Here is a 72,089-nt window from a genome sequence, read left to right on the forward strand (position 1 = left end):
TGTCTGTTGTATTCTGCTGCCTTTCCTATCCTCTACTATCCCCCCTCCCCTCTCCTCCACTCCCCTCCCCTCTTCTCTCTCTACCCCCTCTACTGTAATTCATTTCTCCCCCTTGTATTATTTTTCCCTTTCCCCTCACTTCCTCTTGTATGTAATTTTGTATAACTCTGAGGGTCTCCTTCCATTTCCCATGCAATTTCCCTTCTCTCTCCCTTTCCCTCCCACTTCTCATCCCTGTTTAATGTTAATCTTCTTCTCATGCTCTTTATCCCTACTCTGTTCTTAGTTACTCTCCTTATATCAAAGAAGACATTTGGCATTTGTTTTTTAGGGATTGGCTGGCTTCACTTAGCATAATCTGCTCTAATGCCATCCATTTCCCTCCAAATTCTATGATTTTGTCATTTTTTAATGCAGAGTAATACTCCATTGTGTATAAATGCCACATTTTTTTTTATCCATTCGTCTATTGAAGGGCCTCTAGGTTGGTTCCACAGTCTTGCTATTGTGAATTGTGCTGCTATGAACATCGATGTAGCAGTGTCCCTGTAGCATGCTCTTTTTAGGTCTTTAGGGAATAGACCGAGAAGGGGAATAGCTGGGTCAAATGGTGGTTCCATTCCCAGCTTTCCAAGAAATCTCCATACTGCTTTCCAAATTGGCTGCACCAATTTGCAGTCCCACCAACAATGAACAAGTGTACCCTTTTCCCCACATCCTCGCCAGCACTTGTTGTTTGACTTCATAATGGCTGCCAATCTTACTGGAATGAGATGGTATCTTAGGGTGGTTTTGATTTGCATTTCTCTGACTCCTAGCGATGGTGAGCACTTTTTCATGTACTTGTTGATTGATTGTATGTCCTCCTCTGAGAAGTGTCTGTTCAGGTCCTTGGCCCATTTGTTGATTGGGTTTTTTGTTATCTTATTGTCTAATTTTTTGAGTTCTTTGTATACTCTGGATATTAGGGCTCTATCTGAAGTGTGAGGAGTAAGATTTGTTCCCAGGATGTAGGCTCCCTATTTACCTCTCTTATTGTTTCTTTTGCTGAGAAAAAAACTTTTTAGTTTGAGTAAGTCCCATTTGTTGATTCTAGTTATTAACTCTTGTGCTATGGGTGTCCTATTGAGGAATTTGGAGCCCGACCCCACAGTATATAGATCGTAGCTAACTTTTTCTTCTATTAGACACCATGTCTCTGATTTGATATCAAGCTCCTTGATCCATTTTGAGTTAACTTTGGTGCATGGCGAGAGATAGGGATTCAGTTTCATTTTGATGCATATGGATTTCCAGTTTTCCCAGCACCATTTGTTGAAGATGCTATCCTTCCTCCATTGCATGCTTTTAGCCCCTTTATCAAATATAAGATAGTTGTAGTTTTGTGGATTGGTTTTTGTGTCCTCTATTCTGTACCATTGGTCCACCCGCCTGTTTTGGTACCAATACCATGCTGTTTTTGTTACTATTGCTCTGTAGTATAGTTTGAAGTCTGGTATCACTATACCACCTGATTCACACTTCCTGCTTAGCATTATTTTTGCTATTCTGGGTCTTTTATTTTTCCATACAAATTTCATGATTGCTTTATCTATTTCTACAAGAAATGCTTTTGGGATTTTGATTGGCATTGCATTAAACCTATAGAGAACTTTTGGTAATATCGCCATTTTGATGATGTTAGTTCTGCCTATCCATGAACAGGGTATATCTTTCCATCTTCTAAGATCTTCTTCTATTTTTCTCATTAGGGTTCTGTAGTTTTTATTGTATAAGTCTTTCACCTGTTTTCTTAGGTTGATTCCCAAGTATTTTATTTTTTTTGAGGATATTGTGAATGGAGTGGTTGTCCTCATTTGCATTTCCAAGGATTTATCGCTGATATACAGGCGACAAATTTTGATTTATACATGTTGATTTTATATCCTGCCATTTTGCTGAATTCATTTATTAGCTCTAATAGTTTCTTTGTAGACCCTTTTGGGTCTGCTAGGTATAGAATCATGTCATTTGCAAATAGTAATAATTTAAGTTCTTCTTTTCCTATTTTTATGCCTTTAATTTCTTTTGTCTGTCTAATTGCTCTGGCCAGTGTTTCGAGAACTATGTTGAACAGAAGTGGTGAGAGAGGGCATCCCTGTCTTGTTCCAGATTTTAGAGGGAATGCCTTCAATTTTTCTCCATTCAGAATGATGCTAGCCTGAGGCTTAGCATAGATTGCTTTTACAATGTTGAGGTATGTTCCTGTTATCCCTAGTTTTTCTACAGTTTTGAACATAAAAGGATGCTGTACTTTTGTCGAATGCTTTTTCTGCATCTATTGAGATGATCATATGGTTCTTATTTTTAAGTCTATTGATGTGGTGAATAACATTTATTGATTTCCATATATTGAACCAGCCTTGCATCCCAGGGATGAATCCTACTTGATCATGGTGCACAATTTTTTTGATATGTTTTTGAATCCAATTCGCCAGAATTTTATTGAGGATTTTTTCATCTAGGTTCATTAGAGATATTGGTCTGTAGTTTTCTTTCTTTGAAGTGTCTTTGTCTGGTTTCGGAATCAGGGTGATGTTGGCCTCGTAGAATCAATTTCGAAGTTCTCCCTCTTTTTCTATTTCCTGAAATAGCTTGAAAAGTATTGGTATTAGTTCCTCTTTAAAGGTTTTGTAAAACTCTGCTGTATACCCATCTGGTCCTGAGCTTTTCTTAGTTGGTAGTCTTTTGATGGTTTCTTCTATTTCCTCAATTGATATTGGTCTGTTTAGGTTGTCTATATCCTCCTGACTCAATCTGGGCAGATCAAATGACTTAAGAAATTTATCGATGCCTTCATTATCTTCTATTTTATTGGAGTATAAGGATTCAAAATAATTTCTGATTATCTTCTGTATTTCTGAAGTGTCTGTTGTGATGTTGCCTTTTTCATCCCGTATGCTAGTAATTTGAGTTCTCTCTATTCTTCTCTTCATTAGCATGGCTAAGGGTCTGTCAATTTTATTTATTTTTTCAAAGAACCAACTTTTAGTTTTGTCAATTTTTTCAATTGTTTCTTTTGTTTCTATTTCATTAATTTCAGCTCTGATTTAATTATTTCTTGCCTTCTACTTCTTTTGCTATTGTTTTGCTCTTCTTTTTCTAGGATTTTGAGATGAAGTATGAGATCATTTATTTGTTGGTTTTTTCTTTTTTTAAGAAATGAACTCCAAGCAATGAATTTTCCTCTTAGAACTGCTTTCAATGTGTCCCATAGATTCCGATATGATGTGTCTGTGTTTTCATTTATCTCTAAGAATTTTTTAATTTCCTCCTTGATGTCTTCTATAACCCATTGATCATTCAGCAACCTATTGTTCATTCTCCAAGTGATGCATGATTTTTCCTTCCTTCTTTTATTGTTGATTTTCAGTTTCATTCCATTATGATCAGATAAGATGCATGGTATTATCTCTACTCCTTTGTATTGTCTAAGAGTTGCCCTGTGACATAATATATGATCTATTTTTGAGAAGGATCCATGTGCTGCTGAGAAAAAAGTGTAACTGCTTGATGTTGGGTGGTATATTCTATATATGTCAATTAAGTCTAGGTTATTAATTGTGTTATTGAGTTCTATAGTTTCCTTATTCAACTTTTGTTTGAACGATCTGTCCAATGGTGAGAGAGGTGTGTTGAAGTCTCTCATGATTATTGTATGGTGGTCTATTAGACTCTTGTACTTGAGAAGAGTTTGCTTGATGAACATAGCTATACCATTGTTTGGGGCATATATATTTATGATTATTATGTCTTGTTGGTGTATGGTTCCCTTGAGCAGTATGTAGTGTCCCTCTTTATCCCTTTTGATTAACTTTGGCTTGAAATCTATTTTATTTGATATGAGTATGGACACTCCTGCTTGTTTCCAAAGTCCCTATGAGTGATATGATTTTTCCCAACCTTTCACCTTCAGTCTATGTATATCTTTTCCTATCAAATGTGTCTCCTGTAGGCAGCATATTGTTGGGTCTTGTTTTGTGATCCATTCTACTAGCCTGTGTCTCTTAATTGGTGAGTTTAAGCCATTAACATTTAGGGTTATTATTGAGATATGGTTTGTACTTCCAGCCATATTTGTTTATTTATGTTACTAAACATGGTTTGTTTTCCTCTTTGATTATTTTCCCCCCTTAACTGTCCTACCTCCCACTGTTGGTTTTCATTGATATTTTCCATTTCCTCTTCCTGTAATGTTTTGCCAAGTATGTTTTGAAAAGATGGTTTTCTAGCTGCAAATTCTTTTAACTTTTGTTTATCGTGGAAAGTTTTAATTTCATCTTCCATCCTGAAGCTTAATTTCGTTGGATACACGATTCTTGGTTGGAACCCATTTTCTTTCAGGGTTTGAAATATGTTATTCCAGGATCTTCTAGCTTTCAGAGTCTGTGTTGAAAGATCAGCTGTTATCCTGATTGGTTTACCCCTAAATGTAATCTGCTTCCTTTCTCTTGTAGCTTTTAAAATTCTCTCCTTATTCTGTATGTTGGGCATCTTCATTATAATGTTTCTAGGTGTGGATCTCTTATGATTTTGCACATTCCGCGTCCTGTAAGCTTCTAAGATTTGGGATTCTGTCTCATTCTTCAAGTCTGGGAAGTTTTCTTGTATTATTTCATTGAATAGATTGCTCATTCCTTTGGTTTGAACCTCTATGCCTTCCTGTATCCCAATGACTCTTAAGTTTGGTATCTTTATGTTATTCCATATTTCTTGGATGTTCTGCTCATGGTTTCTTAACAGTCTTGCTGAGCTGTCTATGTTCTTTTCAAGTTGAAATACTTTGTCTTCATTGTCTGATGTTCTATCTTCTAAGTGTTCTACTCTGCTGCTAGTATTCTCAATTGAGTTTTTAAGTTGGTTTATTGCTTCCTGCATTTCTAGGATTTCTGTTTGTTTGTTTTTTATTACCTCTATCTCCCTGTATAGTTGATCTTTTGTTTCTTGGATTTGTTTATGTATCCACTGTCAAATTGATCTTTCATTGTCTGATTTTGCTGTCTAATGTCTTCCTTGAGACTCCAGATCATCTGAAGCATGTATATCCTGAATTCTTTATCTGACATTCCATCTGCTGCAGCTATTACCTCTTCTAATGTTGAGTTGACCTACATTGCTTGTGGTCCTTTCTTTCCTTGTCTTTTCATACTGCTCGCGTTGCTTTCTGCTTGGTGAAACTGTTGTGTTTTTGAAATTTTCCCCCTATATATTTATAATGCTCTTGTATAGTTGAAAAGTCTCCCTTGCAGGGCGGGCAGCGGCTGTGCTCCTCCTCCAATTGGGGTGATCTGTCTACCACACTAGCAGGCCGCTGGGTCTGTTCTGCCGTTCGGTCGCAGGTCTGCCTACCTTGCAGGCGCGGGTGGCAGCTCTGCTCTGCCCTTACTCCAATTGGAGTGATGTGTCTACCATGCCGGCGGGTCGCTGGACCTGTTCTGGGCGCCGGTGGCCACTCTGCTCTGCACCTACTCCAATTGGGGTGACGTGACTACCATGCCGGCAGGCCGCTGGCCCTGTTCCTCCGGTCAGTCGCAGGTCTGGCTACCTTGCGGGCACGGGCGGCGGCTCTGCTCTGCCCCCACTCCAATTGGGGTGACGTGACTACCACGGCCGCGGGTCGCTGGGCCTCTTCCGGGAGTAGGCGGCGGTTTTGTTCTGTCCCTACTCCAATTGGGGTGACATGACTACCAAGCCTGCAGGTCGCTGGGCCTGTTCTGCTGGTCGGTCGCAGGTCTGCCTACCTTGTGGGCTCGGACGGCAGCTCTGCTCGGCCCCTACTCCAAATGGCGTGATGTGACTGCCACGCCAGCGGGTAGCTGGGTCTTTTATGGGCGCAGGTGGCGGCTCTGCTCTCTTGATTATAAGCTTTTAAAAAATGTGCAATATTTACATTAAAGAGAACTTCAGACCTACCTACATGGCAATCCATTTAGTGCAAAATCAAGTAGAAGACTAAGAAAATTCTTAATTCCAGTGCTAGTTCACTGATGAGATATTTATAAAGGGCATACTCTTTGGGAGCTTCATATTAGCTTACATATCAGTATAAATCCCTAGGATCTCTGAGGGCTCCCTTTCTCTTCACTAGCAGGAACAAATGGTTTATACACCACCATTAGGAGTGTTTAGTCTAAATATGAACTACGGTATCAAGTAAGCAAAAATACTCATTTATTCCATGATGTGACAGAAAAACTGTTCAGAATAAGCTTCAACTAGACATAACTCCCCTCAGAAGAGAAGTTTGGGTGAATTCTATAAAGCAATAGACCCTGGTGGTTTATTCAGAAAGACTGAACTAAGCATAAACGTTTCTCACATTTGAAGACAGTAACAACAAAAAAATTTCTACTCCATTACTATTACCAATCAAGAAGAGTATTGAAAATAAGTGTGCAGTTTTTTTTTTTAATTTGGAGTAACATTCCCATGGCTTATTTCCTATCTTTTCCTCACTTTTTTGTTCTAATCTTCTTTTCCATTGTCAGATAGTCATCAATATTTAGGAACTGTTTCAACTATTTCCAGACTCCTCAGACAGAAATGCAAAAATGTGTAATTGGCCTAACACATTATAAAGAACAAGAATATTAAAAATCATTCAAGGGGGGGAAGTTCCCTTCAAGCATATTAGATAATAATAAAAACTTTTCTTCTTTCTTAATACACTGAAATTCATTGATTTTCAAATTAAAAGCCTATATTATTGTGATAAATCCTACTTGTCAGTTGTACTTTTGTTGTTATGGTTAACAAACTTTTGCCTTTTTGGTCATGATGCATTCTTCTTGTTAGATTTGCTAAAAATTCATTTAGCAAGTTTTGCACTTATGTTAATGAGTAATATTGTCTGAAGTTTTCATCCCCATTTCTAGATTTCAATATCAATGTAATCCTTACTTCAGAATGGGTTGAAAAACACTATCCTCTTCAATTCTCATAGATTAAGTAGAATTCTGCCCAAAATGTTTGGTAAAATAGAAAAGCCTAAATTTTTCTTTATGTGAGGATGTTGAAGACATCAATTTAAGCAATATTGGGTTACCTATGTTCTTTCTTCTTGAGTGAATGGTGGTAACTTGACTTTGAAGAAACTTTCCATTTCATCTATGCTATGGAATTTGTTGGTGAATATCATTCATAATTTTATCTTATCATCCTTTCTTTGCAATCTATAGTGATGTTACTTCTTATTCTTGACATTGGTAATGTGTAGTTTTTTAATGTTTCTTTATTGACTTTGAATGATTTTCTGACTTCTACTTGAAAATCATTGACTCCTGCCCCCCTACCTTTTGGTGTTTCATCAAATCAGCTTTGACCTTATTTTCTTTCTTCTACCTTCTTTGATTTAATTCACTTTTTCTACTTTCTTAGGGCTAAGATCATTAACTGGAGGCCTTATTTTTTTAATCTGTACTCCCCTAAGAACTTGTTTAGCAGCACACTTCATTCTAGTGTTGTTTCCATTTTCATTTTAAAATTGCTTAAATTTTTTTCTTCATAGTGTCTAGAGATGTCCTTTCCAACTATTTGAGGATTTTCTAGGAATCCTTTTGATATTGATTTCTAATTTAATTCCATTGAAAGCAGAAAATGTACTTCGAATGACTTGAGATTTCCAAAATGAGACTTATTTTATGGTCAATTTTGACAAATGTTGCCTGCGCATGTGCATTCTTCTATTGTTGGGCGTGGAGTGTTCTATCATATCATGTACTATATATAGTACTATTTTACCTTTGCTGATTTTCTACCTATTTCTCAGATTATATTTAGGGACTTGTCAATTTCTCTTTTCAGTTACCAGTGTCTATTTCATGTTTATTAAAGCTGTCATAAAAAAGATGCATAAAAATTTGATTCACTATATCATCATGACTTTCATCTCAAATAAAAATCTTTGTATAAAATCTAGTTTGCATAAAATAAGCCAGTCAATATTTCTTTTGGCAAGTGTCAGCAAAATCTTTTCCATCTTTTCAGCTGAATCTACTTTGTGTTTATATTTAAAGTATATTTGTAGGCAGCATATACAGTCATGCAACCTATACAATCAATGAGGGACTGCTCATATTGATTTGATGGTTATCTCATAAGATCGTATCACCAAATGACATCATATTCTGTGCATGTGCACTGTGGTGTTCACACAATTATTTTATCACTTATGTACTCAGAACATATATCCCTACTGATAAGCAGGGTGTGACTATAACTTGGTCTTTAAAAAAAATCTATTTCTGAATTTTATTTGAAATGTTTAGACTATTTACCTTACACATTTATTGATGTAATATGATAGACTTTACCCTTACAGAGTTAGATTTTCTACTTGTTCCCTTTGTTCTTCCCCCTCCCCTTTTGCTCCTCTTCTAGAAGTTTCTGTTTTCCGATCTTGGATTACTAGACATAACTGTTATTTTAGTAGTTGCTTTAGGGTTTACCATATGATTCATCAATTTATCAGTCTATGCAATCTATTCTCAAACACTTATACTATTTCATGCAAAGTATAAAATGTTTACCACATATAGGCAGTTGATGCTTTGCCTGAGAATGAAGGACCATAGAAATGACCATGAACGCTTAAACTATACAAAATAAACTATATATAGGAAAATTAAGTTGTTCTGACTTTTTAAAATGTCTTCAAAAAACTAAAAGCTCTCAGTCAGTGGTAATTGTATAATTTAAAAAAACAGGAAAATATGTGATATATAAAACATTAGAAATTTTGAGAATCTTTTTAAAAACATAGTTTAAACAGTACTTACCTTTCTTCCTCTCATAACTTAAAATAAACATCTCTATGGCATTGACTTGTATTTCTTTCAAAGTTTGGATCACCTTCCAGCATTTTAAACATTGCACTTTTAATGTCATTAAATTGAGGAGACTTTCTCCAAAGTGAAGTTCTTTTTGCCAGTGTCACCTCCTTTGGGACACCTTCATTCTTTTTATCACAACCTCTTTCTATCACAACCTCTACTTAGTCCTTTCAAAGGTACTAACATTCTCTGCAAGGTATTCCTTCTATAACTCCATTTATAATGGACTTTGTTTTCACTTGCAAAGGGAGTACATGCTTTTTGCTGCATTTTCATCCTTCCTGCTTTTCAATTATTTGTTTTCCTAATATGTTAAAAACTGAATGTCTTACCAGGAAAAAATATAATACAACAAACTTTGCATTCAGTGTCTGAACTGAATTATACATAGGCGGTAATCACAGGCATATTTTTGAAAGAAGTGACATGATTGGTCACTCATCCTGATTTATTTATTGTGTTGTACCTGTTGACTGAGCAAGCTGAAAAGGTTGGATTTTATGTAATTATTCAGTTAAAATGCTTTTGTGGTGTTTAATCTTGGTTGTAAATTTCAAGATAGATGCCTAGAGAATTGGTAAAGCACACTTCTTTTTGGGTGTCTATGAGGGTATTTGCACAGATGATGGTTAGTAAATTAGGTAAGAAGATTCACCCTTGGATGGAGTAGAAAGCTGGCCTCCTGTGCAAGCTCAGTGTTTTTTTTTTTTTTTTTTGAGCAGGAGTGTTTTTTTGGTGCTGCCATCACCTGCTGATACCAGACTTCAGCTTCTTCAGTTTTTGAACTTGGACTCACACCAGTGACCCTCTAGGGAGCTGTTAGGCCTTCAGTCTAGGACTGCTGCTGCATCCTTACTTCCTCTTATGAGGCTTACTACTTCTTGGACTATTGGTTTCTCTGGCTCTTTAGCTTGCAGACAGCCACTGTGGGACTATCCAGCCTCTAATCATATAAGTCAATCTAATAAAAATCCTTTTATAATTATATGTACATTTCATTGGTTTTAGTCCTCTAGAGAATCCTAATACACTGTATAAACAGGAATTTTTAAGTGTTGTATTTCCAGTGTTCATCATTCATTTATATAGACCCATATTTCCACTTTCCTAATTGTTTGATATGTAGTGTGCTGAAATCCACTTTTTCATGTAGTCTTTTTTTTTTTTTTAAATTTGGTGGGTTCAGCAAGAAGAGTATATGTAGTTTCCGTTTTTCCATTTTGAACTAATTAAACAGATACTTTTCAAAGAATATCCAAAATTACCTGAAAAGACTATTACACTTCTTCCTTTCTTCAAATACTTCAATTGTAACAACATATTACAATGAATTAAATGTACAAACTTAAGAATCTATAGCTATCTTTTGTAAAGTCAAACATGAAAGATTGCCAAAAATATAAACAATGCTATTTTTCTAGAAAAAAAAAGTTTCATAAAAATGTCCATCAACATAACTACCTTAAAAATGTACCAATAAATATCATGTCTAATGTGGTAAATATGAACACATAGAACCCACATAAGCCAAAAGTTTTTTGAAGCAAGTATCAGAAACCTTAATTTTACTATCTGGATTGGAGTTTCACTAGCCATTTGAGGTATGCCATATCTTAAGATTAGGAAATTTAAGTTTTCCTCAATTGATTTAAAACTGGAACACCCAGAAGTAATACTAAAATAATGAAATAAAATAAAGACATTTAAAAACAGCTACATATTTTATGTATTTCCTTATTCTCTTTAATAGCTGAATGAAAAAAAAAAGGCAACCTCAATGTACGATCATACAATCAACATTCACCCATGCAAATACATAAAGCTCAGCAGTTACCTGAAACACAAATTGGGACTGGAAATTCTCCTGAGCTAAGAAGTTAAAATACCTATAGAATTAGGTATATTAGGTTAAAATACCTATACTCATTTCTGGCACAAATGCCTGAAATGCTTTAATTCTTTCTTGTTCAAATAGTTTCCACAAATCATTGGTTCTTATGAATTGTTTCCACAGATGACAGTATATTCAATAGGTAAGATCACATTTTTTTTCCCCCCTCATACTTAACAGCTCTTGGCTCAGTGACTCTGGAAGCTCCCTTTGGACCACTGCAGTCCCCAGTCATTGAGGGCTTTTGCTTCAATGTCCACAGCAAACTATAGTTTAAGGAAAAGTTCCTTTCTAAGACCCATGAAAACCCAATGGAATCAACAGACTGTATGTGCATGGTGGCCACCCTCACCCATGGCCTCTACTGATCCTACCTAGACCAGAGCCAGAATCCCAGCCCATAATGCACACCAAAATCAGTGCCCAGGGCTTCAGCATTCTGCTGGGTCTGGCTGTATTCACTGTGAAGTCTCAGCGTGAGCCTTTAAACAGGCTTTGAAAGAGCCCCAAGAGATCATTCTAAAACTCAGGAACACCTATTTGCTCTGCCATAGGACTCATTCCCTCCTCTCCTCTAACAAGCTTCTGAGGGAGGAAGTGGCTAATTATACAATTGTCATATTTTTTTTTTCCAAAAAATAGCAAATTTGGTTGTGTTTGGGTGTCGCATGCTTCTATTTGTGCCTCATTTCTACTCCTGACTTATAACACTAATCCACTTGTAAAAAACAACAACAAAAAATCACAATACCTGAGTTCAGCTCTAACTTCTAATTGTGTGATTTTGAGATGGTCATTTAATCTGTTTACTTTGTTTACTTTCTCTATTTTAAAAATAGTAAATTGTTACTTTATAAATGACTTTTCTGAGATGCGAAATAATACAATTAAAGTGCTTAAAACCATTTCTGGTAAATAAAACATTTAGCAATTATGATTTACTAGCCAATAAACTTTTAAAGACACACACCTGAAATCAATTGCTATATGTATCCATTTATAAGAAAAGATACAAAGATAAGTTTGGTGTTTTGTTTTTAAATTCCACAAGTGATTATGAATACAACAGCATGGAAACCATGGTTTGGATTCTACATAAATTATCATTTACACCAATAATCAGTGTTAAACTACATTTAATTTGTTCCTAGAATCATTTTCCAACCCTGAAGATCAGGGAATGAGTCAAACTGATGCAGGTAGGACAAAGAGAATCTCTTATAACCTTAGTCTATGTAAATTCATTCACAATTTAATGAGTAATCTTCAAATATTAGTATCAAGAAATTAGAGATGAGTAAGGTATCTCTGTTCTTGTTAAAAGTTAGTTGTAATCGGGTAGTGTATATTGATATAAGGTAATGTTTTACACATTATGGTTCATGTCTATATACCATTGACTGTGTCTACAGTTAAATAACCCATGTGTTCTGTGGATCAAAGTTATGTTTAGAATAGGAAAAGAGTAACGAGAGGTTCCACTCTGCAATAATGGTATTAATGGTAGCAGTCTTTCTGTGCTGCATGAACAGCAACAGTGCTTGAGCTAGAATAGAGCTATCAGACCTATCATCTGTTCCTTCACCTTATGGAGATACATTCCCTAGAGACTAGAAAGAACCAAATCAGACAAACTAGGCACTCCTCTGCATGCCCGTTCACGGCCTACTCAACACCTAGTATTTCTAACAATGACTAAAAGAAGAAAAGCAAGAGCAAAGAAGAGTGGTATGAACAGCAAGGGTAACCCTAGAAACTCAATCATGCTCAGGTTCACATGTGCTGGGCCAATACACCCCCTACCATCTAGAAATGCCAAATAGTTTCCTTTTAAAAAGAAAGGAAGTCACACAGAAATCAATTCCAGTGAAGTTAGTCAGGTATGAGTCTCAAACAGATCAATGTTTATAGCAGCACAATTCACAATAGCTAAACTATGGAACTAATCTAGATGCCCTTCAATAGATGAATGGATTAAAAAATGTGACATATAGACCCAATGGAATATTACTCGGCAAAAAAAGAGAATAAAATCATGGCATTTACAGGTAAATGGATGGAGTTAGAGAAGATAATGCTAAGTGAAGTTAGCCAATCTCTCAAAAGCCAAATGCTGAATGTTTTCTCTGATGTAAGGAGGCTGATTCATAGTGGGGCAGGGAGGAGGAGCATGGGAGGAATAGGGCAGAGGGGTGGGAGGACAAGGAAGAGGGCATGGGGTTGGTTAGAAATGATAGTGGAATGTGATGGACATTATTATCCAAAGTACATGTATGAAGACATTAATTGGTGTGAATATACTTTGTATAGAACCACAGATATGAAAAATTGTGCTCTACATGTATAATAAGAATTGTAGTACATTCCACTATCATATATAAATAAAAAATAATAATTTTAAAAAGAAACAGATTTATTAGGTTGAGTCTTAATGGACAGAATGGGCTAAAAGCACTCTAAAGAAAATGAGCAGCAAGAAGGAAGAATTGAAGCAAAGATAGAGATATTCAAAGCATAGTCAGATCACAGTGCAGCCAATTTAGTAAAAGATTCCCTTCATTTTCTTACATAGAAACTTAAAAGAATTTAGGTTCTATTTTGTATATATTGTTAGACAAATAATACAGGTTACTTAAAGTCTGTTACTCTATCTCATACATAAAAATACCATTTACAAGATGATACATACCCAAAGACCAATAACTACCATATTATCAGAGCCCTAAGACACCAGAAGTGGCGAATACCATGCCATGATAGGTGTTTCATATCTATAACTTTCCTCAGGTCTCCTACAGCCATTTTCAAGCAATGAAGTTTCCTTACTGCCTTACATACTCTAGTTATACATATTATATTACTGGCTCAGCAAATTCGAAACAAGTAAAACAAAAGCAAAAAGAGAAGAGAAAAAAGAAAGACAGAAACATGGAGCAAAATTAATAAAATTAATTGATGAGAAAATTGCAGTTATAGGAAAACCAAAAAGAGAAAGACTCTCATTCTTATATCCTGAAAAGAGTAATTCTTGAAAATAAAGAGTAATGGGCATTGTATTAAATAGTCCTTAATGTGCTTTTAATTATGTTTCTTGTATTATAAAATAATTACTGCTCGACCAAGTTGTTTTATGCACTAATACTTTGAAGCAAATGGTAAAACTGTCTAGGTGTCCAAAGGAATCATTCTAACACAAAAACAGTTTTAACTTGCCCATGACTTTGAAAATAACTACTGACTTTTCTCATCAATACAATAAAGCTGGATTGGGCAACGTCTGTCCCGCCAGTTCTAAATGTTAATGACAATGTATTACTTATATAGCTAACCCATTCCTTCCCTTTTTCTAAGCTAGACTTCTTTTTTTCCCTAAAAATGTTAGAGTTTTCAAATTGTATCACATAGTTGAAATATTACACTTCAAGTCTACTTCTAAGTAGGAATTGAAAATAATAATTTCCCTACAAATAAACCAAAGGTTTTTTTATTTCCAAACCAAGCATATTCCTAGGAATATGGAAGTATTAATTAAAAATTAGAAACGTACAAAAACCTTCAGCAATAGTTACTGAAAACTACCAAAATAGACTATTTAACATAAAAAATTGAAGCTTTGTATTAGAAGACACATTTTTATAATTACATGTTTTTGATGATCTTCTGAAATCATAATATTTAAAAATATAACTAGTTTCCTTTGTATAATCTTAGTACATAATTGCTAACTTTTCAAAACTTTCATATAAATTCTCAAGGAAAGGATTAATTTACCATTGCAAACAATGATTTATTAAATAATAAAGTAGAAGTCCATGCTTTATAAGTAAGAATTTCTCACAGAGAAATCAAGAAAAAAATATTTCCTATCATAGATAGTTATCAATAACTTATAAGTCTTCCAACCAGTATTTCATTAAAGAAATTAAGTGGGAGCTGAATTTACAGATGATGCCTGTGCTTTGGCCATTCTTCGAACCAGTGCTTCTTGTCTTTTTCTCTGAATTTCTTCAGGGGAATATTTCCTATTTTTTTCTTCTTCCTCTAAAAATTAAACAAAATATGTATTAATTTTGTAACTTATAAAGTCATCATCCTCATTTACTATGCTGCGTTAGCTATTAAATCATACTAAACTACTAAATGTAAAATTCCAAGTATATACATATAGATACAAATGTTCTAAGTCAAAAGAAAATCAAGCACTGATGACTTTGTCTCTATTTGAGGCATTTTTCTTCTATGTGACAAAATTCAATTTGATTGAAAACTGTTTTATTGATCACCAACAAGTAATTCTTATGGATTAATGAAATCTAATTCATATAACCTATAAATGTATAGATCTTAAACAGGGATTCTAAAAACATTATATGAACTTAAGTAGAAAAGTAGCAAAAACATAATGCATTAAATTAGACATTGGTACCTCAAACAATGTATTTTATTATAAGATAAGCTATGTTTATGTCTGTTATAAGATATTTCTCATGTTGACTAAAGGAGGCATTTCACAAAATATACCTTCCTTTCCTGGCATAATGAAAAGCAGAAGAGGATATTTAGGGTAAGAAATATATATATCCCAAGACGATTCTGATGTCTTTTTTGGTAAGGTAAGTGGCAGATTATCCATCCATAAAAAAATGTAGATAGGACAGTAGATATTTCCCAAGCTAGCTACCTAATGGACTGAAGCTATTTTTTCTTCCAGAAAAATACTTTATGATTAGCTTGACTAATTAGCTAATAATTTAGTCTCATAGCCAAGAAACCAAAATTCAGAATTTATATACAGTTTACATTCAATTGAGAATAAGGATAGAAAGAAAACAATAATACACATCAGCCTAGAAGAATATAACTTCCTGAAATTGATTTTATGACTGGGCTGATATTACGGAAAACAATTTCAAATGATATCAAGTCACACCATGCAAATCTGATTTCGGGAGAGTCATTCATTTTTCCCATCAGCCGTTCCTTTAACTCAACATATAATAAAAATCTACTTGCAAAGTCCAACTATTGCATAGTACTAAGCAAAAGTGGCTCTTTTAAGTTTGATTTTAAAATAAAGGGTCAGCAAATTTTGTTTCACCATAGGGTTAGGAAATAAACATGTTAATTTTTGAGAAGCATATACTCTATTACAATTGCATAAAATCCTGCATTGTACCATGAAAATACTCATGGATGGTGTGGAAACAAATGATGTGCTGTGTTCAAATAACTTTGTTTAAGGCCAAAGAAATATGAATTCAATTTTCAAGTATAATGAAATATTAGTCTTTCTTTCATTTTTTTCCCCCTTCAACCATTTAAAAGGTAAAAATCATTTTTAGTGTGCTTGCTATATAAAAAACTATGGCTTGTCCAAATACAGCCCAGAGCCAGTTATCAACTTTGCCTCATATCCATGGAATTAAGTGGATTTTGCTTCAAAGAAATTTCCTGGAGAGCAGCAAAGTACAAGTAAGTAGAAACAGAAAACATTGACAAGGTTAATACTAATCAGGAGATTAAGGACAATGGATAAGCTTACAAGAAAAATTGGTAAGTGGCAGATTATCCATCCATAAAAAAATAGGATAGTAGATAGGACAGTAGACAGGTGTTCTGAAAATTCAAATACTCATTTATAGAATTATAACCATATGTAAATAAATTTACATTTCTGAAGCATGGTTGTACCTACTGGTATTTTGGACTATAATATGGAGAAATATTCACTGTCAGTGTTGATAAATAATGTTGAGGTAATTATTTTGGAGGAAAATTTGGTCATCCATCAAAATTCAAATTCTCTTATATCAGGTTTTAAAAAAATTAGTAGATATAATCAAATAAGCAACCAGAAATTTAAGTAAAATATTCACTATAGTATTGTAATTACAATAAACTACAACCAACCTAAATTACATCTATATAAAAAGAGTTATTATGGTATATCCATAAAACATATCATGTATTCGTATAAGCAAATCTTTACGTACTAACAGGAAAAAATGGCTATAATATGTTAAATAAAGGCAAAAGCAAGTTGCCAAATAGTGGGCATATAATTCCATCTATTTAAATGTGCATGCATGTGTGTACACAAACACCTTCTTTAAATCCACAGAAAATGCTTCATGATGTATATTGAATATATATGAACAGTGGTTTCCTGTGATAAAATAATTTGGAAAATGAGAAATTGAAAAGACTTGTTATTTTGAGTTATTCTATACTTCTTTCTTTCTTCCTTTTTAAACAACTAGCAGATTACTGGTATAAGCTAATACAAAAGACTTAAATAGAAATATTATAGCAGTAATGTCAATACAAGCATTACTCAGAATCTAAATGACAAAAATGATCTAATGTTAAAAGAAACCAAAAACTCATTCATAAGCACCAATCAACATAAAAGTATGAGTTAGCTTCAAGTGAGGAAGCGTGATTAAGAAAATCTGTAATTATAAGTCAGCGTAATAATGCTATAAAAAGTTAGCATCCTAGATAAAGTAAATCATTCTGGGTAGATAGAAACACATTGCATATTAAAGGATAAATGGAAGCAAGGCAGGTAGATTTCATGTATGTATGGAGGATGCTGTTTTGATGAAGAAAACATTACACAAAAACATCAGGCTAGGAAAGAGCACTGGCATTAAGAACCACAAATAGTTAATGGCTGGACATATTCCCTCATAGAAAATATAATAGTATCAGTGAATAACAGGCTTTTTTTACATTATACTGCATGATGTTCATCCAGATATTGATTAGGCATCTTCTAAGTGACAGATGCTGTGGCAGGCCTAAGTATTACAGAAACTAAATATTTAATTGCAACTGGTGATAAAAAGAATGAAAGAATTAAGAAATGGTAGAAAACAAAGAAAAGACCCACTTATAGATTCTTCAAGGAAGTGCTCCGCAACATATATGTTGAAACAATAAAAGGGTGGGGTGGTGGGGTCAAATTTGGAAAGGCATTGTTATAGTCAAAGGAATAGCATGATCTAATTTCTTGATCTAGGAAAGAACCTATTCTGTTTGAAAAATTGAAGAGTTGGTATAGTTGAACCTTAGTAAATAGACAGGTTAAGGAGACATAATTCAAGACTTTTTAGATCTCAGTGTAAAGTTTAGATTTTATTTGAAATACGATGGGCAGCCACTGACAATTGTTTTACACATAGAAATGTCATGTGTGCCTGTCTGGTTTTAAAAAGATTATTCTGCTATTTGGAGACTAAAACTGAAGGGGAAAACATAAAAATAACTATAGTAATCTAATCAAGAAATGTATTCTTGGATAAAAGTGGTAGTGATAGAGAGTGAGAAAGATGGGTCATCTGTAGATACGATTTTCAAAGTATGATCAAAGAAATTTAATGACAGATGGAAGAGGTGGGGAAAAGAAGAACTGAAGAATTGAAAATGACAGATAGTATCAAATAAGTAAATCATCATTTTAACCATTACAAATAGCACTGAGGTTTACATCAGATATTATACTAGTAAAGGTGTTTAATTAGAAAATTCCAAAATGCCAACTATTGTTCACTGTTCTACTAAAAGTAGGAGTAAGATTAAGTTTTAAAACAATGAAATACTTAATAAATAGCTTATTAAATACATACAATGTTACACCTAACATTTTAATATATACACTTTTAAGAAATAATTCATAAATTTTTTAACAGAGTACCTGGTATATGTTGGTCATTATAAGTAATGGGAAAGAACCCAATGCAATCTTCTGAAAAATAATCCACCTATACTTCATATATTTAGCATAATTAATTACAAGAATTACTTTAAGAATTCTAGTTAAAAACCATAGTTTTATCTCATACACCTCCATCAAAACAACAAATAACTAGTTTTACTACTTTTAAAAGGAAACTATTTCATACATACCTTTTGAAGATTGTTTCAAAGATTCAGAAATTTTCACCAAGGACATCTGCTGATTAGCTTCCCTAGGTATTGAATTCACAGTTTTCTTTTTCTCCAAATCTTGTGAAATTTTGGTAGTAGACATACTTGTTTCTATACAATTTTGATTAAGCTGACAAAGAATCTGAGGATTTTTTGTCTTTGCAAAAGTATACTTTGAAAATCTAACTGCTTTGTTAAACTCACTTTGTGCTTCATCTGTTTGGGGCCTATGGAAAAGTTGCTGGGTAATCAGTTTCTTCTTATTACTAGCAATTACTGGGCTCACATAATTTGAATTCACATTCAGACTTGAACTTCCTGCAAAAACTGATTTAGAACTGGGCATTTGCATTAGAACATCACTGTTATTCCTATACACATGCAGATTATTCATCTGACAATTTGAGTTTTTAGAGTACGTAGTCAAGTTTGTTGTAGTACCCCAAAATTCTGAAGAATTTCCACTCATTTCCCTTTTCTCCATCTTCACTGACTTATTTATTTGTGTGCCAACTGTCAAGGAAGACGTCTGTACTGTAATGCTGCCCAGATTCAAATGATTTGATTGTGCCAACTGACTTCCTTGTTTAGATGTAGTAGATATATTTTTTGATCCATGTTTGGAACTATCATTGATCTCAAGTATACTTTCTGATGTTTTATTGTCCTTTAAAATGTCCTGCTGCTGAGTTAGTCTTTCAATATCATCACATGCTTGATACAACAAATCATCATCTACATTATCTGCTTCCCAAGAAGTCTCTAATCGATGACATGTTTCAAAAATTTCATTGGCAAGTGATGGATCATTCCAATCATCAAAGAAAGAACCTAACTTTGATGCATTAGTTTGATCTGGTTTATTAACAACTGTTTCACAGTCCAAAGTTGAAGAGCCAAAGGGATCAATATTAACAGGTGCTTTGAAAGATTGATCAAAAATGGGCTTATTTTTTTGTTCAATAGAATGTTCTGTGTTCAAAGCAGACTTCTTTTCAGAATTATTTACGTTAGAAGTATAATTGATACAGATATCTTCTTTTACTTTTGTCAGATTAGATGTAACTGCACAATCTTGAGTTTTGTCTTGACTAACAATTTTACTTGAAGATTTCATTTTATTTCTAGTGGAAGATAATTTGCTTGATTTATCATTTGGATTTGATGAAAATCTGTATTTTCCAGCATCTATTAGTTCTCTGTTATGTGTTTTTGAAGGTAAATCTTGTAATACTTCTGAATCTCCTAACTTGGCATCTAGACTTTTATTTGTTCTTGATGTATTTCCACCATATTCACTAGTAAAGCTATAAATTCCCTTATGATCAGTAACCTGGGCAGTTTTAGAAGGAAAAAGTTCAGCTTCAACATTTTGCATAACAAAAGGTTCATTACTTAGTAATTTTTCCCAATCGTCCTCCAAGTCACTGGTGGTAAATGTACCAATGGGCTTACTAGAAGCTTCTGGCTCTTTACTATACGGAGTCACACATGATTTTGTCAGTATGGGAGGATCTACCTGTGGATAAAGTGAATCTTGGGTTTTACCTGGCAGTTTTTCAGTGACCAGAGTACCATTAATAATGATTTTCTCCTCTTTCAAAGCATTTTTTCTAGTGTTCAAAAAAGCATCTGCCAGATCTTGGCTTAACTGACCACTACATTTCTGGGTAGAATCATCAAAAAGGGCATTAAAGGCTGCTTCAGCATTTTGGTCAAATGGCTTCTGACTACTGCTTTGATCATTTGCCACAGATATTCTGGTGTTTCCTTTCACTGGCTTCTTTATTATGGCATTATCTATAATTGGAACTACATCATGTAAGGGATGCATCTGTACATAATCATTAAAACTACGTGAAGTCTCTGCTTTTGAAATCTCCTGGATAAAATCATGATTCCTCTTGTTTTGCTCTTGAGCCACATCTAGCTCTTCCATATTTTTATCAAATTGTTCAGCCAATTTCATAAGTTCTTTTTCTCGATATTGTGTTTTTAACCTATTAAACATTAAAAAATTATAATTAAGCAATATTTTATATCATTAGAATCAATTGTTATTTCAGATAATTGTTAATTTAACACAATTATTCTAACTCCAAAATTTTACATGTCAAAACTAAAGAAATTTTGTTATTTTGATATGTTCACAAAAACATTATTAAAAATATTTCTTCAGTGAATCTTATAAAAGCGGAAAAGTATGAACTCACTTTGTACGGCTAACTTTTACTCTTGATTTTTCTTTCGCTACATTGGGAGTACAAGGAATAGCAGCTGCACCAATCCACATGCCCAGCATGGAATTTGTTGTTGGCTTCTTCTCATCCTTTGACAGAGTGAGGAAAACAGAGGTGTGAAGGTGTACTTACACACTGAGCATACATACACACACAAGGAAAAAGAGTGTTCATGTGCAAAAGTGAGGGAGAAAAAGAAAAGAAAAATGAAAATTAACTACTTTATTTTCCTAAACCAATAAATTCTGGTGAAGTGAGTTATAAACAAACCCAAACACAATTAGAAGTTGAAGAATGGCAACAACAAATTACAAGAAGTGACCCATTTATGTTCTAGAGAGTAAAAAATTTTCACAATTAAGAATTTAAATAATCCAACCAATAAATGGGCCAAGGACCTGAAGAGACACTTCTCAGAAGATGATGTACAATCAATCAACAAACACATTAAAAATGTTCATCATCACTAGCAATTAGAGAAATGCAAATCAAAACCACTCTAAGATCTAAGATTTCATCTCACTCCAGTCAGAATGGCAGCCATTATGCATACAAACAACAATAGTGTTGGTGAAGATATGGGGAAAAAGGTACACTCATATACTGCTGGTGGAACTGCAAATTGGCGCAGCCCATATGGAAAGCAGTATGGAGGTTTCTTGGAAAATTGGGAATGGAACCACCATGTGACCCAGCTATCCCTTTCCTCGGTCTATACCCAAAGGACTTAAAAACAGCATACTATAGGAACACAGCCACATCAATGTTTATAGCAGCACAATTCACAATAGCTAAATTGTGGAACCAACCTAGATGCCTTTCAATAGATGACTGGATTAAAAAATGTGGTCTATATACACAATGGAATATTACTCAGCAATAAAAGAGAATAAAATCATGGCATCTGCAGGTAAATGGAGGGAGTTACAGAAGATAATGCTAAGTGAAGTTAGCCAATCCCAAAAAACCAAATGCCAAATGTTTTCTTTGATATAAGGAAGCTGATTCATAGTGGGATAGGGAGAGGGAGCATGAAAGGAATAGATGAACTCTAGACAGGGCAGAGAGGTGAGAGGGGAAGGAAGGGGTCATGGGGTAATTAATGATGGTTGAATGTGATGATCATTATTATCCAAAGTACATGAATGAAGACACGAATTGGTGTGAGGATACTATGTATATAACCAGAGATATGAAAAATTGAGCTCTATATGTAATAAGAACTGTAATGCATTCCGCTGTTATATATAAATAAAAATAAATAAATAATAAATTAAAAAATTATTTTTAAGAAATAAATTATTTTTCAAATTTATATCTAATATATGAATGTAAAAGCATATTTTTATTAAAATAAAACTCATAAAGTTCCGATATTATAAGATACTTCTTAAAAAATGTCTTTGTTATTAGGAAGCAGCAACCTGTGGTACTGTTGTCATAATTAAAAATGAAGAGATACATAGGTGATTTCTTTCTATGGTATCTGATCATCCAAATTCTCTTTATCCCCATTATGCTTTATCTAAAGTTGGGCAATTTCTGTTGACCAAAATTGAGAACATTTAGAATTAATGTCAGAATTAAGAGATAAGAGCAGAGTCAGAACTAATGCTAAGAATGAGGTAGGGATAAGAACAAACCTAATAAGCATAGAAAGTTAAAAAAAAGAAAAAAAAAAAAAAAACTTTAACCAGGATAAAATCTAGGAAAAAGTCATTTTAAATATGTATAATTTGCTATATTTTTTAGTCACTTGATCGAACAAAAAGAGAATGAGCTTTATGTATTAATTGCAAACTAAATCAATGAATCAAATTCATAAATCAGGTTTTACTATATTTATTAGGGTAACTAGAATGAACACAAGTAATCATCACACAAAGTTAAAAAAATAAAAGTCTATGGCTAGATTATAGGGTACTCACAGACAATGAGTCTTCCTATGATAACTTAGTATCAACCCAGCATAGTGCTAAACACAAGAAAATGTCATTTTTTTTATAAGTAAATTGAAAGCAACCCTATAACTTGGTATTTCAACATAGTCAATGAGTCAATAAGCTATTTTTCTTAATAGATTGTTGAGCCTAATTGACTTTAGCTTTGCAAAATACTCAAGAAAATCAGTGTCACTTTTGGACTCAGATTTCCCATTTTGTTTCCACAATCTTGAATTTAAGGAAATAATATTCTTAATGACTTCATTATGAACTCTGTTCACTTTCCAAGTAATTTTAAATTCATTTACTTCTCAAAAATTAAGTTATGAAAAGTTTATGTGCCACTCCACCTTATGTATGTGTCAGAAATCCTTTTTATGATTGTATACTATTTGTAAGTATTACCTTTTAAATTTATCATTAAAAATTATATACTTACTGATTAACAACTACAATTTAGGTGCCCAATAAGATAACTAAACATTACTGCAGTTCATCCTAAAGAATATACTGTGTAAAGCTGTATAAATGATAGAGAAGATATACACCACCCAGTAATAGCACTGTATAAAAAGTTAATGCTGCAGGAAGCAAAATGACTAATTAAAATGAAATGCAAATTTTTTAAAAAGCTGTCTCTAAAAACATTAGTGGGAAATTAAACAATGATTTGAGAATAACTCACCTAAAAATAAACAACATAAAGATGTGTCATTCTGAGAACATGACAAGTTTTTTAAGAGACCGTGATGTTATCAAAGACTTATATACTTTAAAGTGCTCAGTCGAAGAGGGTAATATTTATAAGCAACTAATTTCACAGTAGTTTTTCTTTTATACAAGTTACCACTTGTGTACTATTGCCATTTCTTTATGTGAGCTATTATTTCCAGCCCATTTAGGTAAAGGATTCAATAATTTACTTAACTATCTTTTTATAACTATTTAGGCTGGCCAGCCTAAACACATTTTATTATGCTTCTTTCATGTGAAACTCACAATTAGTGAAGATCTATTGTTAACTTATAGAGTAAGTAGTATTGTGGCACAAATGCTATTTAATGAACTGTATGTAAAATGAATTTCTATGACATGCCAAATGTGGAATGTGGAGCTAGTAGCAACAAAGTTGTTTTGACTGTGCTAGCTGTAATTTTGGATATTTTATAGCTGCTAAGAAAAAAATTTATTTCCTGTCTTCTCCACCTAGATGATGGTGATTCCTGATAACAACATTTTGGGCCAGTGCCATCTATTGTCTGTGGTTAACATACAGTAACTATTCAAGGAGAAGTTAGGAAAAAAATACTTCAGAGAAGACACAGAAAAAACTGGATGATCTTTGGATTTAAACATTGTTAAAGTTCAGAATGGTTTGGGCCTTTGCTTCCTAGTAATAGTGATAGGACTGATATGATGAATATTAGTTGCTGGATAAATTTGTGTCAAATGACTTAAACTTATATTTCTATTTCACTCAAGCAGTGTAAGAATTGAAATAACAAAAAAAAAGCCTTTTGAAGATGGTTCTTTTACAGTAAAAAATTAAATGATCACAATTAACATCTTACATTTATAGTGTCCTAATTTATAAATAATTTTTATCTAATTTTCATAATGATCCAATGAAGAGAGCAAAATGAGACTGGAGAGCTTAAATGACTTGCTTAGGGTCACACAGCATATCAGAGGCTGAATGAGGACTAAATGTAAATCCAGTTCTCTTTTCACCTTTAAAGAATTTCTTAATGATCTTGTAAGCCAGGGAGTATTAAGAAGAAAAATTTCAGTGGGGAAAAGTTTTACTGTAGGTTGTAAACAAATGCAAAAAACAAAAATATCACAAAAGTTAAAATTCATATTGTCTTATTCTATCATTTTAGTACCTTGAAAAATGTTGCCATATATTGTTAAACAAAACATTAAAGACAAAATACAAACCAAGCCCTGGTCAAAAATTATTAGTCATAAACAGGAGGGTGCATGAGGGTAGAAAGCATGGTAGAATGAGATGGACATCATTAACCTAGGTACATGTGTGACTGCACATATGTTGTGATGCTACATTATGTTCTTTTTTTCAAAACATACCTTTCAGAAATAGAACCAGAGAAATGAAATGCTGTGCTGCAGTTGTGTACAATGAATCAAAACACATTCTGCTGTCACATATACCCAATTAAAATTTAAAAAATTAATTAACAAAATAAACATAAAATATATTTTTAGGAAAATATATACAGTTAGCCCTCTGTATCTGCAGATTCTACAAACAGGGATTTGACTAACTGCAGACTAAAAATGGAGAAAAAAACCTGCATCTATACAAAGCAGTAGTACAGACTTTTTTCTTGTCATCATTCCCTAAGCAATACAGTATAACAACTATATTTGTGTTATTAGGTATTAGGTATAAGTAACCTAGAGATGATTTAAGGAATATAGGAGTGGCTAGGGTTTCAACTCAGTTGTAGCATACTTTTCTAGCAGGTGTGAGACCTAAGGGGAGGAAAGGAAAGAGAAGGAAAAGGAAGTAAATGGGAGGATATTCAGAGGTTATTTTTAACAGTACACCATTTTATATAAGGGACTTTATTATCTAAAGATTTTGGTATCTGTGGGAGGATCCTAGAACCAATACCTCATGGATTCTAAGGGATATCTACATTACCAATTTTATACTATGTTCTTTTTTTCAAAACATGCCTTTCAGAAATAGAAAAGATAGAAGTTATCTTTGCTGCTGTATTTGGAAAAGACAAAACATTTTTCATATAAATGAACTGAATAAGACCTAGGTGCACAAATTTTCCAATACTTTAAGATAAATTATAAAACTATTGATATTTACCTGAGGAGCAATACGATTAACAATGTCTGATATCTCATCACTACCTGTGGTGTAAATCTTCTTTTTTCTTCCTTTACCTAAAGAAACAAAAACATTTTATAAATTTTAAACCAAAAAACTTAATTTTAAAAAATGATTTTAATTAGTATGGCTTAGATGAATATGCACTGACAATATCAGATATAAAAATGAAATAAATTCTCAAAAAAAATCTGCTGTATAAAAGTTCCTGATGCTACCTGAAATTTTATAAATTTTAATCATTTATCAAATATTTATCCACATAAAAATGTTAATAACAAATTACCTAACTGTTTTGTCATTGGAGAATTCTGATCCCAAAAGATATCATTCTGTCCATCTGGATCATTTGGAGAACTGAAGGTACATGAAAACAAATCCATTTTCAGCACTCTCTGTGGTGTTTCATGCCTTTCTAAACAAAATATTGTTAAATAACAATTGTTGCATGTTAAAGCATTGTTTTATTTCATAATATCACAGTCAAATAACAGCTTGCTTTTTATAGTTCAATATAAAAATTTCTCATCACAATATTACTTTAACCAAAATTGAAATGTTTGGCATAAAAATCTACATTAAGACTTCATAAACTTAACACTATGAACAGCAAAAATTTGGGGGTATTTTGGTACCTCTGTGAATGTAAAATAGTGTATAACCTAGTTTCTCCATTCATTACAAAACTGGGCCTGGAAGACTCTGGAGAACCACTTGTAATTCATATATACATTTCCAAAATGTATCCCAACAGAAACTTCAGTAAAAGTCTTTTAGCCACCTTTCACCAGTTTTATCAAACTTCCATTAATTATTCCCCCACCCCCACCCCAAGAAAAAATTCGTGATCCATTTTTGGGGGAAGTTTTGTCTACAATCACTTAATATAATCTGGGCTTGATTGAGTTGCTTTATTGGGAGTTCATTAAAGCCCATGTAAAGTAGCCAACGCCGTATTTTAAGAACATGCTCTAGGAAAAGGCTTTTATGTAAGTTTTGCTCTTAATATAGTTATGAATAGGTCTTTCAACATGGTACATCAAAAACTTATCAGTATGGAAGGGGCCCTTCCTTTCCTTCTCTAAGGGATGTTCCAGCAAGCAACTTCCGGTTTCTTCAAAACATTGCGGAACCACCCCTTCTCTAAAGCAAGTCGGGTCAAAATAAAAGTTTAAAGGGAACAATTTCCCCCGGGAACACGCTGCAGGCAATAGATCGGGCGACTGATTCTAGTTTCGCCACTAGGCTGCCCTCGGCCTAGGAACTAGCAGTCCTCCTGCAAACAGGTAAACCGCAGCACCCCTTCCCGTGGTGGGGGCGGTCCCAAATGGCAGAGCCGAGCTCACACTCGGGGTCCAAACATTCGGGGGCGCGGTGGAGGGTCATTTTTGGAGTAGCCTAGGGAGAAGCTCACAGAAAGAAAAGACGCTGTCGGAATCCACCCCCATCTCCACCCCCACCCCCCATTTTCCGGTTAATTAATGACTGGGCCGTGGAGCTGCAGGGCCGAAGGCGGGCCTGCAGCGCTGCCCACGTCTCACCCTCGGGGTTACTGTTAATGCACGAAGCGGGTGCTGGACGCTGCTCTTGCTGCCACACCGGCCCGGGAGGGCCTTCCGAAGCCCCGCGGAGACCCGACCCGCGGGTCGACTTTAGCCGTCTGCTGCCTGGCTCGACCACCGAGCTGCAGTCCTCAGTCGCCGCCGCTCTACGCGGCGTCTTCTTCGGGGCACTGCTGTCCCCATATTTCCTCCGCCGACTCATTCCTACGACCTCCCCCCACTCCACCAGACGTTTCTTTCACATTTTGCAACGGAAGGAACCGAGCAACGGCACTATAAACCAGACTCCACGCCAACGGCCGCCGCCATCTTGGCCACTGGGGCGCGCGCAAGAGGCTGCCACTCATTGGCTGCGTCCGTGTGAGGGGATGGAACCTTGGAGGTTCCGGTTGCGCGCGCTTTCGCAGCTGAGACCTGAGCCTGCTCTGGGGGAGGGGGGGGGGAGGTCTAGCCTCTGACGCTTCGGACTGAAAGGAACTGAAGCGGTGGTGGTCCAGCCCAAGTACCTGAGGGTAAAACATGAGGTCGAAAGGAGATTGAATTCATTCGCAGTTTTTAAAAAATTGAATTTATAACTAAAACTACACATTGCACAGCTTCAGATTATGGTGGGTTTTAGGATTTGCTAAGAAGAGGAACCAGGTATGGAATAGAAATAAGTAAAACTATTTTTTCCTAGATGATATATGTATCAAGAAAAATGAAAGAAACAGTTATTAAAAATTTAATCAAGTTGCTGGGTGCAAAAAGTAAATATTTAAACAATTATGCTTTGATAGATTAGCGACAAAAACTGAAGTTTTGAAGAATTGTGGTTTATAATAGCATATGAGAACAAATAACTAGGAATAAATTTAACCAGAGATTGAAAGAACTACAAAAAGTTTTTGAAAGAAATTGAAAATCTAAATAAACCAAGGGTGTAATATGGGTTCTAAAACTATTGTTAAAATATTGTTCTAGAGAAAAAGCATCTCCAAAAAAGGGTCCAAAGAGTCCCTGCAGAGAAGGGGCACCTTGACTCAGGACAGTGGGGTTCTCTGCTTGTGTGACAGAAAAGAATTTCAGCATAGGCCAGTCAAGCATAGACACATAAGACAGGTTTATTTAAGCAAGTGTATACATATTCAAGGAAGAATGAGGGCAATCCGAAGAGAGAGATCTTTGTGAGTAAAGGAAGAATACACTTTCAAGGGAGAATATGGACTATCTTGAGAGTGAGAGACATGTTTGGGTTTGGGGGTTCCCAGCTCTTCTTTTAAAGGAAACTTGGCCATGGGTTGGCATGGGAATTTACCCAGGAATGATATCGGTTCTGTGATCTCAAAATGGTTTCTGATGGTCTGGTCTGTTTTGGGGATCCTCAGGCTAATGTGATCTTCAATTTCTGATCAGTAGTTAGAGCTAGAAATTCCCTAAATTATAGGTTCTCAAGATATTATGCTTAATGTATTTATTGGGTGCAACAAAGTAGACTTACAGATTTCCCAGGGATTTGGGAGTAAGGGGCCTGAAAGAGTGATTGGCTTGGGAAGTGACAAGTCTGGAAAAGTATGCAGAACTTCAAATTAATATCTTTTTCTTGTCCTCCTTTTTTGTCTCCTTTCTACCTGTTTATTATTTCTTCTATCATAACTCAAGTTCTTCCCAAATTGTTCTATAGAGTCAGGGTAAATACATTCCGAATCTCAGCAGGGTTGTGTGTGTGTGTGTGTGTGTGCACAATACGATGATTATTGTAAAATTTATATGAAAATGCAAAGTACCAAAAATATCCAAGAAACTCAATCTCTTGAAGAATTCTGAAATTGGAAATATATACCAGGCATCAAGACTTAGATGCAGTTATGATAGTTAAGACAGTTTTATAATGGTAAAAGGAAGGACAAGTGAAACAAAATAGATCACCCCAAAACAGACTTCCACATAAATGAAGGCTTGATTTAAGACAAATATGAACCTCCTGAATAATGAGAAAAATATTTTTAAAAATAAATAATACTTGGTTAATTTGAGATTGACATGGAAAAGGGGAAAAAAAATGACCCTACCTCAAACCGTATCCCTAAATGACATGCAAATTGACTACAGATTTAATGGTGAAAGATAATTTTGTTATTTTATAAAATGATATAAATGTTTTCATGACAGTAAATGAATTTTAAATAGAACAAAGATCACAACACTAAGGAAAATAGTTATAAATTCAACTACCTTAAATTGATAACTTGAAAGCTTCTTTCCAGAGAAGGTTGACATTGTAGAGAACAAAAGACAAGGCACAGATTGGGAGAAGGTATTTGTAAGTTATGCAATTAAGGGTCCATATATAAGCTATATAAAGAACTAATGAATAAAAAATATGGGGTGACACTTGAGGAGGCTCTTCACAAGAGAAAAACCTGAATATTCAACAAACTTGTAGAAAGGTGCTCAACTTCATTTTTAATTTAATTGGTTTTGCACACAGCTCTCTAGCAAATTCTTAAATTTCCAAGAGAAAATGATTATCTCAATATAACTTTTCATGATGGTCCGAGATGGACTGTGAACATAGAGATTACTGAAGTCAGGTGCTCACTTCTAGTCTGATCATTTTTACCTGATTGGAACCACCTGGCCAGACTCAGGCATGTGGGTAGCAGAGGCTCTTGATGAAGCAGTAAGCATGGTAGGTAGTTTTAACTACAATTGCTTATAGGACAGGATTGAGGAAAAATGAGCCTCATACTCACCTAGGTGAAATCCATAATAGAATGGTTAAAATTAAAAAAAAATCAGACAATATTGGTATCAAGGAAGTAAGACAATGGAAATTATCACATACTGCTGGTGAGAGTATAACTTGGTACATCAACTTTGAAAAACAATTTTTGATCAACCAAGTACACTTCTTATAGGTCTACTTGGTCTGTTTCAAGAAAAAAAGCAAGATCATAATTATGCCATTATATTTACATTATGTTATACAGAATTTCAGGTCCAAAGGTACAAAATAAGTGGGGTTTTTGTTTGTTTGGCTTGTTGGTTTTGTTTTTTCAATCTTACTAGTATATGTTTCAATCCTAAATGCACCTAGGTGAGTATGAGGCTCATTTTTCCTCAATCCTGTCCTATAAGCAATTGTAGTTAAAACCACCTACCGTGCTTAACTGCTTCATCAAGAGCCTTTGCTACCCACATGCCTGAGTCTGGCCAGGTGGTTCCAATCAGGTAAAAATGATCAGACTAGAAGTGAGCACCTGACTTCAGTAATCTCTATGTTCACAGTCCATCTCTGACCATCATGAAAAGTTATATTGAGATAATCATTTTCTCTTGGAAATTTAAGAATTTGCTAGAGAGCTGTGTGCAAAACCAGGGGGTGCAGAAATAATAGAGAAGCCTGCTAAGAGTGGTACAGAAAGAATTATGCAGATTGAGGACCACTAGAATATCTGTTGATGTTGCGCTCCTTGAAACCCAAACAGCCATTTAGCTACAATGTCCCACAGATAACTTCTGTTGTAATTCTAGTTCTTTTTTCTTTCAGGGTGTACTTTTGCAGTCAACCTTCCTTTTCTTGGGGTAGCTAATACCAGTAGTTCTTTATTCTTTATGTACAAAACAAACAACAACAACCACAAAATACAAAACCAAAACAGGAAAAACAAACAAACAAAAAACAACAGGATTAGAATGAAAGGCTATTCTCTAATTGTTTATTCATTCTCATTAGAGGTATGAATTGGGAACAAAGAAATGGACAGCTACAAAATGCTTAATTTTTAAATGCTGCTTGCCAGCACAATGCCAAAATTCCTTATGGATATGATGATTGCTATCATCTTTTATGAAGTCACAGTTATGAATGATTTGAGCTGCTTTTTAAAATAAGTTAACAGAATATTATCTTGAGAAGTTCAAAATAAAATGTAACGAGAATCCCAAGATGGAGTCAAGAGTTAAAATATTTTAGTGAATTATTTGAGCCTGAGTCAAATCATAGTGGTTACTGCCTGTTATCTGAAATCACTATTTACATTTTTTGGCTCAGTTATTTTATGCAGACATAAAAATTAATGAAATAAAAATTGTATTTTTTTGGGGGGGGGATAGTCCATTCTCCTGTTTTTGAAATAGAGACATTTCCAGATTTTTGATTTTAGAATCTCCAAAATATGAGGAAATTTCTGTGACACAAATATGAGGCTGAATGTTATTCACCCTCTATTTTATCAGTTTCCTTAACCTCAGAACTCACTGTAATACACTTCCTATGTTATCCATAAAGCATAGGGAGACAGAAAAACACCATGTCCCCAAATGTTTCCTTGCTGTTCCCCCAAAACTAACCATAGTAAGAGAACAATGAAAGCAAATCTGGGCCAGAAGGTGCAGATACATACTATCGTGAAGGTCACTGGCTTTCTCTTATGCACACTGGGAACTAGGGCAAGTTAGTGTTATCTGTTAAAAGCTGCTTTCTTGCATGTACATCAGGTTATTTCTTTCTTGAGACGCTGGTCAGGCAAGCAGACTAAGCAAGCTAATGCTAATGATGTCGCTGCTTCTGCAGCCTAGCAGAGAAAACTCTCGAGTGTAAAAGAGTACAGAACTGAGGACACTGTGGAAAGGACATGTCACTTGTCCAGCCAGCAGCCACTGGACTAAACACCATGAGGGAGAGAAGGCAGTACTTGCCAAAGCACTGTGAGGGAGAGAGGTGCTGTTAGCTTGTCACCACTAAACTCTTCTTGGAGCAGTCACTGATCTCGTGTAAGCTTTCTCCAATAAACCATGTGTCTCCCGTGCTATTTTTAGGCACTGTCTTTGGCCTGTCTACAACCTACAGCACTGCCCTGACGCAAATGGGCTGTGGACGAGACACTTCCCTTGCCAGCCTCCAACTTTAGATCGTCATGACCTTTGTTTTCTCAGCTTCTACACCACAGCCATATTGGAGAGGTTCCCATCTGTACCACCGTGAATCTCTAGTCATCAGCTGAGTTTTCAGAGTCAGAGAAAAGTGTCATGAATCAGTTCATGCTTTCATCCTGGCCAAGTAGACTCCAAATTTCTACCACTTTCTACAGAGTCCCCTTCCAGCTCAGATTGTCCCTTCATTTAAAAATCTCTTTATATCATACTTCCCTAATGGGGGGATAAGCTATGAAATATAAAATCCCTCATTAAGATTTTACAGAAGAATGTTTATCATATCTTAATTTTGATCATGGTAGAATGTATCTAACTTTAAATCCAACCAAACAAAACATCACAAAATAACTGCATTCTTACAGGTTAAGTTAAAGGCAAAGGAGTCTACACAACAACACTACAATTAGAACAAGGTTTTAATCCTAAATTTGTAAACAGAAGCCCTAGATGGAACTTTCCCACACGAGCAGCATCAGAATCAGTGTCATTGAAAACTTGCTAGAAATCTGTTTGGGGTCCCACTCTAAATTTACAGGATAGCAATCAGTGTGGGTCCAGAAATATGAAAGTTTACAAACTCTCCAGCTGCTTTAGATGCTCCTTTAATGTCTTAAGAATCCCTGATTGAAACCATTTTCTTTCTAAAAGCCAAATACAAATTTTAAAAATGTTTTATAGGTGCTGAGAAAATGGGCTCATCTTTAAAAAATGAAACATTCACATTCTTAATATATTCAACAGCTCATGTAAAAATAAGAGTTTGTGTAACAAAGTAAAACAATAATGTAATGTGGTATAGAAGAAAAGCAGTTATGCATCCTTTATATACTATACATATACACATGAGCACACATATGAGCACTTCCTCATTTCAAAGGATATATTTCAAATATTGACTATATTTATTTCTGGATTATGGCCTTTGATCAATACTCACTTTTAAACTTTTTTTTCTCCCAAGTTATCTACAATGAAGATGTATTGCTTTTGAAACCAGAAAAAAACATGCACAAAATATTGTGTATTAGGCATACAGATAAAAAATACGGATCCAAGTGTTACATTACTAAAAATGAACATATAAGAAGTCTTACATAAAATTTCATAATGGAATAAAAAAGATCTGCAGTGCTTTCAGCAATCACTATACAATATCCAATATGTTCCCTGAAATCTTCACCATAATTAAAATAATGGTGTCATTATTTTTGTTTATAATATGTAAGTTGATAAAATTTACTTTTTATTAATGGTCATATTTAACAAACAGCTCTCCATACCTAAAACTTTAACAGTAAACTTTTGATGAGTCAGTTAGAGCATACCATGCGTTCTACTAACTCTCATTATCCTGTGTCCCATTGAAATAACCTGAGTTTCTTTGACATTAAGCCTCCCAATTCAGGGGTTGAGCTCAGACCTGGACCTAGTGAGTCCTCTGCTGTAGGTGATAGCTTTAAAATGAAGCCAACTGTAAATGTTAAAGGAGAAGAAAGCCTGGGGCAATTTAGTAGGGCAGAGAAATTAGAAGGTTTCTGGGTAAGGCAGCTTCACATAGAAAGGGACCCTTTCTAACTAAGTCACCCTTGGGAGCTGAGTCTCTGAATGTCAGTAAGAGGACAGAAGCAGGTTACCAGTTTTGGGGAAGGGCATAATTTTGAACACTGCTTTCTGCAAGGACCACTTAGCAATAGCACTAATTGATTCTAACTCCACTGATCATTTCAGGTATCAACCCCCATCTGGCCTATATCTACCCAGGAATAATGGCTGTGGGTGTCATAGAGGCAATTTGAAAAGACATTTACCTCTACTGCTTTAAGTGAAATCTTGTGAGGAAAAAAATTCCTGAGCAGCCCCAAAATATCTTATTCAGGGTTAATAACTTTCCCCTGGCCATAATGGAATCATCTATGTGTTTTTGCTTTTACGAATACCAGAAAGATGACCTGATTTTAAAGCTTGTCCTTGACTCTTCTTCAAACAGCAGGATCCAGATCATTCATTCTGTCACCATAATTTTAACTTAAAACACTCTTAAGCTATGCCTGAAATTATTACGAATTTCTTTATTTTGCAGTGAAAATAAAGTCCTAAAATTTTTAACAACTCTTAATAGCATTTAGCTTAGCCTAGCCAAATGCATGCTTAGGAATGCTTGAAATGTCCTAGATGCAAATAGTTCTTTCAGTGAATGATTATTTACACAGAATATTCTGGCTGGAGCTGAAAATGGCATTTTATTGTTTAAGAATGAAATCACAGCAATTAAAACATTAAAGGTTTCAATAAAGCTTTGGAGCTATTTGAATGTAACATTATAGATAGGAAAAAAGTTAGTTAAATTGAAAAACCTGTATTAGAAAACTAACATGACTCATTTCAATTCACTTCCCAGCATATGAAAATTTTCATTTCAATAGGATTTTTCCTGTCTTTCATTCTACTGGAAAAAAATGATTGATGTATTTCACACGAATGTAAAGGACTCTTTTGGCTTTGGGTTTAATATTAATAATCTAGGGCATAGTGTTGAGGAAAACTGGGCCTGTGAGTTGTCATCTCATTGGTGAGAAACACATGGAAAACAGGTACATTTATTCTGCTGTTGAACTACTTCTCTAAGCCTTTTTTCGTGGCATCTAAGTGTACCAACAGCATGCCTCTTAACCTGCTACTCTTCTCATTTTCCCATCTTCTGTGTCTTTCCAATCATTGTTGTTTTGAAGTGTAAAGTGCCAGATTTTCCCTTTTATGCATGTATTCAAGTGTATTGGTCCCCTGGAGATGTGACCGGTTAAGCAAAGTAGAGGCTAGTTTTGTACAGCTTCCATCTTTTCCCCCATAGAATTAGAAGAGAAACACAGCTTGCCTCAATCTCTGCTTATACACAGGACTGATCTTCTAACTAGGACATTAACTAGGATACTTGTGATGGTGAAAATGGATGTTATCAACAATTTCAGTTGGAAAAGAAGTGAATACCATGGGTCTTCGGTTACTGAGTCATTGAGGAATGTTGAAGAATGAATGAACCACCCTCTTCCTCTTTGTTAATGAATTCTTGAAGGCACTGAACCTCCAGATTTGTGAAGGAGGTAGTATAGCTTGGAGATAAATAGCCAGTTCAAATCCTAGTTCATCACTTGCCATCTCTGTTATCTTGGGAAATTTTCCTCTCATTTTTCTTGCTGTAAATGAGAATAATGTTCGTTATTACAACCCAGGGGTGCTTTAAGGGTTAAAGAGATGATGTATGTATAGCATTTAGCATGGTGCCTGACATACAACAAGTACTCGGTAAAAGATAATATTCTTAGCTATTGTCTCCACTTGACCAGAATCTAGTTTTATATATAAGAACAGTGGTGCAACCACAGTCAAGGTGAGAGGAGCCTTTTTGGCTTCTTGCTCTAAACATCCATTGTATGAAGACAAGCCCAACTTAATTTTCCATGATCATTCAGCAGGCCCTGCCATAGACTCACTTCATGAGCATTGTCTTTCAAATGTTTAGGTGAATTATGAAGAACTTGGCCTAAGCCTCTGAAAGGGGCTTGAGCAAGTTTGTCTTTGTGCAGCAAAATTACCCAAATTTCAAGGATATTTCCCTCATGCTAGGCAATCTTGGAAAAATACACTAGCAAGCAGATGTTTAGGTTTTCACTGGTGCTTATATCCTCCAATTCTCTTTGTGAATACATGAATAATGTTGAAATACATTTTTCTGGGGAACACAACGGAACTTGTATTTTAAAGACCATTATTAAAAATTATGTAATCTTCAATTAAGTACATAATATTTAAAAATTTAATAAATGCTAAAACTCAGCATTTTCTAATTATTTTATACATTTTATTATTTATACATTCAAGCTCATTTGTGTCTGTTGTTTTTGTATGAGAGAAATACCCTACAGTGTATCACTACACCTCTCTTCTCAGCTCTGCATTTGATGATGTCACCTTGGTAGCTTAAAATCAGCTGTACTAGGAATATCACAGCAAGGAAATTGGTGAACACTTTACTAGGGAGCAATTAGGAAAGCAACCTCCTCTATTCCACCATCTTCTGGAAACTGGTGACTACTATGAAGTAAGCCTTGGTTTATTGTTTGTCTAGAGAGTAGAAAATGGTGGGGAAGGTACCTACGAAACTTACAACTACCCTTGAGTGTAATCAGTACAGTGTGAATAGCACAACGAATGAGGAAATATTCTTCCAGTGTTCAAAAATAATTCTCTAATGGAGCAGAGAATTCACTTGAATCATTGATAAAATGTTACGTTTCTACATATGTCTTTTTTGTCCACTTTTTCATTAACATAAAGGAATATATCAACTGACATTCATATCAGGAGTGTACGCTTACCATCAGCTGTAGCCATAGATTAGCTGTGAATGGAAGATCTTAATAAAAATCAACAAAGCATTCTGGGGGATTCAGTTTGCTGGATATAATTCAGAGAAAAGATTACTGCATATTTTATTATTAATTTCAAATTGTGTTAAGCATCTTTTATATCAGTAAAACTATACAATAAATGTGTGTGTACTGTCTCATTTTTCTTGCTATAAATGAGAATAATAATAAATAATAATACACACATATATGCACATATATACATGTGTGTAGACACACATCAAATATTTTTTTCATGGTGGGGTGGAGCTGGTTGCTACCCATTTATTCACTAACACACTGTTTGCCAGAACCTATGGATTTAGTCCTGTCTGATATCATAATTGCTCCTGAGGGCACTGTGTAAGCTAGGATGTTCTAGACTTGGCCTTGGCTCTTGTGGTACTGTTGGTCCAGTCAGGTGACATAATAGTAGGGAGTAAAGCTACAGAAGTGAAAACTGTCAGATTAGACAGATTAGAGTGAACAGTTCCTTACACTGGAGGTTCATACTTGAAAAGGAACAGAATAAGGCAGGATAGAAAACAGCCATAGAGATTTGTTTCCTTTGTTTCCTTTGTTTTTTTTTTTCTTTAGACATGACAGTTAATATTTAGTGTATTATTTTCTGATTTCAAATGTAATCCATATTAACTGTAGAAAATTTGGAAGTCACAAAAATTAAGGAAAATAAAATTTTGTAAAATACCATAATTCAGAGACAACTACTGTTTGTATTGGAATATTTACTTTTGGATATGGTATGTATATGTATGCATGATACATATACATATATGCTCATGTGTATATTTAGATTCACATATATACATACATACATATATAGGAATGGTATTACATAATACATGTGCCTTGCTTTTATTTGATATCAATTATGTTATGAACATCTCATTTTTTGATAAATTGTTTTTCTTTTTTATGCAGTGGTTATACTTTTTGTAATTTAAAAGATTTTAAATATGTCATTTGCATTTTAAATTTGAATTTATTTTATTAATTCTTTATTTTTTATCAAAAACTTTTGGTAGTTAAATGTATTGATATTTTTATTTGTGACTTATTTCCTTCCTCTTCTGCTTATATGATCTTTCTACAGACTCAAGGACAAAAATTTCCTTCTTTTATACACACATGTGCATATGTGTATGCACATACACACTTAATCTTGAATCCTTCTCATGTTGAATTATCTGAATGAAAGGAATATCTGACTTGATTTTTTTTTTTCCCTGAAAGCCTGAAATTTTTAGCTTGCTCATCAGTAGGGTATACTTTCTGGTAAGAGTTGCATTTGGTTACAGGGAGGAAAACAGTGGCTGAAACTTGAAGTTCCCTGACTTTTAACCAGGCATCATAATATCCTGGAAGGCTTATTAAAACCCAAAGTTCTGGGCCTCTCTTCAGAGCTTTTCATTAGTAGGTATAGGGTGGGGTCAAAGAATTTGGACTTTTCGCAAGTTCCTAGATGATATTAGTCTTAGAGCTACATGCACAATTACTGGTTTAAACAAATAGAGGTGATAAACATCAATGGATAAGTGAGGGATAGTCTAGCGGCAGACTTCCCAGGCCTGGAACTATAGTTGTGTGATACTTTAGGATCCTAGACTCCCTTCTGCTCCATAATCCTTAGACCTCTCGGTCTCTTGGTTTCATGATAGCTCCTGAGCTCCAAGTTCCATTCAGGGGAAAAAAGAAAAAGAAAGAGAGAAAAAGCTTCACCAGTATTTACCTCCCTTAACTCCTTCCTGGGAATGTCTGCTTGCAGTTTTTAACTAGAACTGTGTCACATAGAGGATGTTGCCTGTAACAGTGACTTGAAAATATGGGTTTTTTTGAAGGTAGGTAGGCGGCTACCTTGAATAAAACTGGATGTGGCAGACATGTGTTCTTTGTGATTGTGATGGTAAGGTTTCTAATGTCGCATCATTAAGATGTTATTGGCTTCTTATATTGATGAAGATTCTCTCCTTGACCAAACTCTAACCAGGGAAGTCTTTTTCAACTAAGTCTCATTTTTTTTTTTTTAAATTTCAGGGTGTATCCTTACCTTGTCTAATTTTAGCAAGAATCCTGGTAAGTCAGTTGAACAGGAAGTCCCCATCCTCAAAATCTGATCACCCTCAATATCTAATTGAGTTTCTCTTTCTCTTCCCATTGGGGATGCCAGATCATCCCAGCCTGCCTTCAGCAGGAATCCTGTTTTGTTGGTGTAACCAGAATTCCCTCTGACCACTAATGTTTCCTCTTGGAAATTTTCTGTCTGCTGCCCCACACTTTGTTCCCTGTGTATAAATTCCAGTCTGCCCATGTTATTTTGTGGAATTGATACCTGTTCAATACTGAGGTCTCTTTCACAGTAACACAATAGTCTTAAGTAAAATCTGTTTTTACTGCTTTACCTATTGTCCAGCTCTGATTTTTCTGTGATGATATTAAGGAGATGTCTCACTTACTTTCTCACTAATAAAAGGATATCAGGAATAAAATATTTACCTGTGATGTGTTTTTCTTATTTGGTGTATTGATGTAGCTGGACTCATTACATCAGCACATATCCTAATACTAAATCATCATCGTATTTATGCCTGATGCTCTTATACTCGATTAAATTTGATTACATATTTAGATTTTTACATCATTTTTCACTAATTAAGTTGACATGTGGTTTACTTCAGAGTTATTCTAACTTTAAAAAAAACCAAAAAATCTTGCTGAGTGTGCAAAGTATCCCTGGAAATGTAATAAACTGAGGTTTATATATATTATCCTATTAAATTTAATGGCAGTTTTATGAAGTCTCTGCTTTATGCCCCTTTGTACATAACTGGTTTTGGGAAAAGTTATCTAAGGTAACCTATCCAGGAAATCCTAAGACTTTTATTCCCTAGACTAATTCTTAATTTACTTAGTACACTAGGAAGCTTTTCATCTTATGTTCTATTGTAGAATAGTTTATATTGTGTGGGAATTATTGACTTCTCAGTAGATCGAAATAATATACCCATAATATAAATCCAGGTATCCATTATCTGATTTTGTAGTCTTTTGGGGAAAGTTATTTTATGATAACTTGAAATTTTGTTTATAGATTTTTAATTTCTTCGTTGTCATTGAGATCATCAAGTTTATTAGTATAGAATTGAACATGGAACGCACACATGAAAATCACCTCTATGTTTGTGGCAGTCTCTTTTTATTAGATTTGTAAAGGATTAGAGTCACATTATCTTCTTATATTCTTATCTGTTCTCTGTCAGGCCCTGGTTCTGCCCAGGGAAACAGTCATGAACAAGATGGAGGAGTCCTACTGGGGCAGAGAAGAACCCAAACCCAGAATCCCACCCCTGCCCGGAGACTAAATAGGGAACCCAGGTCTCCCAACTCCTATGCCCTGTCCCTGGAGCCTATCTGTGATGGCCTAGCTCACTCAACAATGTTATCACCAAGGCAAACATATCCAGCCCCCATCTGGTCTTGTAACTGCCCATTCCAGAAACCTCCTTATTTCAATAAGAGAATTCTAGAAATTCTAGACCTTTGGTGGATATTAATCAACTGGAGGAAGCAGGGCTACAATTTGTAATCAGTGTCATCCAGCAATATTTCTACAAGTTAGAGGAATATCTCCAGTCCAAGGGGAGGGTCTTCTTGTGATTCCCCCCTCTGGCTAATGTTCTGTTACCTTGTGTTGGTGGATGTGCTAAGAGCTAGACATGGCTTTATCAGTTTTCTCTTTCTATTTTCACCGCATTAGACACCTAACCATCATTACTTTCTACTTCCTGCTTTCCTTAAAATACTAATTATAGTTGTTTCTCTCCCAGTATCTTAAATTAGTATGTGTTCTTTCCATATTTTGTTAATTTAAGAAATTATACAAGGCTTTGAGTATATCAAAGAGGAAGTTCAATCTTTTCTTCCCCCCACAGAAGACTTATTTAACAACCCCATAAGAAACATGATAACTTTTTGAGAATTCCAGGATCCAGTTAAGTTTTAGTACCCCAGGAAAGCAAAAGTCAAGATTAGCCTTCCTGAAATGAGTAAGAACATCACTTTTCCTTTACCTACATCAGTTCCTCTCCCAAGCCAACGCAGCTCAGCACCAAGAGAGGTCTGGACACCTCCCCGTGGTGATTATGGGAGTGGGATGAATGTCCAAGCTCCCATAATCTGTTCCTATAGCATACTCCCTACATTTCCAGTGCTCTCCCTAAGGCCCAGTCTTTGTCTCTACTCACAAAAGAGAATTGAGAGGACTGGCGTAGTTTAGACACCTCAGGGGGCCAGAGGGTAGGGTACCTTCTTACAACTGGCTTAGGAAAGGAAGGCAGAGAATTGAGGCCTTTGTTTTGGGAGAACTGGAGAAATGAAGCTTGTATCTAGAATTACTGGGATTTTTGTGTACTCCATGAGGGATTGTTTCTGCTCTATCTTACACAGGGCTCTGAATAAAGTAACATAATTAGATATCAGAGGAAAAGAAAGATTACCAATTCCTGAAGTCGGGGGGAAAGAGCACCTAGGGAAGCTAGAAATAAAGGTCTAGATCTTTTAGCCAGACTTATAGTTGAAGGCCTTTCTCAATCAATGACAGCTTATGAAAGACAAGGAAAGATAGCTGTTTCTTAGATGTGCCAACATAGAGCCACAGGAGCCTGAAAAAATCAGAAAAGCATGACACAGTTAAAAAAGCAAAATAAATCTCCAATAACTGACCTAAAGAAATGGAGATCCGTGAATTTCCTGACAAAGAATTCAAAATAATTTTAAAGAAGCTTGGTGAGTTGAAAGGAACACAGATAGTTAAATATTACTACTACTATTACTACTACTGCTAGTTAAATATTACCCTCCTCCTCCTCCTTTTTCTCATCCTCCTCCTCCTTCTCCTCCTCCTCATCCTTCTTCAAACAAAATCCTTAGGATTTTAAAAAAACCTGGTGCAAACTAGGTGTTACATGATAAGCATGCCCTCCACCAATGAGCCATGCACTCAGTCCCACAAAATAAGAACATTGAAAAAGATCAAGATGAAGATGAAGAAAGACTGAAGGAATTATGGGAATCCATCAAGCCAACCAATATACACATTATACAAAAGAAGAAGGGAGGAGGAAGAAAAATCTTATTTTAAAAAGTAGTGGTTGAAAAGTTATCAATCTTGAATGGAAAATGTACTTCAAGCTTCATGAAGTTCAAAGGATCCCAAATAGTATGATCCAAGAGAAGAGCACACTTTGTTAAATCTGTTAAAAGTTAAAGATAATTTTGAAACAACTTGTTACCTACAAGGGTGCTTCAAAGGACTATTAACAGGTTTCTCATCAGAACCTTTCAAGGTTAGAAAAGAATGAGATTGTATATGCAAAGTACTAAAAGAAAATACTACTAGGAATACTATACCTGGCAAAGCTATTCTTTAAAAATGAAGGCAGAATCAAGATTTCTCATAAAAACAAAAGCTGACTTTCATTGCTAGTAAACCTGTCTTAAAAGAAATAGTAAAGGGAATTATTCATGTTGAAAAGTATTCATACATGAAAGCATATGAAAGTATAAAACTCACTGGTAAAGGTAAATATATAGATAAATGCAGAACATTGTTACATTGTGAGGGGTGTGTAAATACTTTAGTTCTTGAATAAAACAAAATTTAAAAAAAAACTCAAAAGGACACAAAGAAACTTTCATCGATGATGGATATTGATCATGGTGATTTTAAAGGTGTGTGCATATGCAAACTCATTAAATATGTGCAGTTTTTATATATCAGCTAAACTTGATAAAGTTATTTTTTAAAAGGCCACTAAAATGTAAAATTATACTAATAAAAAGTATAAGAAAAAGGTAGATATAATTACAACACTGAATAAGAGTGGAAACATAACAAACGTGGAGACCAGTTAGGCCTTCACCTCTTCATTGTCCCTCTTGTTTCTTGGTTCAATACTTTATAAATATTTGGGGGTTGTGGGCCCTATTTGTTTTTCAGGTTGGCTAAGATTTATAGCAACACACTGACTATTGTCTTAAAGGGGAAGATTTATCTCATTTGTATGGACCCATTTATCTTCCAAGTGAGCCAGAGAAAAAATAATTCCCTTATAAATATTTCTGAGAGTGATCTTTGTTCTAAAAGTGAAAACATTAGCAAATAAACAAACATTTATAATTGACTATGGAAAAAATCTACTTAGCCTCATAAAAAGTATTTTATGACTTCTGAAATCTAATGAACTTTCTTGGTGCAGTTACAAACTTAATAGTCTGCCTTAAATTTTTGACCCAAAACTCTTGTGAAGGTGACCAATTTATCTGAGTTTGATAAAATGACTTCCATTGTGGAAGACAGTCTTTTATATAGGAAGCAGACAGCCCTCGATGTCGGTGAGGTCCAGTGGAGAACATAACAAGCCTTAGTACTGCGAATACAGCTTCCATCTTCACCCTGGAAGCAAAAATAAACATGTGGCTAATCATTGCAGGCACTCCATCTGCACCTTAGGTACCACGGTGGTTTGTTCAGTTGAACTTTTCTTTAGCAAATAAACGTCTTACGATTTCAAATGTCCTGGCAGCCTTTAGAATTTTCAAAAGGTGGGAATTCTTCTTGGATGTCGTCAGTGTGAATATACTGGATAAAAACCAGGAGCACGGCTGCACAGGGAGCTGTCAGGATCAAATTGCATTCCGAATATAAAGAGAATAGTTGTCAATTCATACATTTCTTACTTGAAAACGTTAGGAGGCCAACATTTCTGGAGTGGATAAAATAGTTCACTTACCTTTTCCTCTTCACCAAGACACAATCAGTCTCATCATTTCAAAGCACCTGGCTCTACCATGATCCCTGTAGTTGTGAGGATCTGCTTTTGTTTGGATTTGATATAAGCAAATTGGAGAATGCTTCCCAATAAGGCTTGTGTGTTAGAAGTAATCCAACGTTGGTAATGTTCTAGTCTTTGTCTTTGCACAATGAATTCCCCTTTTCCAGGTAAGATCTGTTTTGTAAGTATAGACAGTTGTAAGGCATTGTGTCAAAACTTAAAATGCTTATGTTTTTATAATGGTAATGTGATGTGTTTCCTTACTCTGCTTTTGGTCCTGAGACCAGCTTGAGGTCAGAATCAGCAATTGGTCCTACTCAAAATAATGCCACTCTAATTTTAAAACCATTAGCAAAGGATGACTGTTTTTCTGGATCACATTCTTCTCTCTTTTTACTGTATTTTCCCTGGCAATTAGGCAATTGATCTCAAATTGTGTTTTCTACTTAGTATAACAAAGCAAAAATTTTCCGCTTACAAAACAACAGTCTGATAGAAGCACAGAGCAAAGCATTGTGACAGGAAGCAGGTATGGAAACGATGCCATAACCTGTTCTCTATGCAATAACACCATCTTAAATGTGAAAAAGAAAAATGTGCCCAGCCAAAATAAGAAAATATACCAAAAGAGAGAGAAAACTCTTGAAATTCAGGAGATACATAATCTAAATCAGGAGATAGACAAAGAAGATTGCTAGGATAGTTAGGAAATGATGGCCTGAGATATTAGTGGTGCAATTTCAATAGATAAATTTCTTAGGAAAGAAGACTCCAAAAAAAATTGAAACAAATTTATTGGAATTTTTATCAGAATTGCATTAAATCTGTATAATGCTTTTGAAAGTATGGTCATTTTGATAATTTAATTCTGCCTATCCAAGAGCAAGGTAGATCTTTCCATCTTCTAAGGTCTTCTTTGATTTCTCTCTTTAGCGTTCTGTAATTTTCAATATATAGATCTTTCACCTCTTTCGTTAAGTTGATTCCCAAGTTTTTTTTTTTTTTTTTTGAGGCTATTGAAAATGAGGTAGTTTTCCTCATTTCCCTTTCTGAGAATTTGTCATTGATGTACAGAAATGCCTTTGATTTATGGGTGTTGATTTCATATCCTGCTACTTTGCTGAATTCATTTACTAGTTCTAGAAGTTTTCTGGTGGAACTTTTAAGGTCTTCCAGGTATAGAATCATCTCATCAGCAAATAGTGCCCATTTGAGTTCTTCTTTTCCTATGTGTATCCCTTTAATTTCTTTCATCTGTTTAATTGCTCTGGCTGGTGTTTCAAAACTATGTTGAATAGAAGTGGTGAAAGAGGGCATCCCTGTCTTGTTCCAGTTTTTAGAGGGAATGCCTTTACTTTTTCTCCATTTAGAATGATGTTTGCCTGGGGCTTAGCACAGATAGTCTTTATGATGTTGAGATATGTTCCTGTTATCCCTAGATTTTCTAGTGTTTTGAAAATGAAGGGGTACTGTATTTTGTCAAATGCAAATTTATTTTTGGTGAAATATTCTGACTATTGGCAAGTATGTGAAATATTAGCAATAAATATAAGTAAAAGCTAAAGACATGGAAACCCATAGGTATCTAGCATGCCCCGTGGCCCAGGTAGGGATTTCCAATTATGGAAATGTGAAGAAGCTGGTAAATCCTTTCTTACATATATATCTTGACAAAATTTTGAAAACAAAATTTCAGGGCTCTGGATATAAAACAAAAGCAAACAACAAACCGAGAGGCATTACTAAAAATACTTGGTGAATTTCAGGTAAAAGCAGAGGGATTTTTGTCCTGTTTGGCTATCTGTCCTTTAGTAGTTGCCATAGTAGTTTTGCCTCCCTGTCTACTTTTGAGTATAGGGAACTAGCCATAGAATCAGCAGCTTTATTACTAGAGGGACTGACTTGACGTGGAGTGGAGGGCAAGAAGACCATACCCAGCAGGACTGCTAGTAAGAGCAGAAATCTTAGTAGGGAAAGAATAATGAAAGCTACAACTCTCAATGCAAGACTGAGGTTGTTACACTGGACAAGGTGAGTGGCAGAACTATGAACTAACCAGAAATTTAACCAATAGATCCCCCAAATCAGAGTGCTCTGGCAGAACTAGCTGAAGTCTACACATCACTAGCTAAGGGGGAAGCCATGCATATATACAGAAAAGACCTGTGTGAGCATGACAGGAAAAGAAGGTTTAAATATTCAAAGTGCCTAAAATTTAAATGTGACCCATATCACAGACAGATCTATCAGCAGGTGTAAATCTCCCTGGCTCAAGATGTTTGAATGCAATTTCTGGCCATTGACCCCTGGTCTAGTACAATAAAAAATAAATTTAAAAAGTTGAGAATAAAAGAGGGGCTATCACTCTCAAAAATTAAAAAAATTTTGAGGAAATATTTAAAAATTCATATCAACATATTTTAAAACTTAGAAGCAAAGAATTTCTAGGAAAGATACAGACTGCTGAAACTGAGGACGAAATAGAAAATCAGAATAGACCAACACCTAAAGAAATTGAATTTGTCATTAAAAATCTACATACACAAAAAAGCCCAGACCTACATATCTTCACTAGTGAATTCTATGAAATATTTAAGTAAGAAGTAATTTCAACTCTTCATAAATTCTACCGTAAAATGGAGTCAAGTGTATGTGTGTGTTGGGTGGAGGTGGGTGTACTTCCACATGCTATGATACCAAAGTCTCCTGATGATGTCTCAAGAAAAGGAAGTTACATATTAATATCCCCAGTGAATATAGGTACCAAAGTCCTAAAAATATTAGCAAATGGAATCCAACAACCTGTAAAGAATGCACCCACCAAGTTGGGGTTTATTTATGAAATAAAGTAGTTACAACATATGAAAATAAATAAGTATACCTTATTAATAAAGCAAAGAATAAAATTCACATGGACAACACAAGAAACATGGAAAATATTTGAAAAATATCAAGAAGCCATAAATAACAAGAAGCTAGAATCAACAAATAAGTTGAAGAAAATCACAGTGTTTGGGCACAGTGGGGTGAACCTGTGGTCTCAGCGCTTGAGAGGCTGAGGCAGGGGGGTGCTTGAGCCCATGAGTTTCAGACCAGCCTGGCAAATACAGTGAGCCTTCATGTCAAATATATATTTAAAAGGAGAAGGAAAAGAAGAGAAGGGGGAAGAGGGAAGTGGGGAGGAAGAGGAAGAAAAAAGAGAAGAGGCCAGGGGAAGAGAAGGGGGCCAGAGAATACAAGAAAAGTAAGCAAAATGATTTAATATTCTAACAATGAGTGATGAAATTCCATTCCTTGTAGCATCAGTAAGAACTAAATGATCAGGAATAAATGTAACAAAAGAAATGCGAATCTTACATAAAAGTATAAAACACTGCTGGTAGAAATGAAGACAAATGAAGAGACGGGAATGTGCTTAGATTGAAAGACCAGTATTGTTCAGATAACAGTTCTCTAGAGTCAATACAGTTTCTATCAAAATCCTAGTGGATTAAGTTTTTTATTTGTTTGTTTGTTTTTAAAAATTGAAAATCTGCTTTTAAAATGATGTGAAAACACAAAGAACCTAGATAAGCCTGTACAACTTTGAAAAATAAGAACAAATTTCCAGTATTTGGAATACTCAATTATAAAACTTACTTTAAATCTACAGTAATCTATAGACTAGAATATTTGAGTGTGGATAAACATATAGATCAATAAAACAGAATTGACAGACCAGAAATAAATCTTTGAATTTATGGTGAATTGATTTTTCAGCAAAGTTACCAGGACAGTTCAATGGGGGAAGAGAGAACCTTTTCAACAAATGATTCCCAGATAATTTACATACCCATCTGTAAAAAATGAGCTTATATGATTATTTAACACCATACATATAAATTAACTCAAGACGGCTGATATATCTAAAACCATAAAACATCTAGAAGAAAACACTAAAGAAAATCCTTGTGACCTTGGGTTAAAGAATTCTTGCAGGGGGAAAAAAAGGCAGTAAGATAGACTTAAATTGCTCTATGAGTTTTCTGGGCTATATAAAAAATCATCAGAAAATTAGTGGCTAAAAACAACACATACTTATTTATTGTAACTTCTGTGAGTCTGAAGCGGGGCATAGCTTAATTAGGTCAATATGGTTGCAATCTCATCTGAGGCTAGACTAGGAAAGGTTCCTTTTCACTGGCAAGATTTGGTACTTAATGGTTGTAGGACTCATGGCATCTTGCTTCTTTCCAGGAAAGGAAGAGAGAGAGTCTGATAGAAAAGAGAGAGAGAGAGAGAGAGAGAGAGAGAGAGAGAGAGAGAGAGAGAGAGAAGAGGAGAGAGAGGAGAGAGAGACACACTGTAAAATGGTCCTAACTTTTATGTAATCACGTACCCAGAACCACCTCTGCTCCATTCCATGGGTTAGAGTTAAGTGATTTTCAGTACATTCAAAGGAAAGGATTATCCCAAAACACCAAGAACTAGGAGGCAGGGTTTTGAGAGCCCAGTAAGAAAATTAAAAACAAAAGAAAACCAAAAAAAAAAAAAGAAAAATTAACTTGGATAAGATATATTTGTAAATCATACATCTCAGGAGTTAGTAAGCTGTGAACAGATTTAGCAGGCCAGATTTAGCTTGTGCCTGTGTTGGTAAGGTTTATAAACTAATGGTTTTTATAGTTCTAAAGTGTTGTTTAAAAATAAAAAAACAATATGCAGAAAAGATCCAATATGGCCCATAAAACATAAAATATTTACAATTTTTCCATTGACAGAAAAAGTTTGCGAACCCACGATAAATTTGCCAACACTTACATCCATTATATATAAAGCACTTCTCCATCTAAATAGGAAGGCAAAGAATCCATTTAAAGATGGTTGTTGTAGGCAACAATTACTCTCCCCACAACATCCATGCCCTAATCCTTGTAATCTGTGCATATATTATACAACATGCCATAAGGGATTTCTACTAGTTAAAGATGTGGATGTTAAAATAGGGATGTTATTCTAGATTATCAGGTGGCCCTAATCTAATCACACTAGGAACAGAGATAAGCTACTAGATGTTAAGAGACCTTTTTTTTTTTTTTTTAACACTGGTCATGTGTTCATTTAGAAAAGAGATTTAAAGTATGAGAGGGACGTAACTTCCTGTTGTTGTAGAGGAAGCACATAGAAAGCAAGTGAAAGAACTCAAGTAGCCTTTAGAAGAATAGAATGTTCCATGGGTGACAACCAACTAGGAAACAGAGACTTCAGTCCTATGAGCACAAGGAACTGAGTTCAGTCAACAACCTGAATCAACCTGAAACAACCCAAAAGAGGATTCTTTCCCAGAACCTCCAGAAAATGAACACAGTCCTACTGATTTCCTTAATTTAGGTATTGTGAAACCCTACATGAGACCCAATTAGACGTACTTGGTCTTTTGACCTACAAAAACTGTGAAGTAATAATTTTGTATTCTTTTAATCAGCCAAACTTGTGGTAATTTCTTAAGATAGTAATAAAAGAATACTAAACTAATACAATGGGCAACAAGTTTGTATAGACATTTCATTGAAAAGATTATACTAACACTGATGTCCTTTCCGGATACTTCAAAATAATTAATCATTGGGGAAATGTGAATTAAGATGAGATATGTGACTGCATGATCAATGTAATTCTGCAACCTGTACACTCAGAAAAATAAGAAATTATATCCCATCTGATTCAAATGTATGATATGTCAAGATCATTGTAATGTCATGTGTAACTAATTAAAACAAATTAAAAAAAAAGATGAGATACTGCTGTATACCCACTAAAATGATGCTATGATTTGAAGGGCACCTAAGTTTGCTCTGTAGCTTAGCTATTGTGAGTTGAGCTGCTTATAAACATTGATGAGGCTGCATCACTGTAGTATCTTGTTTTTAAATCCTTTGGATATATATTGAGGAGTGGGATAGCTGGTTCAAATGGTGGTTGCATTCCTAGTTTTCTGAGGAATCTCCATACTGCTTTCCAGAATGGTTGCACCAATTTGCAGGCCCACCAACAATGTATGACTGTACCCTTTCCTCCACATCCTCACTAACATTTTTTGTTACTTGAATTCTTTTAAAAATATTTGTTCATTTTATATATACATGACAGTAGAGTGTATTTCAACATACTATATGTACATGGAATATAACTTCCCATTCTTGTGGTTGTACATGATGTGGATTTACACTAGTCATGTGTTCATAGATAACATAGGAAAGTTATATCTGATTCATTCTATCTTTCCTATTCCCCATCTCCCTTTCTTTCCTTGATTCCCCTTTGTCTAATCCAATGAACTTCTGTACCCTCCCTCACCTCCACCCCCTGCATTGTGTGTTAGCATGTGTATATCAGAGAGAACATTCAGGTTTTGGGGACTGATTTATTTCACTTAGCATGATAGTCTTCAGATCTTTCCATTTACCACCAAAGGCCATAATTTCATTCTTCTTTATGGTTGAGTAATATTACATTGTATATATATACAACATTTTCTTAAACCATTCATCTACTAAAGGGCACTTAGATTGGTTCCATAGCTTAGCTACTGTGAATTGCACTGCTATAAACATTGATGTGGCTGCACCACTACAGTATGCTGATTTTAAATCCCTTGGGTATATGCCCAGGAGTGGGATAACTGGGTCAAATAGTGGTTCCATTCCAAGTTTTCTGAGTAATCTCCACACTGATTTCAGAGTGGTTGCACCAATTTGCAATCTCATCAGCAATGTATGAGTGTACTCTCTACCCTACATTCTCACCAACATTTATTGTTGCTTGTATTCTTGATAATTGTCATTCTGACTGGAGTGAAATGAAATCTCAGTTTAGTTTTAATTTACATTTCTCTAAATGCTAGAGATGTTGAACATTTTTTCAAGTTTTTTGTTTTGGGTGTTAAATTTTTTTTTAGTTCTTTCTGTATCCTGGAGATTAATGCTCATTTGAGGTGCTGGTGGCATAGATTTTCTCCCATTCTGTAGGCTCTCTCTTCACTTTCTTTTTTGTTTTGTTTTGCTTTTTTGGGGTACTGGGGATTGATCCAGTACCACTGAGCCACATCCCAAGACCTTTTTTATATTTTATTTCAAGAAAAGGTCCCACTGAGTTGTTTAGCACTTCCTGGTTGCTAAGGCGGGCTTTGACCTCAAGATCCTCTTGCCTCAGCCTCCCCAGCTATGGGATTATGGCTCTATTCATGTTTTTTATTGTTTCCTTTGCTTGTGAAGAAGCTTTTTAATTTGATGCTATCCCATTTATTGATTCTTGATTTTATTTCTTACAATTTAGTAGTCTTGTTAAGGAAGTAAGTTCCTGAGCTTGTATGTTGGAGTGTTGGGCCCATATTTTCATCTAGTATGTGCAGGATTTCTTGACTTGATTTTTTTCTCTGTCTTGGACATGTTCTCTTTCCCTTCTGCCTGTTATGATGCAGCAAGAAGGCCCTCACTAGATACTGGCTCTAAGTTCCTAAACTTCCTAGCCTCTAAAACTGTGAACAAAATAAATAAATTTCTATTGTTTGTAATTTAGACTATGGTCTTCTGTTATTGCAACCAAAATGTCAGATGACTCTAAACAAAAAGACTAAAAATATCAAGTGTTGGATAGAGATTATGAAGTAACTGTAAGTCTCATACAATGTGTGAATGCAAAATGACATAGCTACTTTAGAAAACAGACTAGCAGTTTCTTAAAAAGTTAAACATAAACTTATAAAAGCATATCAGAAAATCCATGCCTAGATATCTACCTAAAGGAAATGAAAACACAAGTCCACATTAACACTCGTACCTGTATGTTCATAGAAGCAATATTTGCAGTTGGCAAAAGATGAAAACAATCCAAATATCCATCAGCTGGTAAATGGATTAACAAAATGTTGTGTAGTTATAAAATAGAATACTATTCATTAATAAAAAGGAACAAACTGCAGATACACACTATGACATAATGAATCTCAAAATATGCTTAGTGAAATAAGCCAGACACAAAAGTATACATTTTGCATGATTGCACTTATAAGAAGTTTCCAGAAAAGGCACATTTACAGAGACAGAAAACAGATGAGTGTTTGCCTGGGACTAGGAGTCAAAGTGCAGATGGACTGTGAAGAGGCACAGGGGAGCTTTGGGGGGTGATGGAAAACGTTCCAAACCTAGATTGTGATGGTCTTATAAATTTAGAAAAATTCACTGAATTGTCCACTTACAAAGGGTGCATATTATCGCATATGAATTGAACCTAAATAAAATATGGTAATAATCAACCTCAGTGAAAATATAAGAAATGAAATGTAATCATAGTATGGTGTGCAGCTGTAAGTAATATTTACATAGACATAAAGTGACTATTGATTTAATCTGAAAAATAAATTCAGGTGCATTTGCATCATGGAAAAGAAAACTCAAAAGGTGATGAGAGTATAAGAGAGTATAATGCTCCACTACTTAATAGGAAATAGTCAAATAATGCCCTAAATTGACATCTAGACATAATATAATATACATATTATTTAAACATACAAAGTTAGGGAAATATCTGAAAGAAACAGCTTCTAGAATCAAAGTGATTGCCTCTAAAATCACTAAGCAGGGAGTAGGAAAAAATGGACAGAGTTTTGTTATAAGCGTTTTATTATAATTTGACACTTTAAAAAACATTGTCATATTCTTCTTAATGAAAACAAGGACAACTTTAAACCAAACACCCAAGCGTTCTTATTTTTCCTTTCTTGTTTCTATTTCTATTTCATTTTCTCCTCTTTTTTGTCTGCAAGATTTCCTTAACATTTCCTAAATTTTATTTAATAATAAATCTATTGAGCTTCAAAGATACATTTATGCCTCATGTTTTCAACTCAATGACCTTTTTGTGTTCTTGCAATGTTCCTGTTTAGAGTGCCTTATTACCTGCTCTTGCCTCTTGCTTCTTCAACATTATTGCATATTTTTAGGAGTTATTTTCCCTGTTTTTTTCTTATCCAAATTATTTCCCTGTGTTTTATTATCCAAGTACTTTTTCCCCCCTGTATTCTTGGTCTCTATTATTCATGTTGCAGGGTTCCCTCAGCTGTCTGGGAATCTTGGTAGTCCATTATATTTAAGAATATCAGACTGTGATAGATCTTCAGAGAATAAACTCCCAATGTTTTGCCATGGGGGAGAAATTTGCCCAGCTTCACAGATTAAAATTGAAGATCTCTTCCGTTTCTTAAATTGCCCTTAACCAATTCCCCTTATGTCAGCACCCAATTTCTGGAAGTACTTGTTTCTTCCTACCTGAGACTTTGAGAGATTCTATGAGTAAAGTTAGACTTTCTCATTTACCAGATTAGGATTCATCCTTTTCCTAGTCCTCTGAATTAGTTATCACTGTTCCATCTGCTTTTCCTTTTCCAAAATATTGCTGAAGTTATATCTTCTCCTGTTCTCTTCATAAGTGGAGATTTATGTCTTTAAAAGCAAAAATCCCCCCCTTTTTTTTTTGCCATGTGAGTGGAAGGGAGCAAACATTGCAGGCCTATATTCAATCTGCCATCTTTATCTGTACATCTGACATAAGCTTTTTGAATGCAGGATCATTTTTAATGTTGCATAAGCAAAGAAACATTTTTTCAATTTTTAAGGTAAATCACTAAGTGATTTTTGAAATGGACATCCTTATCCTAGACCACAGCATCCCAACTCTCATGAAAAGACTTGGGGTTGAGGAAGGTTCAATCTGAGGATGAGGGAGGTTGGGTAGGCTGGGTTAGTGCATATGGCATTAGGCAAGGGATGAGGTGGGTGCTAGGCAACATCCACAAGAAAACTGCATAAAACATAGAATCACATGTCTGTTTAATCACAGAATTTTTCCAGACCATTCTGGCAAAATATATGCTCATTCTCTGAGAGTTTACTCATATCCTATGTGGTATGCATGTCAAATCTTCCCAATTCTCTCTTAAAACAACAATAGTCATATTCATTTAATTTTACAAAATACATACATTTATCAACTAATATTGATGGTACATTCTTTTCCATTGGAAAATTTAAATGAACCCTCTGCTTTTGATAGTCTTTTTGATTATGATTCCCAAAGCAGAGTTTGAATAATTCAGAAATGCATTTCTTAATTTATCCCGACTGATGATATAAATAGGGAAAATCTTTCCACCCACCACCAGTGAAAAGTATTTTGTTTTCACATAGGGGTATTATGAATTTGTTTCTTTTTATGTAAAGTTTTAATTGTGATTATTATAAAATGTCTATAAAGTAAGGGATATTTGTGTTATAATATGTAGTCTTGTTCTCAGCTCCAGATTATTTGGAGCAATCTCAAATAATTTTTTTCCTCTCAGGTTTTTGGTGTTCAATACTACACCTGCATTTGATTGAATACTTTAGGCTATTAGGGGCTACTGACACATTCTGAGAGACTTAGTTTCAACACTTAAAAAATTATTGTTAGTTCTAAAAGAAATATAAACTTGTAAAAAAAATCTTTTCATATCAAAGCGAAAAAGTAGAAAGTAAAAGTGTCCCATGACTGGGATAGTTGAATTATGTTTGCTAAGCAACTTCCTTGCTAAAATAATAATAGTCTAGTAACAGAGCAGTGTTTTTTACATTCTGACAGATTAATGTTAAAACAGCCAGGACAATAGCCTCCTTCATCATTATATTTGGGATCAACAAGTCTGGCTGAAATTGGCCTGTCCTTATGTTGTACAATTACATTCTGAGAAGAATGGTATTCGAATGCCAATGGGCGGGGGAAAACAGCTTTAGAAGTAGTAAAGAAAAGGGAAGATGTCAGTGGATTAGAAGATAATTCCTTTGGAGAAGAGAAGTGGATTTCCCTTAAATGTACCCAGACACCTTCAAGTCAGGTGTAGTCAGTGATGTAAGTCAAAGCCTTTTCTACATTTACTTGTAAATGTAGTACCTTTACTTGTTCTTAGATCCTGGTTCACACATTAGAATGAGCCATTCAGGAATGCTCTTCTTAATTCATCCTCATTGTTTTATGGAGATAGTAGAACTTCCCCCTCAAGTCTAGGATGTATTCTTTTCCCTTCAATCAATATAGATGTCAGCTTTTGTATTTTTATGGATTCTAATAAGTATTTGAATTAGAAGACTGGAGAAAGTGAATTAGACACTGCTAGTCTTTTGCTATGATGATAAAGAAGTCTTTTTTAATATTTTTAATTCTTGTCATGAAGGTTAAGATCAGAATTTAAATGGAAACTCATAAGATATCTATAGAGAAAGATACTCAAACACACCAAGTTTGTTTTATCTTTGCTCTCACTTAGATTCGATAGCTTTCCTTAAAAAAAAAAAAAAGAGAATGGTTTCCAAAACAAGGCTTCATAAACTATGCTCTGTTTCTATTAGGGAGGATCTGAGAGGGAAAGGGAAAGAAGAGTGGGCTTGAGTTTAGAAGATAAGAATAAAGTCCTGGTCCCAACACTCATGAGTTGTGCAAAACAAGATTAAATTACTTAACTTCTCCCATCATCAGATTCTTGATTAGTGATGCTTGCTTCATGGGGTTGTTGTGGAACTTAAATAGATCCTATTTGGGAAAGTGCAACATCAATGGTACAGGGGTGAACAAAGGTAGATGTGGTCCTTTCTCTCATTGAGCTTGCTATCCAGGAGGCAGTCAGGGTGACTGGGAAGTGCTGCCTTCCTCTACTTCACCACCTTGGTCATTAGCAGTCAGGAAAATCCAAGTCACAACTACACTAAGATCTCATCTCACCCAGTTAGAGCAGAAATAATCAAGAAAGGAACACTTATACATTCTTGGTGGGACTACAAGTTAGTATGACCACTATGGAAACCAGTATGGGGATTCCCCAAAAGATTAGGAATGGAAACACCATTTGACCCAGCTATTTCACTTCTCAATATTTATACAAAACAATTGAAATCAGCACACTACAGCCATATGTGCATTCCAATATTTATAGCAGCACAATTCACACTTCACAAGGTATTGAAGCATCTTAAGGGTACACCAACAGATGAATGGATAAATAAAATGTGGTATATATACACAACTCAGCAGAATGAGAAAGATGAGATTATCTCCTTTATGGGTAAATGGATAGAAGTGGAGAATATCATGCTAATTGAAATAAGGCAGATTCAGAAATTCAGGAGCCAAATGTTTTCCCTCATATGCAGAGGTTAGAGAGAAAGAAATTAAAAAGGCGGGGAAATCTTATAAAAATAGAAGGGAGATCACTAGAGGAATAGTAAAAGATCAAGTGGGAGGGAAGAAGGGTGGGGAAGGGGAAGAACTAGGAAATAAAATTGACCAGACTATGCTATATGCATGTATGAATACACCACAATAAATCCAACTTTTATGTATAATCATAATGTACCAATGAAAAAATACATCTAAATAAATAAAAGGAAGAGCAGAAGAACAGAGGAAGGGGAAGAGAAGGAGGGAGGTGAAAAGGGAAAGAGGAAGTACTAGGGAATTAATTGAAGTAAATTATGTTATGTGGATATATGAATATGTCACAATGAACTCACTATTATGTATAATTATAATATACTAACAATAGCATAAAAAGAAGGGCAGTCAGTACCAGTCCATCAATATCACTAAGTAAATCTGTACCCATGAAATGAAGGAGGAACATTTTTTTTCAAACCCTCCATTCCATTAAAAAAAGTCCTATCAACTCTGCCTTCAAAAATACATAGTCTTCTCTTTGTGCTGCTGACAGATTTGAATTTTAGCTACTATGATTTATACTTATATAGTACATATTCACCAACAACTTAGTTCAAATTGCAGTTAACCACAGTATATTAACTGAGTAACTACATGGAGTGCAAACTTCACTTCTACCTTTTTATCCACAAATCTCTACTGACGAGTAGATGTAAGCCATAAGCATTGACTAATCATGTGACTTCTTTCAAAGCCACTAGCAATCATTCACTGTGCACCTGTTATTCAGTTTATGCATAGATAGAAAGTGTACAGTTGTGTTGCCTTCTTGTCTCTTTGTGAAAAACCCACATGACATTTTGCAAAAGTGGAAATTTGAAAATAATTGTCCTACAAAGATAAAAGTGCAGCAAAGAATTAAGAATTAAAAATAGAGGGGCTGGAGTTGTAGCTCAGTAGTAGATCTCTTGACTGGTACATGTGAGGCACTGGGTTCGATTCCCAGCACTACATATAAATAAGCAAATAAATAAAGGTTCATTAACAACTAAAAATATATATTTAAAAAAATTGATAATTCTGGAGGTGACATATAAATTGAACATAAATTGAGTTATAGAAGAAATACCTGTTCATGAGAATGTTAGCACTAACCATACTTCAAGAAACTCTAGGTTTAAAAGAGAGAGACTCTCGGTTTGTAGACAGGAGGGCTTTCTTCAGATAGACTTCACAACATAAATGAAGAAGGTGGTTGAGGAGAAAAGTATGAAGATGACCCAGAGGAAGTGACACCAACAAACAATGTCACATTATAGAAAATGCAGAAGTGTCTCACGATGTAGAAAAGTACAAAGGATAGCATGTTGGATGCTGACCTAAAGTTAGGAATGTAACAATTTACCAAAGGGTGGAAAGATACTTGCTCATTATTGTAAGTTATATGACAAGAAAAAAAATTGTTAAAAAGAAAATAAAACACCAACCTTCTAATATTTAAAAAAATTTAAAATGTTTTAAATTACAGTGTCCTAAAATGTTTTGCTCTTTTTATTTTATTCATTTTTATTTTTTATACTGACAGAGAGTTTTTAACATTTTTAGAACACTTTTGAGGGTTGTGGGACAATTGTAAGTTTTTTCTTTTGAATATAAGGTAAGATTGATTATTAAGTTGCCTAGTTTCACCTTGTACAGTCATATTTATAGTTCTGTGTTTCATTCAAAACAAGGACTGCCTATGTATAAAAAAATCAAACATCATTATGATTACAGTTGTGGTCATCTTACATATGATAAAATAAAAACAACTAAGTACAACTTTGTCTTCAATGACAAATCTATTATTTAGTTTATCATTAATCTTCTGCTTGTATACATTAATAAGAGTTGTATGTGAGTCCTGGTACTAATGCAAACCTGGCACTACCTTTTTAATAAATTCTAATTAATTAGCCCACCAGAGGTGTAGGCTACAGCTCAAAGTATGTAATTTTATGTACCGAAACTGTCTTTCATAGTATAAAGTTACTAAGAAGTTTTCTCTAGACTGAAAAAAAAAATATGTGTTTTGGGTAAGGTGCAGAATACTAGGCATTAACTCCCTGCAAACACACTTCCATTATCTGCTCTTGTCTGAGTTCTACCATCTTCAATAACTATTTCTGTAGCTCCCATTTTATAGACTGAGAAAAGCTATTTTATGCCTTAAGAATTTTTTCTTAAAATTTTATGTTATACATTAATGTTTTACTTTGGAATAATTTTTAAGTACAGAAAAGTGAAAATAGTACCAAGAATTCTCACATAGTCATATTCAGATTCCCTATTAATATTTTAACACATTTATCTTATCATTTCTCCTGCCTATACTTCTATGTATATATGTATATACATGTATGTGTATAAATATATAAATTGTGTTTGTGTGCATACACACACACACATATAATATCTCATGAATTATTTCAGAAGAAGTTGCAAACACAATGACTCTATATCCCTAAATATTTCATTGTGTATTTCCAAAAACAAAGGACATATTCTTAGATAACCTCAGTATAATTACCAGAGTCAGGAAATTATACATTTATTTTAAGCACCTTATTTTAAAAAAATGTGTGTATTGGTAACTGATATCATTATGATTTATTATTATGGGTATAATTTAATTTGTTTTCAAAGAGATCACTGTTACTATTGTCTCTCTTTCCTATTTTACTTCAAATGATGTAAAAATGAATTTTATTGATTTCTGACAATAGTTGTATCACATTGTTTCTCCTTGTGGATATAAAACAACAGATCAAAAGTTATTCTGAGACCTCCCAGAAATAATACATCTGTCTCAGTTTTTAATATTACTATTTTTGTTATGGTAAAAATAGAGAAAACCCTTGGGATTCAGAGATTTGTGATGTGTGGTTCTGAGCATTCACAGAACTGTTTTCTTCCCACAAGTTATAATGTGCTTGTATTGCTGTGATCTCATGAACTGCCCACTCAAGCAAAATGTCATAGCAGCTTTTGCAGTGGTGTGGATCTCAGTTGTAGTTTTGATTTGCATTTTCCTGATGGCTAAAGGTGTTGAATATTTTTCGTGTAAAATTTTTCATTTAATTGGTCATTCTTACTTCTTTTGATAAGTGTCTGTTCAGTTTACTTGTCTATTATTGATTGGGTGTTTTGGGGGATAGGGGTTGAGTTCTTTGTATATACTGGATATTAATAGTATTGGAAGTATAGCTGCAAAGATGTCCTTCCATTTGTTATCTGTTTTTTCCTTTGCTGTGCAGAAAGTTTTTCAATTTGACAGTTTCATTAGTCAACAATTGCTATTATTTCCAGAGGAAGTTGTTGCCTGTGCCTATGTTTTGAAATGTTTTCCCCATGTGTTCTTCTAGCAGTTTCAAAGTTTTGGGTCTTACATTTAGGTCTTTGATACATTGTGAGTTGATTTTTGTGCAGTGTATGACAGGGATCTAGTTTAAATCTTCTACATATGGATAATCAGTTTTCCCAGGACTATTTGTTAAAGATGCTATCTTTTCTTTAACATGATTTTGGTTCCATTATCAAGTATCAGATGCTGTTGATGCATGGGTTTGTCCTTGTTCTCTGTTCTATTCCATTCCATTGGTCTACATGTCTGCTTGTTTTGTTTTGTTTTTGCCAGTGACATGCTGGAGTTTTGTTACTGTAGCTCTGTAGTAGGTTTAAAAATTGGGTGTTGTGGTGACTCTAGTGTTGATCTTTTTGCTCAAGATTGTTTTGTCTATTGAGGGTGCTTTATGTTTCCATATGAATTTTAGGATAGTTGTTTAGTTCTAGTTCTATGAAGAATTTCATTGGTATTTTGATGGGAATTGTGTTGATTGATCTGTAGATTGCTTTCAGCAATTTGGCCACTTTAACAATATTAATTATGCTGGCCCATGCAAATGGGAAGTCTTTCCATTTTCTAGTGTCTTCTTCAAAGTTCTATAATTTTTATTGTAAAGATCTTTTTTTCCCCCTTGGTTAGATTTATTCATGGATATTTTCTTTCTTCAAAGCTACTATGAGTAGAATTGTCTTCCTAATTTCTCAGTGAGTTATTTTTTCCCCATTGGTCAAAGAAACATTTATTACACCCAATCTCCAGAACACCATAGATTAGCAACACATTACACTGTAAATAATCTATTGTTTAGCATCATGGTTGTGTGGCAAGGATATGATATATCATATTTCAAGCTTGGAAAAAGATCAAATTTAAAATTTAAGTGCAATTTCTACTGAAAGTAAGTTGCATGAAACTTTAAGTTGAATTATCTTAAGTCAAGGGACCATCTGTATATCTTACTGACTTTGATGAAAACCTTCATTTCTCCCTATGCTGTTATGAATATACCTAGTCTTTCAACTTAAAATTCAGTGGAACCCCAAACACCTATAAAACTTTATTTTTTGATGTGCAGAAAAGCTATTAATTTTTGTGTGTTGATTTTGTTATCTGCTACTCTGCTGAGTTTGTTTATTAGATGTAGAAGTCTTTTGAAGGACACTGTAAGCTTTTCTAAGTTTAGGATCATATCATCTGCAAGTAGGGATAATTTGACTTCTCTTTTTTTCTATTTGGATCCCTTTATTTTTTTTTATGGCCTATTTGCTCTGGCTAAAACAAAAGGTCTATATTGAATAGGGGTGGTGACAGTGACATCCTGTCTCATTCCTGATTTTAAAAGAAATGCTTTTTCCCCAGTTTGATGTTCCTGTGGATTTCTCTTATATAATCTTTATTATGTCAAAGTAAGGTACTTCCACACCTTGTTTCTTCAGGGCTTTTATCATAAAAGAATATTGAATTTTGTTAAAGGCTTTTTCTGCATCTATGAAGATGAATGAGAGTTTTATCCTTGATTGCATTCATGTGATATATTATATTTATTGATTAGCATATGTTGAACCATCCTTGCATTGCTGGAAGAAAACCAACTTGATCATGGTGTACAATTTTCTGAATGTACCAATTCAGTTTGGAAGTATTTTATTGAGGATGTTTGCATGTATGTTCACCAGGGATATTTGTCTGTAATGTGTGTGTGTGTGTGTGTGTGTGTGTGTGTGTGTGTGTGTGTATGTGTCTCTATATCTGGTTTTGGCATCAGGCTACTGGCTTCATAGAATGAGTTTGGAAGGATTCCTTCACTTTTTGTTTCATGGAATAGTTTGAGGTGCATTAGTGTTAGTTAGTCTTTCTTTAAAGACCTGGTAAAACTGTCCAGTCCTGGTCATTTCTTTGTTGGGAGATTTTTAGTACAGCTTCAATCTCATTGCTTGCTGTTGAGTAACTTAGATTTTTTTTAAATATCCATTTGGCTTAATTTTGATAGATTGTATATGTCTAGAAATTTATCCATTTCTTTTATATTTTCTAATTTATTGGAATAGAAATTTTCAAAATAGTCCCTAATGATGCTTTGGAATTCAGTGGTATCTGTTGTAATATCTCCCTCTTTCATCTCTAATTTTATTAATGTTGGTCTTCTTTGTTTTCTTTTGATTGGCTTAGCTAAGGGTTAATCAATCTTGTTTATCTTTTCAAGAACCAACTGTTTCATTGATCCTTTAGGTTGTTCTTTTCTTCTCTATTTCATTAATGTAAGCTCTGATCATTATTTCTTTACTTATTCTGAGATTGGAGTTTGCTTTCTTCCTCTTTTTTAAAAAAATCTTTGTTTTGTTTGTTTGTTTATTTTTATGTGGTGCTGAGGATTGAACCCAAGGTCCCAGGGCCTCACACGTGTGAGGCAAGTGCTTTACCATAGAGCTACAATCTCAGCCTCTTGCTGTTTTTTTTTTTTTTTTTTTTGACACTGAGATGCATCATTAGATTATTTAATTGTGATCTCTTTAATTTTTTAATGTAGGCATTCAGAGCTATAAAGTTTCCTCTCAGAACTGCCTTCATTGAATCCCAAAGCTGATCTTGTTCTTATATTTTTATTTGACTCTAATAATTTTTAAAATTATTCCCGATTTCTTCAATGACATACTAATCATTCAATCTCCATGGGTTTCTGTAGTTTCTTATGGTGTTTATTTCTAGTCTCATTCCATTATGACCTGATAAGAGTCAAGAAATTATTTTGATAATTTGTTAAGATTTTTTTTGTGGCCCAAGGTATTGTCTGTTTTGAAGAAGGTTCCATGAGCTGATGGAAAAAAATATATATTCTGCTCCTATTAAATGGGATATTCTATGTATATATGTTAAGTCAATTTGCTTTACAGTATAATTTATTTCTGATATTTCTTTGTTGGTTTTTTGTCTAAATGACCTGTTTGTGAGTGTGGGGTATTGAAGCCTCCCACTATTATTGTATTGGGACCTATCTGTTCCTTCATAGTGAGTATGAAATTGGATGAACCCATGTCAATGCATAAATATTTACAACCATTATATCTTGTTGGTGAATTGTTCCCTTTACCAATATGTAGTGACCTTCTTTGTCTCTTCTAATTTTGGTTTTAAATCTTTGTCAGATATAAATGTAGTTATTTCAGCTTGTATTCAGATTCCATTTGCATGGAATATTATTTTTCATTCTTTTAGTTTTAGTCTGTTATATCTTTGAGATATGTTTCTTTCGGGCAACAAACAGTTGAGCCTCACTTTTAAATATAATCTGCCACTCTGTGTATTTTAATTGGAGAATTAAGGCCAATTTATATTGAGAGTTTTTATTGAAAGTTATGTACTATTTCCTGCCATTTTATCCTATTTCTAATGTTAGATTCTTTCCTATTTCTCAGCTACATATCTACTCTCCTTGTGAGATTTATTCTTTCTCTTGCTTTCCCCTCTCTGTTTATTATTCTTTTAAGTATCGTTGGCAATGCTGGCTTAGTGGCCATGAATTCCTTTAAGTTTTTGTTTATATTAAAAAGTTTTTATTTCTTCTTGCTTTCTAAAAGCTAACTTTGCTGTATATAGCAATCTAGGTTGATGATTATTTTCTCTCAGTGCTTGAAATACATCATTATGTGTCTTCCTGGCCTTTAGAGTTTCTGAAAACTCTCATATTATTCTGATGGGTTTGGTTTATAAATACTCAGCCTTTTTCTCTTGCATCTCTTAATACTCTTTCTGTCTTTATTCTGAATTCTTGGCATATGATGTGGAGAGTTTCTTTTCTGGTCATGTGTTTTTGGGTTTCTAAATGGCTCCAGTATCTGAGTATTCATTCCATTCCAATAATTAGGGAAAATTTCCACTATTATTTCACTGATTATATTTTTATTTCATTAGCCTCTATCTCTACTCATTTCTTATAACCTATGAGTATTAAAAATGTTTTTTATTGGTGCATATGGTTACATACACCAGTGGGGTTCATCTTGACATAATCATACATGTGTAGAACATAGTTTGCTTCCTTTCAATCCTTAGTACGTCCTCTTTTCCTCCCCTCCTCATTTCCCCCTTTTCCCTTCCTCTACTCCATGGTCATCCTTCTATTTGTTTGTGTTTTTAAATTGATGCTGGAATTCACTGTGTTATATTCATATACCACTATGTGTGTGTGTGTGTGTGTGTGTGTGTGTGTCTGTGTGTGTGCGTGTGTCTGTGTGTGTGTGTGTGCGCGTGTGTCTGTGTGTGTGTGTGTGTCTGTGTGTGTGTGTGTGTGTGTGTGTGTGTCTGTGTGTGTGTGTGTACACACACATAGCATCATTTGGTCAGTTTTATTCTACAGTTTTTCCTTCCTCCTTCCCCCTGAATCCCATTCCTATAGCTCTCTCATCTCCCTTCTCCTTTAATGAGGTCCTCCCACTTTTTCCTCTTTTATTTTGCTTTAGCTTCCACATAAGAGAGAAAACATTTCACCCTTGCCTTTCTGAATCTGGCTTATTTCACTTAGCAGGATGTTCTTCATTAACATCCATTTGCCAGCAAGCATCATAATTTTGTTCTCCCTATGGTCTACCCATATTCTGGATTGATTATCTCTTTTACTTTTATTCAGGGGACTATTTAGTAAGCTTTTTCTTCTTTGGTGCCTCAGATCAGGTTAATATCCAAGTTTTGATATTCCCTGTAGTTGTGTACTCTCTATTATTCCCCAGTATCAGCCCCACTTTGAGAGAAGCTACTAAACCTTATTAATTAAAATCACTTCAGAACAAAGCCCATGTTTACTAATGAATCATAGGAATAAAACTTATTGAAATGTTCTCCACAGTTCCTCTAATTCAGGCAAAAATATGGTAATGTTCTTGAATAGTTGAGAATTTAGTTATTAAAATAGTGAAATTACTATTGCACTATATAGGGATTGAAAAAGGGAAAAGAGAAAAATGGGCAAAGGGAAAAAAATAAAAGATAGAAAACTAATACAAACTATATTTGTATTAAAAGAAGAAAAACTTGCTGAGGGGATTTGAGGCAGAAGCATGTAATGCAAGAGGGAAAAGGGAAGCTAAGAATATTAAGTGCAAACCTGAGCTAGAAAAGAGAGAGAGAAAGATTGATTCCAGTTAATGCTTTGAAACACGAGAAAAATACAATCAAATGGCCCAAGAGCTTCAATGTCAAATAATAAGAGAACATCAAATGATTCAATATGAAAATATCTGTAGGATCAGAATTGAGATTAGTTAAAGGTATTTATGATAATCCATGCTGAGATGGAGAAACTTTTTAGTGAATCTTCTTATTTGGATTTCATCTGAATTTGGGACTTTTAGAAAATTCCCACCATTCCTTATCTTTACCATTCCTCAGTTTTACCTTTAAGTTTCTCTGGCTGTGGTGGTAGTCATCACACCATTTTTCTTCTGATCCAATTCGAAGGCCCCTTGCTAGTCTTTGGTGTGTCCAAGTATTACTGGCTTTTTGTTGGATCAGAGCAGATGGTCCCTAATTGTCTGTGGCTTAGCTTCCAAGTTACTCCTTGTTAGGGTGTATAGTCTCGTGTGCCCTCCTGAAGGGAAGCTCTTTGTATCCAGCACTAACAAATTCATGTGGGTTCCTCATGAATATTTCAGAGTGTGTAGGGTATGGCAGGTCTGAGATATTGTGATCTGTTTGATGTGGTGCTGGGTGGTCTGTGGGGAGTCAGGGGCTGCTGTTCCCCTCTGGAGTACACAGGTTACAAGTTGGTGGGCTTCTTTTGGACACATTGAGTGATAGCTGATGTCTCTAAGAAGCTCCTCCATAAGCCCCTTTATGAGGTGTACTGCCATTGTGTATGCATGAAGTTTTCTGCTGACTGCTTAGGTTATCTACAGGATTGCCTTCTGGGGGTCCATGTATCTGCATGACAATTGAGTTAAGTGGGACTTACAACTGTGGGCCCTCTTAGAGGTATTTGGGCATAGGAGATACTTCCATAGTTGCAATAATTTTCTTACCAGCTGTTGCTTGTTCATCAGTCCAGCACCCTGCCTCAGATGCCCTCAGCACTCTGCTTGCTTGGAGGTTGTTGCGTTTGCAGGCTATTTCTGTTTAATGTAGGAGTGCAAAGTGCATGGCTGAGGGCTGTTGCTGCCTGCTGTGGGATGTTGAGTGCCCACTCCACTCCACAGGGGCTTCTTCATAGCAACATAGAGCTTCTAGTTGTCTGCAACAGTAGGGGCTGTGAATGCAGGCTTAGAAGCCTCTACCCTGCTGATGTATGTCACTGCAGTACCATTCTTATGACTAGGGCTCAGCTCATGACTGTGAATGACTTAGCACTTGTTCTGTTTGCTGGGATTTCTACATATCAGTGCTATCTAGGTGGTTGGCAGTTGTTTGCCAGTGTAGGGACTTTGGAAGCAGGCTCAGTGAGGGGGAGGGGGTGTCAGTAACCTTTAGGTAGCAGCAGACTCTCTATGTGGTCCTTCTAGACAGATTACTGAGACAATGTGTTTCAGGGGCTCTCTCTGGTTATATTTGTTTATTATTTGTAGGTGAGGAGAAGCTGGATTGATGTCTTTTAGGGAGGCTGGTTAGCTACAGACTCAACAACATGGTTACCCTGCCTGGCACAGCTTTTCAACCCAGAATTTGGGTTAAATAGTATGATCTCCTTCACTGTTTCTGCTGCTCCTGCCCTGTTTTAACTTGATCTGCTTTTCTTTCCAACTGTTATTAAGGAAGTAAGCTGAGTGGACTTTTCCTCTCCTTCTTTCTCTCTTTCCCCTAATCCCACCACGGTCAGAGTTCAGGGGCCTGATTTTCTGCTCCAGTAACCAAATTCCAAGTCTCAAACTGTCCAATATTTAGATTGCTTACTCTGGTCACCTCTCTGGTCAGCTGTTTTTTCCCTGCTTCATTTCTGGGCTGTGGAGAAGTTTCACTGCCTAGAATTGGCTCTGCCATCTTCTCTCCATCTCAGAATTTATGAGTTTTAAGTTAGGTCTTCTAAAATTGTCTCAGAGATCTTGGATATTATGTCCAGTGTCTCTTTATTTTTTTTCTTTATTACTGTCTGAATATTCTAGATAATCCACCTTGTTTTCAAGTCCTGAAATTCTCTTTTGCTTGAACTAGCCTATTGGTTAGTTTTTCTACTGCATTTTATTTGGTTTATTGAATTTTTTTCCTCCCAGATTTGTGATTTTTTTTCAATCTCTGTATCTATTGAATTTCTCATTCATACCTTTGTGGTCTTTCTTAATTCATTCAGTGCTTTTCTGCTTTGTTCTGTTGGAATTTATTGATTTTTTTTAAAAAAAATTCATTATTTTTAATTTTTTAATCTGGTAAAATATCTTTGGAGTGGGTTTTTGGTAAATTATGAACCTTAGGAAGGGTCATTTGCCCTTTTTTTAATCGAAATGGTATAGTCATAAATTATACAAAGCAAATATTTTAAAAATATGGTAAAATACAATTAATCTTGAGATGAGAAAATGGGAAAAGGAAAGCAAAAGAAAAGTTAGAGTATTCAAAGAGTGAAAGAGAGAAATCAAAGACAGAAAGTGATATGGGTACCAATCAGCCAATCTAAAAAAAAATTCTTAATGAAATATGAAAATCTGTCTCTATTGAGGTGATGGAAACTATAGACAAGAGCAGATGTTCACTAACTTTGCCTCTCTTTACTTCTTTTTGTGTCTTGTGCGGTACACTCTTTAATGCAAGCACCCTTCCTCTCTTGGTGTTGCTCTCCAGGCTGGCAACTGGAGTGACCTGAGACCAAAGCTGGTTAAAATGATTCTCATCTTATCTGCCCAACAGTACAAGTTAGCATGGAATGGGAAGTACCTTCTACTGCAATTTACTCCAGACAGATTGGATTGATGCACTCCCAGTGGGGCTGACCCAGAATTCTAAATGGAAAGTTCCAGGGGCTGATACTAAGCTCTGAACTGGACATTCTATGGGCAGGAGTTTACTTGACAGGTTAAATTGACACAACCCTAGGGCCAGGAACTCACAGGGCAAGGAAACCACCTGCTCTGGGGGGAGGGTGTCACAGCAGGTCTCATGCACTCCACTTTCCACAACTACAGCCTTCTGAGGCTCAGTTCCCACTTGCAATCATATGCATCCCCACATGCAATCACTGGGTCTGTTCCGTTTCCCAATCCTCTTCAGTCTGTGGCCTGAGCCTTCAGACTCAAAGGGAAAAAGGCTGAACTCTTATATTTAAGACCAGAATATTACTGCATGTAATCTTCTCTTTACCTGTTTCACTGGTTTTCTCCTGGGTCCACCCTGGGCCACTTGGTAGGAGCTAACCTGGACAGTGAGGAAATATTTGCTGTAATCTCCAGGCTCCCACAGCTGCAAACTCAGGTGTGATTCCCACAAGGTGGTTCCCTGCCACCATTCCCCACTCACAACTTGAGAAATACACATTTCTTCTTTTTTTATTAATTTTTATTTTTAAATTAGTTATCCATGATAGTAGAATGCATTTATGCACTTTGATATATCATACCTAGATGGGATATAATTTCTCATTTTTCTGAGTGTACATGTTGCAGAATCATATTGGTCATGCAGTCACATGTATACATACAGTAATCATGTCTGTTTCATTCTACTATCTTTCCTTCTCCTTTGTCCCCTCCCTTCACTTTCTCTACCTAATCTAAAGTAATGCTATTCTTTCTTAGTGCCCCCCCACCTTATTGTGAATTAGCATTTTAGAGAAAACATTCTGCCTTTGGTTTGTTGGGATTGGCTTATTTCGCTTAGTCTCGTACTCTCCAACCCTATCCATTTACTGGCAAATACCATAATCTCACTCTTCTTTAAAGCTGAGTAATATTCCATTGAGTATATTTATCACATTTTCTTTATCCATTCATCTATTGAAGGACACCTAGGTTGGTTCTATAGTTTACCTACTGTGAATTGAGCTGCTATAAACATTGACATGGCTACTGTAGTATGTTGATTTTAAGTCCTTTGGGTATAAACTGAGGAATGGGATAGCTGGGTCAAATGGTAGTTCCATTCCCAGTTTTCTGAGGAATCCCCATACTACTTTCCCTAGTGGTTGCACCAATTTGCAAGTTCACGAGCAATGTATGAGTGTACCTTTTTACCCACATCCTCGACAACACTTATTGTTTCCTATATTCTTAATGATTGCCATTCTGACAGGAATGAGATGAAATATTTATTTCTCTTATTGCTAGAGATGTTGTACACTTTTTCATATATTTATTGATCAATTGTATTTCTTCTTCTGTGAAGTGTCTGTTTAGTTCCTTAGCCCATTTATTGATTGGGTTATTTGGTGTTTTTTTTTTTTTTTTTTTTTTTTTAGTGTTAAGTTTTTTGAGTTCTTTATATGTCCTAGAGATTAATGTTTTTTTGGAGGTGCATGTGGTACAGATTTTCTCCCAATCTGTAGGCTCTCTCCTCATGTTATTGATTTTTTTCCTTTTCTGAGAAGAAGCTTTTTAATTTGAATTCATCTCATTTATTGATTCTTGATTTTACTTCTTGTGCTTTAGGAGTCTTGTTAAGGAAGTCAGATGCTAGGCTGACATGGTAAAGATTTGGACCTATTTTTTCTTCTATTAGGCGCAGGGTCTCTGTTCTAGTGCCTAAGTCTTTGATCCACTTTGAGTTGACTTTTGTGCAGGGTGAGAGTTAGAGGTTTAATTTCATTTTGCTACATATGGATTTCCAGTTTTGCCAGCACCATTTGTTGAAGAGGCTATCTTTTCTCCAGTGACTGTTTTTGGCACCTTTGTCTAGTGTGACATAACCATATTTATGTGGGTTTGTCTCTGTGTCCTCTATTCTGTATCATTGGTCTACAAGTCTATTTTGGTGCCAGTACCATGTTGTTTTTGTTACTCTAGCTCTGTAGAATTGTTTAAGGTCTGGTATTGGGATGCTTCCTGCTTCACTTTTCTTGCTAAGGATTGCTTTAGCTATTCTGGGTCTCTTGTTTTTCCAAATAAACTTAATGATTGCTTTTTCTGTTTCTATGAAGAATTGGAATTTTAATAGGAATTGCATTAAATCTGTATAACACTTTTGGTAGTATGGCCTTTTTGACAATATTAATTCTTGCTATCCAGGAGCATGGGAGACCTTTTCATCTTCTGAGGTTTTCTTCAGTTTCTTTCTTTAGTGTTCTGTAGTTCTCATTGTAGAGGTTTTTCACCTCTGTTATTAGGTTGAGTCCAAGGTATTTTAATTTTTTTGAGGCTATTATGAATGGAGTAGTTTTCCCAATTTCTCTTTCAGTGGATTCATCGCTGATATATAGGAATATATATATATATATATATATATATATATATATATATATATATATATGAATGCATTTGATTCATGGGTGTTGATTTTATATCCTGCTACTTTGCTGAATTCATTTATTAATTCTAGAAGTTTTCTGGTGGATTTTTTTGTATTTTCTAAATATAGAATCATGTCATCAGCAAATAGTGATAGTTTGAGTTCTTCTTTACCTATGTATGTCCCTTTAATTTCTTTCTTTTGTCTAATTGCTCTGGCTAGAGTTTCAAGGATGATGTTGAATAGAAGTGGTGAGAGAGGACATCTTGTCTTGCTCCAGTTTTTAGAGGGAATGCTTTTAATTTTTCTCCACTTAGAATGATTCTGGCCTTGGGTTTAGCATATATAGCTCTTACAATGTTGAGGTATGTTCATACTATCCCTATGAATATGAAGTTATGCTGTATTTTGTCAAATTCTTTTTCTGCATCTATTGAGATAATCATATACTTCTTGTTTTTAAGTCTATTAATATGATTAATTATGTTTATTGATTTCCATATGTTGAACTGACCCTGCATCCCTGGGATGAACCCTATTTGATCGTGGTGCACTATCTTTTTAATATGTTTTTGTATGCGATTTGCTAGAATTTTATTGAGCATTTTTGCATCTATGTTCATCAGGGATATTGGTCTGAAGTTTTCTTTCCTTGATGTGTCTTTGACTGGTTTTGGTATCAGGGTGATATTAGCATCATAGAATGAGTTTGGAAGAGTTCCTTCCTTTTCTATTTCATGGAATACTTTGAGGAGTATTAGTGTTAATTCTTCTTTGAAAGTCTTGTAGAACTTGGCTGAGAGAATCCATCTGGTCCTGGGCTTTTCTTGGTTGGTAGGCTTTTGATGGCATTTTCTATTTTATTACTTGAAATTGATCTGTTTCAATCATATATAACCTCCTAATTCAGTTTGTGTAGGTCATATGTCTTTAGAAATTTGTCTATATCTTCAATATTTTCTATTTTGTTGGAATATACATTTTCAAAATTATCTTCTGTATTTCAGACATACCTTTTTTATTTTTCCTTCTTCATTTTGTATTTTAATCATAGGAGTTTTCTCTCTATTTCTCTTCATTAGCATGGTCAGGAGATTATCTATTTTATTTATTTTTTCAAAGAACCAGTTGTTTATTTGGTTTCAATTTCATTGATTTCAGATCTGATTTTAATCATATCCTGTCTTCTATTGCTTCAGGCGTTAATTTGTTCTTTTTCTAGGGCTTTGAGATGTAGTGTTAGGTTATTTATTTGTTGACTTTTTATTCTTTTAATGAATGAACTCAATGCAATAAACTTTCCTCTTAGTACTGACTTTATAGTGTCCCAGAGATTTAGATATGTTGTATCAGTGTTCTCATTTACCTCTAAGATTCTTTTTTATTTCATCCTTGATTTCTTCTACTATCCATTTATCATTCAATAGTGTATTGTTTGGTCTCCATTTGTTACTGTAGCTTCTGTCATTTATTTTATCATTGATTTCTAATTTTATTCCATTGTGGTCTGACAGAAGGCTGGGTATTATCTCTGTTTTTTTTTTTATTTACTAAGAGTTGCTTTGTGGCATAAAATATGGTCTATTTTAGAGATGGAGCCATGTACTGCTGAGAAGAAGTATATACATCACTGATGAATGAAATATTCTATATATGTCTGTTAAGTCTAAATTATTGATTGCATTATTTAGTTCTATATTTTCCTTATTTAGTTTTTATTTGGAAGATCTGTCCATTAGGGAGAGAGATTTGTTAAAGTCACCCAGTATTATTGTATTATGGTCTATTTGACTCTTGAAATTGAGAAGGGTTTGTTTGATGTACATAGATGTTCCATTGTTTGAGGCATAAATATTTATAATTGTTATATCATGCTAATGTATACTTCCCTTAAGAAGTATGAAATGTCCTTCTTTGTCTCTTCTAATTAACTTTGGTTTGAAGACTACTTTATCTGAGATGAGAATGGAAACCCCTGCTTGTTTACGCAGTCCATGTGAGTGATACATTTTTTCCCATCCTTTCACCTCAGCATGTGGATATTTTTGCCCATGAGGTGAGTCTCTGGAAGACAGCATATTGTTGAGCCTGGCTTTTAATCCAATCTGCCGATCTATGTCTTTTGATTGATGAGTTTAGGCCATTAACATTGAAGATTAATATTGAGATATGATTGGTATTCCCTGTCATTTTGATTTATTTCTAGTTTTTGATTTGTCTTAGTTTCTCATTTGGTTGAATTTCCCTTTAATGTAGATCCTCTCTTTGCTGGTTTTCACTTCATTCTTATGGAATATTTGGTTGAGAATGCTCTGTATGTAGGCTTTCTAGTTGTGAATTCTTTTAATTTTTGTTTATCATGGAAGGTTTTAATTTCGTATTCAAATCTGAAACTTAATTTTGGTGGATATAAAATTCTTGGTTGGCATTCATTTTCTTTCAGAGCTTGAATATATTATTCAGGACCTTCTAGATTTGAGGGTCTGGACTGAGAAATTAGTTGAGATTTGAATTGGTTTCCCCCTGTACCTAATTTGATTGTTTTCTCTCATAGCCTTTAAGTTTTTATCTTTATTCTGTGTGTTAGTCGTTCCATTATAATATGTCTTGGTGTGGGTCTGCTGTAATTTTGTACATTTGGAGTCCCG

General features: G+C 34.8%; 1 protein-coding gene across 5 annotated transcripts; it reads right to left on the reverse strand.

The window, feature by feature from the left end:
- Positions 1-11,783: 11,783 nt before the first annotated feature.
- Etaa1 (ETAA1 activator of ATR kinase) lies at positions 11,784-27,661 on the reverse strand. Of its 5 annotated transcripts, none has more exons than XM_005343030.5 (6): positions 27,290-27,661; positions 26,035-26,163; positions 25,728-25,804; positions 20,907-21,022; positions 18,673-20,693; positions 11,784-14,802 (listed from the first exon to the last, which is right to left on the reverse strand). In XM_005343030.5, the coding sequence occupies exons 1-6, from the start codon at positions 27,510-27,512 to the stop codon at positions 14,684-14,686; spliced, it is 2,685 nt and encodes an 894-aa protein (XP_005343087.3). In that variant the 5' UTR covers positions 27,513-27,661; the 3' UTR covers positions 11,784-14,683. The 5 variants fall into 5 exon arrangements, with proteins under 5 accessions (XP_005343087.3, XP_021579988.2, XP_013212593.2 ...); XM_021724313.3 differs by having other exon boundaries at positions 26,035-26,159; positions 27,290-27,429; XM_013357139.4 differs by having other exon boundaries at positions 26,035-26,105; positions 27,290-27,364.
- Positions 27,662-72,089: the final 44,428 nt, after the last annotated feature.

Source organism: Ictidomys tridecemlineatus, chromosome 12 (genome assembly GCF_052094955.1).
Source record: "Ictidomys tridecemlineatus isolate mIctTri1 chromosome 12, mIctTri1.hap1, whole genome shotgun sequence".
Taxonomy (NCBI): Eukaryota; Metazoa; Chordata; class Mammalia; order Rodentia; family Sciuridae; genus Ictidomys; species Ictidomys tridecemlineatus.

Coding starts and splice junctions, on each gene's coding strand:
- Etaa1 (XM_005343030.5), bottom strand. CDS start 27,512: ATGAGTCGGCGGAGGAAATATGGGGACAGCAGTGCCCCGAAGAAGACG. Junction 21,023..25,727: donor TTAATCGTATTGCTCCTCAG/GTAAATATCAAT, acceptor ACTCTGTCAAAG/GATGAGAAGAAGCCAACAAC. Junction 20,694..20,906: donor GTAAAAGTTAGCCGTACAAA/GTGAGTTCATAC, acceptor AATGTTTAATAG/GTTAAAAACACAATATCGAG.